This window comes from Lepisma saccharinum, chromosome 29 (genome assembly GCF_977018435.1).
Source record: "Lepisma saccharinum chromosome 29, izLepSacc3.1, whole genome shotgun sequence".
NCBI lineage: Eukaryota > Metazoa > Arthropoda > Insecta > Zygentoma > Lepismatidae > Lepisma > Lepisma saccharinum.
The window spans coordinates 2,513,024-2,585,112 of NC_139257.1; the positions used below are offsets into that span (position 1 = coordinate 2,513,024).

Genomic DNA, 72,089 nt, shown 5'->3' on the forward strand with positions numbered 1-72,089 from the left:
TTGCATTTCTCGTATCAAAGTATGAGAATAGCAAGGCATCAAAGCAAAACGTCTCTAACATGTCGTTACTTAACGGTCCTATAAAATCGCTTGAGCGAACATTAAAAGTTTAACAGGCTGCTAAGATTTTAGTGATGCGTTAACTATCGACTCGTTAAGAACGTTTTATAGATGGTTGAGCGAACCGGGCATGAGACTGGTGGAAGAGACTAGATATGGAATCTAATATCTAAATACACAATGCGTGATTTTGATCATGACGTGATTTTTTTTTCTTTTGGGATACGACTCATTGGTCTGTATTACTGAATGAAGCGCAGATGCTTACTTTTGGTAACATAATTTTGTACTTTGAAAGATAAATTCATCTGGAGAATCTATTATGACACTGCAGGTTGTTTTCTGCTATATAAACTGTTCAGACAGCAGGAGATATTTCACGTGACTTTTTCAGGACGAGGATAGTAATTCTATAATATTTAATTTCTTGAAATTTAGATGAATATAAATCCTAACCTACTTAAGTAGTGGCGGGAAAAGGGAGGCTATTACACACAACTTTTGTCCCTGCAGTCACGGGCGCCGACTTGTCAAAATTATTGGTGGGGCTCTGATCACTGAAATAAATTAATGAATGACTCACTCTCTCCCTTTTTAAAGTTTTGGCCTCAGTGTTCGGAATCTCATAAAAGCTAGGGGTGTGCCGGATCCCGAAAAGTCAGGACCGGGATCGGGAAAAAAAATTCCCGTTCCGAACCGAACTTCGGGAAATGATTTCCCGAATTTTCGGGATCCCATGCAGTCGGGAAATACCGAATTGTCATTTGAAAATGTCGTTATTTCTCGACGTTTTCTGCATTGTCAATTTCTGGAACTTATCGTAAATTGTTAGTTTTTAATCCAGAAATCACTTAAAGGGAAAATGACGTATATAATTCGAGATTTTCAGAGCTTCGGGAAATTTTGAACATTTCCTGACTCAGTAGGGAAATGGAAAATTTTTCCCGTCCCGATCCCGTCCCGCACACCCCTAATAAAAGCCCATGAATTCCTCAAAAATATCGTTTTTTTATTCACAGTTCGAATGCAGAATATTAATTGTCCGCGGATGGATATGTCACAAGTTTCGTCAACCGTAATAGCAAAATATTCCCGACTTCTATTATCTGCTACCACGGAGCGCGAAACAGATCTCCCTAATATATCAATGATCTCGTTCTGAATGTCATGCGAGAGTCATTTGTAGCCCGAACGTCCCATCCACTACCCTAGTTCATGCACATCGTCTTTTGAAACTTTTTTTTAGTAAAAAATTTAACAATACTCATAATTACATACGTAGTATATACTAGTAATAAATCATGCGTTTTGCTGTCTCTGGTCATAGCCTTCCCAAAGTTGATGGTTTAGCGGTTTCAGTCCCCTAAAGTTGATGGTCTAGAAAATTTTAAATGTGTATTAAAAGTTAAGTTCATGTGGCACAATTCAGAGTAAACTTTACAAGAGAAGCAAAATAATACATTAGATCCTCTTAAGCAAAATTATTTGGGGGGCTCTGCCCCCACATTGTTAATATTGGGGGGCTCGAGCCCCCCAAGCCCCATGGAGTCGGCGCCTATGCCTGCAGTAGAGGTGTGTGGGATACCGAAAAGTCGGGACCGGGATTGGGAAAGAAAATTTTCGTCCCGATCCCGACTTCCGGAAATGACTTCCCGACTCTTTTGGATCCCAAGCAGTCTGGAAATTCCGAATGGTCATTTTAAAACGTCGTCAATTCTAGACGTTTTCTGCATTGTGGTTTTGTACAAGAAGTGCAAAAACAAGCACTTAAGATGGAAATTACGGGTAGAATTCGACATTTGAAGAGCTTTGGGAAATTTCGAATACATCCCATCCCGTACCGCACACCCCTACCCTGCAGTATGGTAAACCTTATCTCCAAAGGTAAATAAACTGTCCTTGTCGCCAATGTACTCATTAAAATGAGTATGTTTTTCTCTTTAACGACTTTAACTATAATTTAGGTTGAATTTGTTTTGTTTAAAACATGTTTTTTTTAACTCATGTTTAAAAGTATGTTTAAAACAAAAAAAATGTTTGTAACAAAAAAACAGTTTGTTTTGTTCTTTTTTTAAAAAAAAAACACAAATTTTGCCAATCCTGCTACAAAGAGAATGTCTCACTGCAGAACATGGGCTGCTTTTTTCCTCTAAATAGACGAACAAAATTTATATCCCCTGAAAGTACGTACCTTCTACTTCCATTTTCCGGTGTACCTTTTACGATTACTATTATATTATTGCGCGTAAAAAATGTTTTTCCTGCTACTAAAGGTAGTGATTGCTGCCACACCAGTTTTAAGCTATCCGATTGGTTGACGCGAACTCGTTGTTCATTGGTGGACACATTAATGACGTACTGCTTTGCATTAATGACTTACTACCTTGCTGGAAGCGTAAATGAATCTTTGAACTTCACATGTGTTTTGTTTGAGGTAAAAGCCGGTAACAAGCAACAAGAAAGAAGTCTTTTTTTCGGAATTGGAGCTCCACGTTGATTAGAGAAGAGGAATTTACACGAAGAATCAACGATCGTTCAGGAAAAAATAACATAAAATACTTGCTGGACCTAAAATATAAGTGAGTACTACTATTCTTTTTTGCATTATATCAAAGTTTTATTTACTTTGCAGGTCCTCGAATATAAGTGAGTAATACTATTATTATTTTTGTATAATATCAACGTTTTATTTTCTAGTGTACATTGCAGTGCGGATATACTATTCCATCTATCCTAATCTGTTTGACTTATTCACTCACGCGTTTTCGAAGGCTAATTATATTTTGGTAACACTTTACTATACCTGAGACGGATTCCTTCAAATTTACAGGAGAAAGTACTTACGGAATTCATTTTCTGTAGCGTTGTTGATGTTCGGGAATGTACTTTTGATCCATTTTAATGCGAATGCATGTGATTTTCTACGAAAATCTATTTCCGACGCGCTATTGCTGCTGCCGTCATTTGCTTTCTGCACGAGAGCACAATACGCGATATTGCTGCTGCTACAAGCCAATGTTGTCCGTATATGCTAAATTGAACGAAAGGAGTGCTAATGGAACCTAACCTAACCTAGTAGGCATACCTCGTCCCCGTAAGTAAGTAAAAAAGTTAATTTAAAATTCCTAAAGTGCTTTCAATTTTTTTTAAAAAAATTAAACTATGTTTGCCTTACCTAACCTAACAACGTCAATGGTTTGTTCCTGAGGTTTTTTAAAATAATTCTGTAATTTTTTTTTTATTTGAGCATACTTTGAAATCCGGCCCGAAAGTAGGTATTTTTCGGTAAAGGAGCTTGCAACACTGCATGCACACTCCAAATCGACAAAACACTGGCACAACGAACAATCAAGGGTAAACTATCGCCATGTTGTGTGTGGAAATAAACAAGAACAGTAAGTACTCGTAAATGTAAGAAATATACATTATTTTCGTTACAAATTACATTATTTCACCTAAATAAGTGTTCCGGAATGCAGAATAGTACGTTAGTAATGTAAAAAAGTGCAAAAGAAATCATTCCCAGGTGTCTCAGCATCCACGGGTAGCCCCAAAAACCATTGACGTTAGCCCAAAGATTCACAATAGCCCCACGAACCATCACGGGGACGAGGTATGCCTACTAGGTTAGGTTAGGCCTGTTAGGTTAGGTTCCATTAGCACTCCTTTCGTTCAATTTAGCATATACGGACAACATCATGGCGGCAGCAGCAATAGCGCATCGGAAATAGATTTTCGTAGAAAACCACATGCATTCGCATTAAAATGGATCAAAACTACATTCCCGAACATCAACAACACTACAGAAAATGATTTGCGTAAGTACTTTCTCCTGTAAATTTGAAGAAATCAGTCTCCGGTATAGTAAAGTGTTACCGGAAGTATTTACCGAAATAATTTTAATGCTAATAGCCATAAACCTAACCTGCCTAACCTAGCAATGAAAGCATTAAGAACATCATACCCTTTCATACTTATGTCATGTGACATATTAGCAGCACCAGTCCACATGCGAACACCTTGCGGTAGTTTTCCAACTCCATGGCATGCAGAAAAAAGTACTTGTCTCCTTCACGAAAAGTAAATACACACTGCCGTAAACTTCACACACATCAACAACTAAAGAATACACACATATGTGCATTAGGCTAAGCCAGGTTGCAGATCATACACATGCAGCTTAAAGTCTGGTGAAAATAGGTCAAAAGCTAGCTTTTACCACCTGGTGAAAATACCAAAAACACCTGAAAAATATATTTATTTTGCAGTAATTGATATGCACCTTTCAAATCTTGGTATAATAATGAAGATTAATGGCACAGAGCTCCCATGGCTGAGTGATTAGCACATCACACTACGATGCCAGGGGTCCGGGGTTCGAATCCTGGCCTGGGCATGTATGTTTGTCAGTGTCCATTCATCAAATCATCACTCATCCCCATCTTCACAAGTGACACAAGAAGTGAAGTAAAATAAAGCAAATCAACTGGACCTAATGAACCTCTCAAGATCCTGAAACACTATCAGCTTTTTATTTTTAGGCATGATTTTTACCATGAGATATAATAGTTTTATGTTATTAGATATTTTATGTTAGCAAATTAATTTGATTTCATGGGGTTTGTAATTTTTAACTTGTTTATTTCACATTGTGGGTTCAGCTTGATGACAGTTACAATCATGAAAATATAGTGGTGAAACTATTCTTTGTGTTTGCCTACCTTAAGCCTTACTTATTGAAAATACAGTGGAACACACCTTAAATTGAATCAGAAGGGACCAGTATACTTATATATAAAAACTGAGATTACATTAAATAAGGGTCTCACTGCAGAACATGGGCTGCTTTTTTCCTCTAAATAGACGAACAAAATTTATATCCCCTGAAAGTACGTACCTTCTACTTCCATTTTCCGGTGTTCCTTTTACGATTACTATTATATTATTGCACATAAAAAATGTTTTTCCTGCTACTGAAATCAATGCATTTCTCCATTTGTTCACGTCTATATTGTTTACACGCTCAAGTGTTGTGCGATAAGTGAGACCCTTCGTTTCACGGCATTCGAGTTGATTTGTCGCTCCGGATTCCACCCACAGACGCACAGTTTCTTTCATTATTTCAGACGAGGAATGCTTACAAGGTTGGGTTCCAATAGCATAAATACAATGAAAAATGTTTTTCCTGCTACTAAAAGCAATGCATATCTCCATTCGTTCGTGTCCATATTGCTTACGCACAGTTTCTTTCATTATTTCTTCGAGGAATGCCTACAAGGTTAGGTTAGGCCTGTTAGGTTAGGTTTCATTAGCATAAATACAATGACTAATTATTATTTAGGCTAAGAGAACTAAACCTAGCTACCTAACATAGGGTGACCAGACATACTCTTTTTAAGAGTATTGTACTCTTTTAGAGGTTCATATACTCTATACTCTTTTCAATTTGCAAATATCCCCAAATATACTCTTTTCCACAAAAACAAAGGTAAATATGATATTGAACAACATAAAATCAAAGTCACACACAGAATGTTCATCGGTTTCTGAGCCACGTAAGTTGGATAGTTTCTTCAAGTGTATTGATTGATACAGTAAGTCAATATAGTTTGGAAACTAAGGTTGTTGGATTTGTAGATGATAATGCACCATTACATTATGGTAGCATAAAAAAGACATCAGGAAATAAAAATGTGCACAGAGAGTTAGAGTGCAGATTAGAAAGAAATATTTTGCCTATTCGTGTCATTCTATAGAATGAAGGGATCTGAACCAGTTAATTGATGGGGTGATGTAAACTACTCATCATTCATCCTCTTGATGAGACCACTCGTCATTGACATGACGAGTTATTGCTTGGCATGCGAAAGGTACAAATTACACAAAGGAATTAAACTACTGAAAAGACAATGGTCACTCGTTGGATTTTGTGAACCGTTGAACCTGTATCATGGCTGGGTGTAGGATAATTACCTGTCTATCTGAAGTCTTTAGCTGAATGAAAATAGCGAAGTCCTCTGTAAGCTTCTCTCCTATTTGTCGACCAAAGCGTGCTTCCACTATCGACCTCCTGCCTTGCTGACCACCTCTCTCTACCAACTCAATTCCCAAAGTCCAGTCCCTTCCCAGCTTGTCTCACCTCTATATTCCCTGGCCATCGAGCTCTTCCTCGATGCCGAATCGCCGAATCGTGTGTTTATCATAATTGCTACCATGCAAACCGCTGACACCAAACCCAGAAGTATTACCTGTTTCCTGAATGCTCAGGAGGTTTGCATGGCACAACACAATGCATTGTAAACATGCCTAAGAGGCTTGAGACAGCTGAGAAAAACAAGTGAATGCCCTGGTCAACATGAAGCGTTCAGAGAGACTTAATAAAATAAACATACAATCCTAGGGATTGATACGTATTGGTTGTGGATCTCATATTCTACATAATGCAATTTCTGTACCTTGTGCGAAAATAATACCCATAGATGTTGAGAACTTGGTTTTCAAAACATAGAATCATTTTAGTATTTTTACTGTGAGAACAGAAAATTTGAAAAGGTTCTGTGAATTTATTGGGTGCCATTATGAGGGTCTTTTATACCACTCAAAGATAAGATTCCTCTCTTTACTTTAATTATACGTCAGTATGAAGCGATAAAGACCTATTTTTTGAGTGAGGAAAATGCCCCAATTGATATAGTCAATTTTTTTCAAGATGATACAAGTGAACTATGGCTACATTTTCTGCATGCACAGCTACTCCTGTTTAATGACACTATTTTAAAAATTGAAAGGGGTGATATAACAGTAATTGAAGTTTCTGTTCAATATTTTCAACTCCTTCAGAATAGAACAGAACTTTTTCCCATTCTCAGCAAAATGTTTACTTATGAAACTCGTAAAAGAAGGGAGTATGAAGGAGGAATATGCTTTCTCTGTTTCAAATAGGTTTTATTGAGAAGTGGTAAAATACTTAGAAACATGGTCACTTCGTTTTTTTGAAGATGTCAAGAAACGGAGGTATTTACTACTCCTTGACTCAAGAATTTCCTATGAACAATTCCAATAGTCATTTTCATATATCCATCAACAAGCAAAACATATTTCAAATTCATTGGAATTTAATGATAATGATATTTTTGACACTTACTGTGCAATTTCAAAAGCCGTTGAAAAACGTCTTGAAGATTGGGGGGAGGGGAAGAAAAGAAACAATGATGGGTAAGTGGAGGTCAGGGTCAAATTTAAAAGTGATTGTGCCTCTTATAAAATTCGTATTTACTTTACTCTACCTGGTACAAATGTTGATTGTGAAAAACTCTTGTGTTATTAAAACTTATTGGCGAGGGGAGAAAAGTACACTGCTGGTGTCAACACTCGAACAAGTAATGAAAGTGAAATTCAATGTGGACATGACCACAATAAAGGTCGATTTATACATACTGAAGAAAGCAAAATCATCCCAGAAGCATGAATGATGGTGCCCATTGGTGAGAAAGTATTTTTAATTAACTAATTACATTAGACCCATAAGTAATTTGAATCTGTAGAGTGTAGGCCTATATTATAGGGGCTATAATAGAAGCAATAACAAATAGCTAGCCACCTTTATTTTCGTTTTCTTTTTATGTTTTGTGCATGCGCACCTTCAACCTATAGACTATACTCTTTTTGGTCAACAAATATCTGGTCACCCTACCTAACAACATAGAAATTTTTTGCTTTCACTAGATTTGTGCAGGAATATGCCTTTTCCTTCGTTGCTACGATTTCAATACCACCCAACCTGGACACGTTTTTCTGTTGTTTTTTTAAAGAAAAAAAAATTTCCGCACCTTAAAACTTCCTTTTCCCGATTACTAACTACAAAACGTTACCAAAAAATTATGAACCGCGTTCCTCCTAAGCAGCCCATATTCTGCAGTCTTACCTTAAATAAGTGCTATATTCCCATACAGTATTTATTCGCAAATGCTAACATTGCACTGAATAGCACACAACATTTTTTTTTACCAGTAGCGAAACAGGATTTTCTGCACACATTTTAGATTCTTGGCTGCTTGACTTTCCGCAAATGCTTTTAGCCTGAGAAACCACATCCGAATCATTCTGCTGTAAGGCAAATTAATGCTGTTCAATAATGGTCTATTTTTGCAAAACATGTCCAACCATCCATTACATGCTTTGAATTCAGTCTTACCCATTTTTTGAGTGGCATTTTTAGCATATTACTGTAACATGGGACCCAGTATGTGGTGATTTTTTTCCCTCTGGCAGAGACAAACCACTCTCACACTATTTCATTATGTTTGTCTTTTTTTCTTAGGTTTTATTTTTAATTTTCCGTTAGCACAGTTTTCCCACAGCTTCATAATGAAAGTTTTTTTTCTGTACAGTATTGTACATTTGAGTTTTTATCTGCCTAACAGACAATTTGCTTCGCTCAATTCTGTAGCTATGATAACAACTGCAAGACTAAACTAGCTATACAGAAAGTGTAGGCCTCGACTCGCCCATGAGTAAAATTTCTGGGAGGAGGAAATAAGTGAATTTAAACACAGCTGGGTGCTCAATATAGAAATGTTCAGCATTATTTTCTGTGAATTGTGTGTGCAACATCAATAATTTCTACTAAACTTTTAATTAATCATTAATATAATTCAAAACTGTCTCATGGGGGATTTGTCAGTCTCACTGAAGGGGAGTTTGTCTTGGTTGTTATTGTTGAGAGAAAAATTAGTTAAAGCTTTGATTGCTTGTTTCTATGTTCCTTCAAATTTTATTTTGTCCCATATCTAGTCTACTTGTCAGAAGCAATGGTATAACAATTAACTGATTCAGGTAAATGCTTTGAAATAGTGATCTGTTGCCTTATATGATAGTTTGATTGATTGATTTGGTGTTTTAAGTCCACCTTAAGTACAGTAAGGCTAATCGGGACTTGACCTACAGTTTAAAGTGGGATCCGAACCACTATGTGCCTCCACCAGGTATCGAACCCTTTGATTACAAAGCAACGATGCTACCACTGTGCCATGCAGTTCGGAAAATAAATTTTGTATAAACTAATGTACTTATCTTTTTCAATTATGTAGAATTTGCTTTGAGTATTTATTCTTCTAGACACTGTATGAACCATTGTCAGTTTGTGAATATACAATGGCTGTAAGTACAAGGTTCTACTTTATAGAAATGAGGATTTTTTTTTATTGTGCAATGAGATGTATGTAGTTGCTATTGCAAATTATGTCATGTGAAGAAATTTTTCTAAATCCCAATAAAACAATAAATTACTTAATATTTTCCAGAATTTTACAATTTTCTGCATTATGAGTTTTTCTTCATAAAATGCTGTTAGTGTGTAATCCAGCATATAATTTGTATGTAGGAATAATTTTTGCCGTGATTGTTAAATTTTCATCTTTTGTTTATTACACACAAAGCTTGCCAAGATGGATGAAAATTGTTATACAAATCTGTTTGTCTTACCACTCGAATAAATCTATGTCAACAATGCTTATGCAAATTTCATAATTTACAGGTGTTCTCCCACATGCAGTAGACAACTTTAAGTTGGAATATGGTATTTCCATCTTCACAGAACATTACCGTGTGTCAAGAATAAACTCATATGGTAAGTCTCAACATTCATAGTTTGAATTTTATATATTTTATTGAATTTTCTGCTCTTCGTATTCAGATCACTTTGCACAACTTCCATACTAGTTGCATGTGTGACCAAAAGTCAACAGTATTCCATATTTTACTCCATATATACCTTTTGGGTCCATCTGGAAATCCTGCACCCTCAATTTCGGTAGTGAAATTTTTTTAGCAAGATTGTGTGTTGCATATTGTTGAAAAGAAAATTCTGTAGCGTGGAAACAAATATTTACGAGTATAAAGCCGTTTAAAGTGGAGATACAGCCGTTTAAAGTTGCAAGCTGGAAGTCTACTTGCGGCCATGTCAGTTTCGTAGCAGCCACCCGCACCTGTACCGATAGATATATAACAGTCGTTTTTCAGGCCTAAACCATAAAAATTGGCCACACATTCCAGGCTCCGTCCCTGGGCTAATCAACCTACCACCCCCTACTACTTCCGCAGCCCCACCTTTTTCTATAGCATCCCTTTAAAGGCATGTTAGAACCTGCCCAACACTATTTTTCGACAATTCACTCAAGGTACCAAAAAATTAAATATCGCAAATTATACCATTCCACAAGTCAGTCATAGGAAGAAAAAGAAATGTGACTGAATCCATGATGGAAGCCCTGAAAAACCATAATGACGTTATGTATGTAAGGAATTTTAATATTAAAAAAATGCAAGTTTCGTAGCACGTAGATCTCGAAAAATTTCCTTCCGCGCTAGTTAAAAACACCCTTTCTTAAGAAACTACATTTTGGACAAAAAGATTTGAAATGTGGTAGAATTCGAGGGTGGGGGATTTCCGGATGGAGCCTACCTTTTTAGCAGTGTCACCAATCTAAACAACTATAGCTAAGTAATAAGTAGGGCTGAGCCAATCCCAATGCTAATGTATCGGTATCATAAAGTATTTTATTCACTAATACTGGCCGATACTTTTCCAACATTTGGTCTTGCATGGTTTTCTGCAAGAATGCCATGTAACACTTATGGCATTATCTAATTATCTTGAAAATTATTTAAATTATGAACTTTAATCTGCACCAATAATCTGTGTGAAAACTGTGATTACTTGAAAGCCTGATGTAATTCATTAATAATTTTAGACAAAACTCTGATAAACTGGTGCTTGTAATTGGAGTGGAGAACTAACCCACTAATATTGATCAACATTTTGAACAGCCTTTAATTGCTACAATTTTAAAGCATTGGTATCTTGGGAATCAGTAAGAGCTTTGGCATCGATGTGGATATCTAGGAATTGTAGCTTTCCTGGTGACGTGATTCAAACAAGTGTTCTTGGATTACCCTACACTGGCCTCCATTTCTATATTCCCTGATGATGAGAGCAATGTATACACTTGAAACGTTGGAAGCCAACATCAGCTTAACCTAGCTGGTAACCCGAGAACTTTTGTTTGGATGCGGATATCTGTTCAAAGTGGTATTGGCTCAGCTCTATTAGTCATACTCATGTGAAAAATTACTTAAGATAGCTTTTGACAGATTGTGTAGTATGCATACATTCCATAGATTACATAGCAATCATGAGACGTGAGAAGTTTGTGTCGCATTGGTATTCAATGTCAAATTAGTAAATTGTAGATACATGACTACTGATAAGTGGAAGAGATGTAGGTGTTGATCTCACTCCAAATAGATCTTTTCAGACGAGATCAATTAAACAAAACCTAAAAATTCATTTTTGGAGTTAAATGTTCCTCTGGCTATCATGAAACGATTTGTGGTCACTTCTAACAAAACAAAGTTCATGTGCAAATGTTGCTACAACTAGAATAAATGCATTGCACGACAAAGACAGCAATACTGAGAAACTCGTATGAATCATTTTCATTGTAAATAATTTGCTGTTCATTGAAATCCTTGAGCCCTGAGATAAAATGATGTACCTAATTTGTTCTCATATTTTCTAGTGCAAAGCAGATGAATATAGCTTCCCTAGGTGCCCTCATTACCTGTTTGAACTATTCCAATGATTCATTCGACACAAATGATATTGAATTCTATTACTCCCCAGTTAACCCTCACACAATAAATTTTATGACTAAGTTAGTGTTTCAAAGCCTCAGCTGCCTCCGCATATCTCAAGAATTGGATTTCATCTCTTCATATATGTATCCCATATATAGGATTAACAAAGGTGAAGATCTGTTATTAGCAGTGTTGTTTGGTCAATTATTCCTGTGGATATATGCAGCATTTGGTTTTTCTTGTGTTTCTTTATCCTGTCTTCCTTTTCTGTGTAACATTTCTTGCTTCCTTCTGTTATTTCTGGAAGTCTTTATGTTTAATGAAATTGATGTCTTCCTTCCATATTTGCTGCAAGCTGTATTTCTACATGGCTCTAAATTCTCTGTTAAAGCTACCTGCAAGGATATTAAAAATAATGAAAGAACTCTCCGACATGTTTCTTTGTAGCAGGCAGTTTAAAGTAAAGATCTACAAGCCGAATTTGGGTCTTTTGAAGAATTTGTAAAAGATCTCAAAGCATGGTGTGATGGCAATTTCCAACCAATGTCATCCACCTTTGATGTGTGAAAAATATGTCAGAAGTGCTCTGATATTTCATTTGTTGATGGCACTTATCAAGTAATATGCAGTTTTATGTGAGGATGGGCAAAGTAATGGCAGGCCATTTAGATTCTTTTTTTGTATAAAATTAAATGAGACTCAGTTTGTGTTGAAGAGGCTAATTTGTAGAAGCTAATCCCTTTCTGTTGTTGTAGACAAAGATTTAAATGGAATTTATATTTTTATATTCAATCCATATCCATTAAGCTTACATTTAATCAATGTATATTGTTATATTACATTTTTGCATTGTAATAATCACCCAGACAAGGAAACATGCCTGCTCTACTAGATATGTTTTTATTATTGTGCATAAGTATTACCAAAAGTATTACTGCTGGACCCTGTGGCCGAGTGGTTAGCTGCGATGCCAAGGGTCCCGGGTTCGAATCCCACTCGGGCTTGGTTGTTTGTGAATATCCATTTCATCACTCATCCACCTCTTCGCAAATTAGCCAAGAGGCACAAAACACGAAGTAAAATAAACTAAATCAATCAATCAACCAAAAGTATTACTTTCATTTTAGTGTATTTCTTGCCATGATGATGATATTGCATTTTTATGTTCAGGTTTTAGTGGGACTTGCAGCATGCCAGTGAAGCAGCATGTACAATTGGCAACACTGCCTCAAGACACTCATTCGGCTGCAGTCAAACATTCAACTAAGACGTGCATGTGTGTTGCGCGAACACAATTTAGTTGTATTTGTTATTGTGTGTATACAATCATGTGTATTCGTCAAATATAAGGATTCACAAGAAATAACGTCTACTGCATTCGTACAATATCAGTATGGTGAAGCAGTTACGGCAATCGCAAACACATGCTGTTCTTGATTTCACCATACCTCCTGTATTGTTTCTTTCCCTCTGCTGTATATTTCACTCTAAAGACAAGTAACTCAAGCTCTGAATTTAAGGTCAACAACATTATTTGTACATACTGATTCATTGAATAGATAATATACTGTATAGAACCTTCAAGTGTGTATGTTTGTACAGTCATGGACACTTCTGGGTTGTAACGATTCCAATGAAAGTTAATGGAATTGTTATAACCCAGAAGTGTCCGTGACTGTACATGCCATAAGTTGACGTGTTCTAAGAAAAATTACATGTAATGTATTTATGTGGTTTGGATTTTAAAGTTTTTTAACTTTTTATTTCAGTATTGGATTCATGAAGAATTGCACTCGCACCAAACCATACTCCTGGTACAACTCGACAAAGATATCTTTGGAAGAGGAATACATTTTTATCATGTTTTAAAATTGCTTGTAGTATTTTTTTAAAAATTGTAATAAATGTTAATATTTCTTGATTTAAAGGATTTGTTTGATTGTTCTTAAGAGCAGAATGACATGTATAAGTGCAGACCTGGAATCCCTAAGGAAATGTACACGTGAGGTACTCAGGTATCTTCTCCTAAGAGATACCTTTGTGTTCCACAAACTTGGTGGTAGTGTTAATCTTATTAATATTGTTTATTTATAAACCTTATTCAATTGATATTCATATTCACATACTTTGAGAGATGAAACCTATAGCACCTACTATATGTTTGAAACAAACTTGTTTTTAAGAAGAAAATACTGTCATACAGCATGAAAGTAAGTTGTTGAAATAATTCCATTCAATATTGTATCGTCTCATTTGCTTGCCATTACAGTTTCTCACAAATTAATGAGTAAATAAATATTTAATCTAAAAGTGGTTATCAGAGCTCGGGGAATCATTTTGTGATTAAGATATAAGTGGTGTTGTAATCTACAGTGTGTTGCAATATACATGTTTCTGGACTAATCAGATTTCTGAATGCAATGTAACATACAAGGGCTATGTATTGGGAAAAGAATTGAACCTGATTTTTCATGTGAATGACATGGAATTTTAAATTAGTTGTCAACTACTAGATCTAATGAACCATTTAGATCCCTTTGTAATTGATGCCAGGGTGAGGAACGCGAGAGAAAGACTGACATCATTAATTCTTTCTCATTCAATGTGAAACAAATCGTAGGCCATTGGTATTACCAATAGTCCAAAATATGGTTGCAATGCCCATAAATTATGAATTTCTCTTATTAGAAATAGAAAAATGTTAGATGTATTGCTTGGAAAGACTGTTCTTTGGAGATACCTCAGAACTTCTCTAATACATTTTGTGAATTTGAAAACTACTTCATTTTTACACAACTAGAATTTTTAGCATTTTCAATGTTGTCATTGTAATACAAGACTTTGAATTTTGATAATGAACTTTGGATTTCTTATTCAAATGTTTTTCTTTAGTTATTCATCACTGTAGCTCTTCAAACATTTTGTATGTACGGTGGAATCTAGATTTTACATATTTTAGGGGACCAAAGTGAAAGGAGACAAAATGTGGAAAAATGTAAAATTGAAATTCCACAATTTTTTTTCACAAATGAAATTCAAAAAGTGCAGGACATAGTAAGAAAATCTTTATCAAGTGTCTATTCTGCAACAAATGTGTTGCCACAGTATTTCCCAAGCATTTATTCTCAAATCGAGCCATAGTGGTCCAGTTAGGGTGTCTGGCTGCCAAACAGGAGTCCAAGGAACAGTGATCTAAAGTCTGTATTTTTCCAGCCTTGTTGCTGCATAAAGTAGCTCTGTGATTCATCCAAATTCAAATAAATGTGTATCTTGGGGTCTAAATGTGACCAGCATATGACTCTTCTGCATCGAACTATGTGTGTTCAAGACACACAAGGTGCAAGGGTAACTCTGCTTATTGTTATATTTGTGCAGTAACTTGATTGAATATTAGTGACTGAGCGGCGAAAGTGTGCAACAAGTGTCACATGAAAGCATGGTTGTTATGGAGTTTGTAAGCTGCATGCTGCATATGTTCCAGCTGAAACCGATTATGATATAATTAAAATTGAGCTACAATTGCAATGCTTGTTTTGCAAATTGTTCACATTAATTCACACACTATCACAATTTGGATAATAGTAATTTTTTGTCACCATTTCTAAAATGTATGTTAAAATAAAGCTGCTCAGTAAGGTGTGCAATAATTCCATTCATTTGAGAAGCAGTGATTTCTTATGGAACATATACCCTTTTCCATAAAAGTTCCAGGACTGATGTTATAAAGTAATTATACATATAATGAACTCTCCAACTAATGATCCTTTGGTCCTGTCATAGTAATCCCTTCCGATATCTATACTCAACTACGAGCATTTCTGGAGGTTTCAGAAGCAATATGTGCTTCTCAGCATGTATGATGACACAGCCAACTTTTGGGTTGATGGAATATCTTGATGAATACTAAAAAGGTAAAAGGTAAAGTGCTCCCCTGTGCAAAGCACCATGCCATGAAGGCATATCGGGGGTGTGGGGGTAACGCCCCACACTTTCTTGATCCGGTCGTGAGTGGGGGTGATGTGATCAGCATCACGCCCCTGACCGCCTTTACCCCCCAGGGTTTCCCCCAGGTACCCATTTTATTCGACGCTGGGTGGGCGCCGGGACCGCTTCCATCGTTAGAAAAGTTCCCGGATTTGAACCGGCTGGGTATCGAACCGGGACCTTTAGCATGGTAGTCAGACGCGTTACCGACTGAGCCACCGCGGCCACTTTGATGAATACTAATCAGCTTTTATTTTTAAAGTTATACTTGTGAGCAGAGAAACTCTCTTAACTTGATCAAATCAAAATGTAATATCATGAATTTTACAGAGACATTGTGTTGATATTTTTATACGAGCAACACCAATTCTTATATACAAATATGGAATTTGAAGTCATTAAAGCCAAACTCGCCAAAGGCATTGTAAATGCAGAGCCACTTCCAAGCTCATTTATATTCACAACACCTATACGGTGACTAAATAACATCCATTGTGCATCTTTCAGTATCATAGTTTGAAAAAAAATCAATCCTGTTACTTTTCTGACAAAGGCTAATCTTTGTGAAGGCCTCTGCAGGGAAATACTTGGTCACAGGAGCTTGTTTGTGTAACTTGATAAGTGGCACATTTCAGTCATGTATGTAAGTACTTAATTAATATTTTTTTTAAATAGTGACAAATGCACATATTTTCAACAAATATCTCAATTACATACTGTTTCATGCACAAGTTTACTGCACATTATTAACAATGAATGACAGCACAGTAGATTATAATTTATGCAAAAGGGAAAAGAATGATGCGCACCTCTTACAAAAGTTCAATTATAAACATCATTAAATTTTCTGTCATATAAGAATATAATTGCCAAGAAACCTTAGTGGTTCTGTACATTCATCAAGATTAAGTGAGAGGGGGTGTAACTGGATAATTTAACGGAGTTTACATTTCATGTGCTACCTAGGTATGTCCACAAGAAGTTCTATGTTTGTGTTTGGCTGCCTTGGTGCCATTATAGATTGGGTTGTTAAAACTGTGGGGGTCACTGTGAGCGGTGTTACAATGTTACATGTACAGTCACGGATACTGCTGACTTGTAATGAATACATTGACTTTCAATGGAATTGTTACACGCCGGCAGTGTCCATGACTACATCTAGAATAAAAATTACGTAGATTTTTCAGTGAAAAAGGCAGGACTCGAACAACCCTGTCTCTGGCATACCATGAAATTGCTCTACCGGCCTGGCATCACCTGATTTTTTGCTGTTTTACCTGTGTGTATTCGTCTTTGCAAGAGCTACTGCAACGGGATCTGTTGCCTTTGAAATACTGTACACAGGCAAAACAGAAACAGCGATAAATCAGGCTGGCTTGGCACAGTATGCCAGAGACCCGGGTTTGAGTCCTGGTCAAGCATGCATCTTTCGTCCAAAAATTTACGTAGTACATCTCCTGTGTGTGCCTAATTTAACGAATAAAAACTGTATGAAATCAGTTTTGCAGTGTCAATTGACAATGATAATGGATTTTAAAAACAGATGTTAACAACTTCAAATGAGATCAATATTGTCTTTGTACAACTACCCAATACTAAGAAAAAGTTGTTTCGCCAAATTGATAAGAACATTATTTTTACAAACTTTGGAAATTGATATTAAGAATTTTGTTTAAAACCTTTCTGCCTACACCGTACTAAATTTTCATCACGATTATTTATACAATTTCAAAGACAGCAATTGTTTGCAAAACAAAAAAAATGCACTTTATTTGTTCTCACGACGATTACGAATGTAAGGCATACTTGAAGAAAAAAAAGTGGTTAGCATATATTAACAGAATTGAATAAGCTAAATTTTGATGTAACTAATTTTTATGTAGGTCTACTGGATAATTTTTAATTGGAGTCGAAACTCGAGTATCTATAATTTTTAATCCGACAGTAATTGCACACATCAGTCCAAATTAAATTAGCATGTCCAAAATTTTAGTACCTGTTCACACAGATTACATGCATATTTGCACGGATTAAGAATTGACAGTGATAAGTAAAATATTTCATGACAATACGCGCACTACATTAACTTCATGAATGAAATTGGCTAATATGGCGGTTGTTACAGTTTTTTGCTTCAAATCTTGCCCTGAGTATAGACTTTAGTTTCATGACTAGCTAACAGTGTCAAAAAGCAATACAAAATATGCTAGATTTTTTTTTTTAGGCTGCTCATTCTAATATCTATTAAAATAGTTTTTACCCATATTTGAAAGAAGACACTTTTTAAAAACATTAATCACTCAATAAAATAATGACAGAATCTTTTGTAATGATAGAAATTACATTTCGATGAGGCTTTGTGGAATTTCAACAATGGGAATGGTAATACATGGTTATAAACTGCTGACACAACACTTTGTTGGTGGAGTGGTTTCAAGAAAGATGCTTCTTAACATCTATTCATTATTCCATTAGAATAATGACAGAATTCTTTGTGAAAATGCTTAGAAAGCATAGAAATGACAATTAAATTAGAGGTTTCTTCACATACGTCAAGCATGCAGTGGGAAAGAAAAGTGACAAATATGCACCTGCTGCCACAACACTTCGGGTTGAAGGAAGGAGCTTTATAAAATTTACCATTATTAAACAAAATAGTTATGGAATTCCTTGAGGAATCCCTTAAGAGATGTAGAAATGAAGTTTAAATAAAATATTTCTGCCCATGTGGCATGCATTTAGTGGAAAAGCTAAGAAACGGATATGTATTGCTGCCACAACACTTTGTTGCAGGAGAGGTTTGAATGTATTGCTGCCACAACAGTTCCTTGCAGGAGAGGTTTGAATGTATTGCTGCCACAACAGTTTGTTGCTGAAGTGGTCTGAAGGAAGCCGCTCTTTGCAAATATTCGTTATTCCACAAATTGATGGCATAATTCCTTGAGAAAATCCATGTAAAAGCAAACATAATGTTCAAATAAAATATTTTCTTCATGTGGCATGCATTTAGTTTTGAAAGATACGAAACGGGTAGGGTATTGCTGCCACAACACTTCATTGTAGGAGCGGGTTGAAGGAAGACGTTTCAAAAATTAAATTTTATCCGACAAAAAAAAAAGAAATGACGGAAATCATTGAAGAGTGTGATATGAAATTTAAACCGGATATATTTCAAAACGTATGGCATGTATGTTGTGGAAAAGATAAGAAACGAGTATGCATTGCTGCCACAACACTTTGGGTTGAAGGGAGACGCTCTTTAAAAATTAACCATTATTTCACAAAATAATGGCAGAACTCCTTGAAAATATGTAGAAATAAAGTTTAAAATGAATATTTCTCCACATGTGGCAAGCATTTAGTGGGAATGATAGGAAACGGATATGTATTGCTGCCACAACACTTCGTTGCAGGAGAGGTTTGAATGTTTTGTTGCAGGAGAGGTTTGAATGTATTGCTGCCACAACACTTTGTTGCAGGAGAGGTTTGAATGTATTGCTGCCACAACAGTTTGTTGTTGAAGTGGTCTGAAGGAAGCCGCTCTTTGTAAATATTCGTTATTCCACAAATTGATGGCATAATTCCTTGAGAAAATCCATTTAAAAGCAGACATAATGTTCAAATAAAATATTTTCTTCATGTGGCATGCATTTAGTTTTGAAAGATACGAAACGGGTAGGGTTGTGCTGCAACAACACTTCATTGTAGGAGCGGGTTGAAGGAAGACGTTTTAATAATTAAATTTAATCCGACAAAAGAAAAGTGAAAGAAATGACGGAAACCATTGAAGAGTGTAGATATGAAATTTAAACTAGATATTTCAAAACATATGGCATGTATGTTGTGGAAAAGATAAGAACCGATTATGCATTGCTGCCACAACACTCTGGGGTGAAGGGAGACGCTCTTTAAAAATTAACCATTATTTCACAAAATAATGGCAGAACTCCTTGAAAATATGTAGAAATAAAGTTTAAAATGAATATTTCTCCACATGTGGCAAGCATTTAGTGGGAATGATAGGAAACGGATATGTATTGCTGCCACAACACTTTGTTGCAGGAGAGGTTTGAATGTATTGCTGCCACAACACTTCGTTGCTGAAGTGGTCTGAAGAAAGCCGCTCTTTGTAAATGTTCGTTATTCCACAAATTGATGGCATAATTCCTTGAAAAAATCCATTTAAAAGCAGACATAATGTTCAAATAAAATATTTTCTTCATGTGGCATGCATTTAGTTTTGAAAGATACGAAACGGGTAGGGTATTGCTGCCACAACACTTCATTGTAGGAGCGGGTTGAAGGAAGACGTTTCAAAAATTAAATTTTATCCGACAAAAAAAAATAAAAGAAATGACGGAAATCATTGAAGAGTGTAGATATGAAATTTAAACCAGATGTATTTCAAAACGTATGGCATGTATGTTGTGGAAAAGATAAGAAACGAGTATGCATTGCTGCCACAACACTCTGGGTTGGAGGGAGATGCTCTTTAAAAATTATCCATTATTTCACAAAATAATGGCAGAACTCCTTGAAAATATGTAGAAATAAAGTTTAAAATTAATATTTCTCCACGTGTGGCAAGCATTTAGTGGGAATGATACGAAACGGATATGTATTGCTGCCACAACAGTTTGTTGCTGAAGTGGTCTGAAGGAAGCCGCTCTTTGTAAATATTCGTTATTCCACAAATTGATGGCATAATTCCTTGAGAAAATCCATTTAAAAGCAGACATAATGTTCAAATAAAATATTTTCTTCATGTGGCATGCATTTAGTTTTGAAAGATACGAAACGGGTAGGGTATTGCTGCCACAACACTTCATTGTAGGAGCGGGTTGAAGGAAGACGTTTTAAAAATTAAATTTTATCCGACAAAAAAAATAAAAGAAATGGCGGAAATCATTGAAGAGTGTAGATACGAAATTTAAACCAGATATATTTCAAAACGTATGGCATGTATGTTGTGGAAAAGATAAGAAACGAGTATGCATTGCTGCCACAACACTCTGGGTTGAAGGGAGACGCTCTTAAAAAATTAACCATTATTTCACAAAATAATGGCAGAACTCCTTGAAAATATGTAGAAATAAAGTTTAAAATGAATATTTCTCCACATGTGACAAGCATTTCGTGGGAATGATACGAAACGGATATGTATTGCTGCCACAACACTTCGTTGCAGGACAGGTTTGAATGTATTGCTGCCACAACACTTTGTTGCAGGAGAGGTTTGAATGTATTGCTGCCACAACAGTTCGTTGCAGGAGAGGTTTGAATGTATTGCTGCCACAACAGTTTGTTGCTCAAGTGTGTTGATTAATGTCACCTAAGAATTCTGATAAAATAGGCAGTGTCTGCTGCCACGTTCTTTTTCTGCTGGAACCTCAAAAGAGATGCGCGTTGCAGCAGACTCGGTCTTTGTTTTATCGTGATTTCATCATGCTATGTATGCAATTACGTCTGTAACACATACTGTGAAGTTGTAGCGATTACTTTCACAAAAATGTTTTAAGATTAGGTCCCTTAGCATTCTTCTAATAATAAACCTAAATGCTCTCGTAGTTAGGTTAGATTCTGTTAGCATTTAAATAATATCGCTAAATGCTTTGTAAAGAAAAAAGTTCTAAATTACCTCTTCATTCATTCCCACTAATCACGAACTTACATTTTTATCGACTTCATCTGTTCTTAATGGCCGCGTGCACCAACTCCGATTATTTCGAAGTTCAGATGAACGAGATCAATTGTAATCCAGTCTAAATGACCTTGGTTTAAAGATTTGCATTGCACCAACGAAAAACGACGTTCAGGAGATTCCGTTCAACTGATCCGAGATTAATTTGTAAGGCTATACCTGATTGGTTGGCTAAAACAAATGACAATCAAGAACCCAATAGAGTAATGTGATGTGTTAAAGTATCAACATGTATGAGAAGAAAATAATTCGGGCTGCAAACTTCTATGAATTTGAGAGATGTACTAATCAACCTTGTCAATATGTACAAGGATGTAGTGGAGTGTAAAAAAATAATAATATTAAAAAAGAACTGACGGTACAACACAAAAGAGAAGGAGAAAGCATGGAACCTTCTTCTACGGGACTTTAATACCATACCAAATGCATCCGATTTTGAACATCGTATGCTGAACCTCGCCCGCTCAAATAAAGATATGTTATTATTATTTCTATTATTACTGTACTATGGTAAATATTTGAATTTTTCATTTCTTAATTCTTATGTATTTATATTGTCTTGTCGTGTAAGCTGGTGTAAATAGCCAGTAACATGTATTTTCGTAAATTTATACAATCATATTTCCAACAGCATGTAGCAATATCGTAAACATTGCTGTGTTATAATTTACCTTGCACGTAATATATGACATTTATATATGTTTTGTGTTCTGGGATCAAAATTGTACATCCAACATCTCTAACGTTTGCACGCCCTTGATATCACTTTCCGCTCTTTTTATATTAAAAAACAACTGCCTGCAGTCGAAGCGTCAGTATCGTGAACCAGGATCAGACACCAAAACGGTCGCGAATGGCCGATCAGAAGATAAACTCGTTTTGATGTTCCTAGATCGCGATCAAGTGTTGAACCGTCTTCGTGCAATGGAATTTTCCAGTGATCCTTTCCCGATCCGAGTTTAAAATTTGATCTTCGTTCGTGCACACGGCCATAAGACTTGTAACATCCTCTTATGGCCGAGTGCACCAACGCCGATTATTTCGAAGTTCAGATGAGCGGGATCAATTTTGATCCACTCTAAATGAACTTGGTTTAAAGATTTGCATTGCACCAACGAAAATCGACGTTCAAGAGATTCCGTTCAAATGATCCGAGATTAATTTGTAAGGCTATACCTGATTGGTTGGCTAAAACAAATGACAATCAAGAACCCCACCGAATAGTGTGATGTGTTAAAGTATCAACGTGTAGGAGAAGAAAGTAATTCGGGCCGCAAACTTATCTGAATTTGAGAAATGTACTGATCAACCTTGTCGACGAGTACAAGGATGTAATATGGTGTAAAGAAATAATAATCTTAAAAAAGAACTGACGGCATAAGACAAAAGAATAAGGAGAAAGCATGGAACCTTCTTCTACGGGACTTTAATGCCTTACGAAATTAAATTCGCGAGAGAACAGCGTACGCTGAAACTCGCCCGCTCAATAAAGGTATTTTATTATTATTATTACTGTATTGTGGTAAGTATTTGAATTTTTCATTTCTTAATTCTTATATATTTATATTGTCATGTCGTGTAGCAACAGCATGTAGCAATATCGTAACATTGCTTTGTTCTAATTTACCTTGCACTTGCACATGTTTTGTGTTCTGGGATAGAAAGTACAGTATTTAGAAACATTTCGACTTTGCACCACAGAACCACAAATTATTATTATTATTTTTGCAGTTTTTAGTTTACACAACTCTAGAATTATCAAATTATCAGCATTGTACATCCAACATCTCTAGCGTTTGCACGCCCTCGATATCACTTTCCGCTCTTTTTATATTCAAAAACAACTGCCTGCAGTCCAAGCGTCAGTATCGTGAACCAGGATCGGCCACCAAAACGGTGGCGAATGGCCGTTCAGAAGATAAACTCGTTTTCATGTTCCTAGATCGCGATCAAGTGTTGAACCGTCTTCGTGCAATGGAATTTTCCAGTGATCCTTTCCCGATCCGAGTTTAAAATTTGATCTTCGTGCACACGGCCATTAGCAGACCAATTACGTGGCAGGAGCAAATTTGACGCTTATTCTTACTGCTGACACGTGCGTGGCAGCAGACTCGGCCGATAAAATATTAAAATGTACCGAATGTAAGGCAAACTTTAGTTTTAAATTAATTATTTCCAATTTTATTGTGCCTATTTTTGAGGGCAGTCTTTCACAATAAATGACTTCTTTCTTCGTTCAAGTTTTTAAGTAATGATGTTTGATACGCCGCCATTTAAAACAAGAGATTTTGAATCGTGTTGTTTGGCCCTTAAGATTCAAGATCCACATTTAAGTTCAAGTCTGACGTCATTGTTATGACGTTGCTCTAGCACATGCGCATGCCTACCTTTTACGCTACATATTAGAAGAAGACAAGGAAAAAGTGTTGTGGTACTAATTCCAACCGCTACTAAAAGTAATTCATTTCTCCATTTGTTTGCTTCCATATTGTTTACGCGCTCAAGTGTTGTGCGATAAGTGAAACCCTTCGTTTCGCGGCATTCGAGTTAATTTGTCGCTCCGGATTCCACCCACAGACCACAGACGCACAGTTTTTTTCATTATTTCAGACGAGGAATGCTTACAAGGTTAGGTTAGGCCTGTTAGGTTGGGTTCCAATAGCATAACTACAATGAAAAATGTTTTTCCTGCTACTAAAAGTAATGCATTTCTCCATTCGTTCGTGTCCATATTGTTTACGCACAGTTTCTTTCATTATTTCTTCGACGAATACCTACAAGGTTAGGTTAGGCCTGTTAAGTTAGCTTTCATTAGCATAAATACAATGACTAATTATTATTTAGGCTAAGTGAACTAAACCTAGCTACCTAACAACATAGGCATTTTTTGCGGTACTATTATCGTATGGGTGAAACACCTACGAATCATATATTTCGGACTTCTTTAAATTGCTAACGCGTTGCGGAACATTTCTTAAGGCGAAATAATGCATTTCTAACTAAGATAATGTTTATTTTCTCTATTTACGAGTACTTACTGTTACTTGTTGTTTCGAATCTGTAACACATTATGGCCGTGATAGCATACTGGTTTAGGGGGCGTTCTGAGAGTGTTTTGTCGATTTATGAAGTGGTGCAACCTCGTTCACCGGAAAATATCTACTTTCGTGCCCCTATTTGAAATTATGCTAATACGTCGCATTTACGTGTAGAACTTGTAAAATAACCTTGCGATTTACCACGTTCATTGTCCATACACAGCAATTCGGAACCATCTTTCTTTCGCAATTCGTTATTGGTCTTCCTTTACGCACAACTCTCTTGCAACCTTGAATATTGACGTCAGACGAGGAATGCCTACGTGGTTAGGTTAGGCCTGTTAGGTTAGGTTCCATTAGCATACATACAAAGAAAAAATAATATTTTCGCTAAGAGACGCGTTACCTTTGTATTGCCTAACATGAAAAAGGTCTCTCCTGTGACGTCAGAACACAGTGTTGCTAGAGTGTTGTGCGATAAGTGACACCTATTCGGGTCGGAACAATCTTTCTTTCGAAATTGGTTAATGCTCTTCTTTTACGCACAACCATCTTGCAACCTTGAATATTGACGTCAGACGAGGAATGCCTACGTGGTTAGGTTAGGCCTGTTGGGTTAGGTTCCATTAGCATAGATACAAAGAAAAATTATTATTTTCGCTAAGAGACGCGTTAGCTTGTATTGCCTAACATGAAAAAGATCTTTCCTGTTACGTCAGAACACAATGTTGCTACAGTGTTGTGCGATAAGTGACACCCATTCGGGTCGGAACCATCTTTCTTTCGTAATTCGTTAATTCTCTTCCTTGCAACCTTGAATATTGACGTCAAACGAGGAATGCCTACGTGGTTAGGTTAGGCCTGTTAGGTTAGGTTCCATTAGCATAAATACAAAGAAAAATTGTAAAAACAGCTCTCTCCTGTGACGTCGGAACACAATGTTGCTACAATGTTGTGCGATAAGTGACACCATTCGGGAAAAATGGCTTGTTCCGAACTCGACAGGTGGTTCTAGTGAAAACACGGCGAGGCTGAAACACTGACCACGGGGTTGCATCGCCTTAGCACACGGAACATTGCACTCTCATGCAAAAAGCAAATGGCGTGAGCAGAAACAGCGTGTCGGACAGAGATTTTCGCAGAAAACAACACGCATTCACATTAAAATGGATCAAATCTACATTCAGGAACTTCCAAAACGCTCAAGAAAATGATTTCCGTAAGTACTTTCTCCTGTAAATTTGAAGGAAATTTGAAGGAATCCGTTTTACCCATACGATAATGTTACCTTTTTTGCTTTCACTAGATTTGTGCAGGAATATGCCTTTTCCTTCTTTGCTACGATTTCAATACCGCCCAATCTGGACACGTTTTTCTGTTGTTTTTTTTAAAGAAAAAAAGGTACTAGTTTACTATCCTTCGGACAGATTTCTTCATTTCTACAGAAGAAACTACTTACCGTAATAAGTTCCTGTAGTATTGTCTAACATCTGGAAGGTGTTTTGTGTGATGTGGGAATGTTTCATAGCGGAAATTCAACAATTGATGCATAGCCCCACGAACCATTCATACATAGCCCCACGAACCATTTCCGGTAAGGTTAGGTTAGGTAGGGTCACAATAGGTTACAATAGTTAAAATTTGGTTTCGAAAAAAATATGCGTAGCCCCACACACCATTCTCGCATAGCCCCACGAACCATTGACACATAGTCCCACAAACCATTTGCAGAAACGTACGTTCTTCAGTTACAAAAACACTTTTTTTTTAAAAAAAAATGATCAAAAAACATGAATACACGTTAAAAAATGATCCGCGAAGCAGATAGGTAAGTACAAATGTCAAAAATTGACGGAACTCAGAAGTTATAGGTGTCCGAAGGATAGTAAACATTTACCGAAAAAAAGTGGGATCCGAACCACTTGTGTCTCCACCAGGTATCGAACCCGGGACCCCTTGGTTACAAGGCGACGACGCTACCACTGCACCATTGGGGAGGGTCCTCTACAAAGACTAACACAATTTGGTTACGAGTTTCATAGATCGAGACACATTAAAATTGGATATTTTGCGTTTCGCATGGTTCGTATTTACCAATTGTGTATTGCGGAACATAGTTCAAGGTGCCAGGTATGCTTTTTACACGAAAGTAAACACAATTTTTCACATAGAGAGTAATTTTTCTTAGTCCTTTTTTCGCTTCCTTATAATTTTCTTACTCTTTTTTTCTCTTCCTTATAATTTTTCGGTAAATGTCTGTTATATCAAAGACACATTAAAATCGGATATTTTGTGTTTTGGATGGTTCGTACTTACCAATTATGTATTGCAGAACATAGTTGAAGGTGCCATTATGCTTTTCACGTGAAAATATCATCAATTTTTTACATTACGAGTAATTGTTTTGCTTCCTTTCTTCCATTGCGGAAAATACAATATGGCAAGCACAGCTGTGGATCATCACGTGTCGTGCTTGTGTTTTGTCGATTTGGAGTGGGTATGCAGTGTTTCAACCTTCTTAACCGAAAAATACCTACTTTCGTGTTCATTATGTCATCACAAACCATTGACGGATAGCCCCAAAGGCTAGGTTGGGTTAGTTTAGGTAAGCATAGTTAAAAAAAATTCTCGTAAAAAAAGAGGCACATTTGGAAACACTGGCTGGACCGCGTGATTTTCGACACTCATACCATCTGCAGGTACATAATGGAAACAATGGAATAATGTTGTCGCTTTGCACAAAATGCAAGTTTATAATATCAAAAGTGCTTATTTCTTGTTGTGCAGCATTTTACATTGAGAAAATACCTCCACGAACTTTCAAAATGCTACAGAAACTCATTTCCGTAAGTAGTTTCTTCTGTAAAAATGAAGAAATATGTTTCCGATATAACAGACATTTATCAATTTTTCTTACTTCTTTTTTTGCTTCCTTAACACACAATATGGTAGGCACAGTTTGACTACCGTTTTGGGTATACAGTGTATCCAACCTTCTTCACCGAAAAATACCTACTATCGTGTTCGTCACGTGTGCAAATTGTACATTATGCACGAGTAGCTGACGGATAGCTCCACAAACCATTTCTGATAAGGTTATGTTTGGTTAGGTTAGGCAAGCATAGTTAAAAAATAGAGAGGTTGGAAACACTGAGAGGGGGTTATGTCATCGAACATATGCAGCATCTGGTTCACGTTGGGAAAGTAAATGAAAGCAATGGCAGTTGTGCTTCAGTGAGATATTTCTTTTGAAAAATACATGATTTCCCCGTCAAATAGATTCTACGATGAAAGAAAATACCTCAACGAACGTTGGATACCTTAGAGAAACTCATTTCCGTATTGTAGTTTCTTCTGTAAAAATGAAGAAATGTGTCTCCGATGTATGAAACTGCCAAAATTTCTATCCCCTGAGAGTACGTACGTTCTGCTTCCATTTTCCGGTGTTATTTTTATGATTACTAGTATAATTTTCCGTGTAAAAATGTTTTTCCTGCTACTAAAAGCAAAGCATTTCTCCATTCGTTCGCATCCATATTGTTTACGCACAGTCTCTTTCATTATTTCAGTAAATTTCTTATCTCCGGAAAACAGATTTCTTCAAATTTACAGGAGAGGTTTCTTACCGAATGCAGTTTATTTATAGTTGTGGATGTTCGGGTAAGTGTTTTCTCACATCCTTCATTGAATTTTGCCGGTAAATCATCTATTTTTCGAAAACTCTTGCATCCATTTACTTCCAGGTGGATGTAGCTTGTGTGTGATGACGTAATCCTGCTCAATCCCGCTCAGTGTTTCCAAACACGGGTTTTTGTAACTGAAGAAGGTACATTTCCGCAAATGGTTTTTGGGGCTATGTGTCAATGGTTCATGGAGCTATGCGAGAATGGTGTGTGGGGCAACGCATATTTTTTTCGAAACCAATTTTTAACTAAAGTAAGCTATATGTGACCCTACCTAACCTAACCTTACCGGAAATGGTTCGTGAGGCTATGTGTCAATGGTTTGTGGGGCTACGTAGGTATTTTTGGGTGCAGTGGGGTGGAAACACTGCTGCCAAGTACGGTAGTGAAACTGTCACCGCCATTTTGTGTGTTACCGAAGGCAAAAAGAAACGAAGAAAACTTACTCGATATGTCGCAAATAGAGCTTATTTTCATGAAATAAGCGAAATGCCACCTTCCGCAATGTTTCTCAATGCAGAATACGTAAGTACGAATATTGAAATTAAATGAACTTTCAAATTTCAGCCATTTTCCGGAGATTAAAAATTTACTGGGTCCATATTAATAATACAGGGCATTCATTCATATTTCGCATAGTCAATAATTTAGGACACTTGATCATGATTGTGTAGTTAAAATTTGTCGCTCAAGTGCTATGAAACTGACATTTTTTTACGGTGTCCTACAAACCATTCACGCATAGCCCCAAACCATTCACGCTTAGCCCCACAAACCATTCATGCTTAGCCCCACAAACCATTCACGGTAAGGTTACGTTAGGTTAGGCAAACAGTTAAAATTTCGTTCTAAAACGTAAAATATTGAAATGACCATTGTTTTCGTGGAGATATCCAGGGTTTCTGTTTCGATCGCAGACCACTCAATTTTGTAATTTCTACACGTGACCCCTACATTTTAACTTCAAATTCGTGATTAGGAGGCTTCAATTAGTGAGTATGCGAAATATTACAAAAATCAGGGAGGGGTCTGGTATTTTAAATTCGCTCCGCATAAATACAATGACAAATTACTATTTATGCTAAGAGAACTAAACCTAGCTACCTAACAACGTATGAATTTTTTGCTTTCAGTAGATCTGTGCAGGAATGTGTGGCACCATGTCACTTTTTCCTTCGTTGCTACAATTTCAAGAGCACCTGACCTGATCGCTTATTTCTATTTTTTTTTCTCGATAATTACACATTTCCGCTCCTTGATAGTCTACTTTTCCCGATTACTAACTTCAAACCATTACCATAAAATTAGGAACATGTTCCTCCTAAGCAGCCCATATTCTGCAGTCTTACCGTATGTTGGATGTGGGCTTGCTAAATTAATACAGAAACCAGGGAAGTAAGGGAATATAGCGACACATTCCTTTTTTTTTCAAACTCCTTTTTTTTTATACTATGCTTGCCTAACCCAACCAAACCTAACCTAACCTTATGGAAATGGTTCGTGGGGCTATCCGTCAGCTACCGTTCATAATGGTGTGTGGAGCTATCCGTGAATGGTTCGTGGGGCTATCCGTCAATGGATCATGAGGCTATCTGTCAGCTACCCAGGCTATCGTCAGCTACTTGTGCATAGTGTATAATTTCCACCGGTGACAAACATGATAGTAGGTATTTTTCAGTGAAGAAGGTTGAAACACTGCATACCCACAACGTGAGTCAAGATGTGCCCGTCATATTGTGTGTTTCAAAAGTGAAGAAAGGAATAAAAAAAATCACTCTGTATGTGAAAAATTGTGTTTGTTTTTGTGTAAAATGCATAATGGCACCTTGAACTATGTTCCGTAATACACAATTGGTAAGTATGAACCATGCGAAACACAAAATATCTGATTTAAATGTGTCTCCAATATAACGAACTGTTACGAAGCATGTTATAGGCTACAATTATATTTGTGTGTAAAATCCTAAAAATATTGATTGATTGATTTGGTGTTTTAAGTCCACTTTATGCACAGGAAGGCTAATCGTGACTGGACCTACAGTTTTAAAGTGCCTCCACCTTCATAATAAATTCTAAGGTCAAAATTTTGTATTGTAATCACTCAAAATGTAATTTTTTGGATATTTTTTTAGGGGGAAAGCAGTTTGTTTAACACTTCATTTTTTTTTCAATTAACTGTGCACCAATAGTGAATGTCATAATTATTTGAAGCTTGAGATATGAGTAGTTTTTCTCTGCAGTATCATAAATACGCACTTTTTGTTAAAAAGTTCAAAATTTAGTGTTAAATATCTCTGGTGTCAGCCATCAAGAAATCAGTGATGATAAAGAAAAATAACGTTGGTTCTGAACTGTCAACATATGGGGCTCACACCACACAAAATATATGTATTTTTAAAAATGGAATGGTCAAACAATCGGTATGTTTTTTCTGTACCACTTGATATGAATTGACCCTCTAAACTAACTCTCTCTCTCTCTGTCACACACACACATACAAATGAACACACACACACACACACACACACACACATATATATATATATATATATAGATACACAAATTTTAAATAGAAAAATTGAAAGTACTCGTTAAATGTTATGTTAATGACTCCTATTTAACTAGGAATAGATAATTATTGGTAGTAGAAAGTGAAAAATGTTCTGCAAACAGCAAAGTGAATGTATGTTTTTTTAGTATCGCGTTTCTATAAAGCTGAAATAGCATGACACTTCAGGGCATGGCAAAAATGCATTATCGAGTATGTTACACAGGATTGCTTAGAATGCCATAGGGTATTTTTTTTTTAATCAATTCGATGCAATTTTTTCTTCATAGTAGCAGGACCACAAATGGTTCATGATATTTGATACTTGTCCTCCAGAGCAAAGCTGTAAAGAAATCTCCCGGAATTTTATTCTTTAATTAAAATGTAAAAAGAAGGTTAGAAAGGGTACATCTTGTCTTTGTAGCTCACTAATCAGTGGGAATAAAATCTACTGGACAACCGAAGGTAACAAAATATGACTAGTTCAGTTCTCACAATTTATTCAAAATGAAATAAAAATGTTCAAACTTAATAAAATTAGGTTAATTTTTAAACATATTATTATTATTTACTAGGTACATGCTGGGTATTTTACTCAGCATCCATCTTAACAATAACATTAAAGCAAATTGCAAAAAGAACAAATATGTCAATCAAAATGTCATCAAAATATGAGTGAATGCAGTTGACCACCACTTTGACCAACTATTGTAACACAGGCTAGTATTCATTATGCAATGTGAATATAATTGTCTGCATGCTAAAGATATGTGCGTAAACTTAAGCGGGACGTTATGCATATAAAATTCTGGTATCTGTGGCATGCCTCGCCGTCTGCAGTCATGTGCTGTCTCGACCCAGATCCAAACTGAACACACTGTTTAACGCTACCTTTTATCTTTATTGGGCACAACCTCATACACATGTAGAGAGATTAAATATATTTTTTTTTATCCCCAGAATGACAGTGTTTTAGGTTAAGGTAAAATTTATACATTGTACATCCCAAGAATAAAAGAAAGTTAAAGGCAAAAGAAGAAGGATGTCCCCCATCAATATTCATTGTGAGATTGCAACACTATATTGCACACGAGTGCTTTTGTGTAGCTGAACGTTCTTTCTTCGTCTTTGTTCTTAGCACAGGTGCATAGTTCTGCTGCCCTTCTAAACCACACAATATTACAATGCTAATATTAGTTGTGTGTTTGGTGTACAGTTGTCACCCATGTGCCTAAGTATGTAAGAAGAAAAATATCAATGCGTCGATAGACACTGCCAACACTGCAGATTCTGAACTTATGCAGATGTGGGTTAGTGAGAGAAGGGAGGACACGTAGCTATGTATTAGTTCTGAAAGTAAACATGCACTGCTTCGGTTAGTACGAGCCATGTGGCACCAATCATGCAACTGTCGTCAACTTTATAACATTTCGTCATTTTAAAAGAGCAGCAGAAAACTGCATTTGATCATAGAAAAATGACGAAAAAATAACATGTGGCACATATGATCAGTAGAGACTGGATTTTTAAGAGAAAAAATTTTGCTCTAAAAAGAACCAAAAAGAAAAGGAAAATTACTGCTAAAAAAAGGAAATAAAAAAGGACTATAGTTTATTTTTGCACTTCACTATAAATAGGTATTATTTTAAATGAAAGCACAATGCACACATTTATATAATAAGGGATACATTAAATTTCGTATGAAGTAAAGTAAAAATGCAAGAAATTTATGGTATCTCTTTATACACATGAATGGTACATATTGTGCTTTCATTTACAATAATATTTTTAGTGGAGTGCAAGAATAAACTATAGTCATTTTTGATTTCCTTTTTTTTTATTCAAATAATCTTACCATCTGTTTCAATGAAATCTTCCTTGCAACAGCTCACCACATTCCATAGCTTGCTGTCACTTGTACCTCCCTTCACTATTTCACTGACTCTCAATGCTATTGTCACTGTCCCACAGTAAAGTTAAAACTATTGTAAGAAACTTCACACTAAAAGTCCAAACCTAGCACATAAGTACGCTTTCAACTCAACAGCTGTGCCACTTATGATGTGTTTGTTACTGCTGATCACATTGTTGCAATAATCGCTGCAGCATTCTCCCAACAAGGTAAGATACAAGGCGCTTGTTCTTTCCAAATAGACAATTGTTGAATGTTTCCTTTAGGGATAAAACAGTTGTACAAAATATTCGATATCTTTTGAATAAAGGGACCAAGGAAGGTGCTTTTTAAAAAGGGGGAATATAGGCTGAAAAACTAGTGAATTGAGGGACCAAAAAGAAAAATGTTTCTATAATAGGGAATGCGGGCTGGAAAAGCGGAAGGGAAGTCAAAACCATGCATTATTGTTGGTGAAATATAATCATCAACAATATTGTTATACCACAATAGACCAAAGTGAATGAAAAGAATGTAGTAGTTAGAAGTATTACATTCCCACAACCATTCAAGTTTCATTGAAAATTGGCTCACACTGCATGGGGGAAATGAGCAGCAGTGTTGCTAGCTTATGGGAAAATATTCCAAAATTTCACTTCTGGCATCGGCCCTATAAAAGCTCGATGGACCAAATTTGCAGGGAAGCATGACAAGAACACTATTTGAGGATATGTAATGTCCAGCTCCAATTTTGAAAAACAATAAAAAAATTAGAAATCACGCAACATTTTTAAGCCGTGGTGGTCTAGTCAGTAGGGTGTGTGACTGCCACATAGGAGACCCTGATTCGATTCCTGGTGAGATTGATCTAAGGTCGGAATTTTTCTTGCCGTGTCCCGAATAAAGTGGCTCTGAGGCTTGCACAGTCTGAAGTCAATGGGTACCGGGGATGGGAGTAAAGGTAGCCAGAGCACGGTTCTGATCATTTCAGGTCTAAAATTGTTGAGATCGAGAATGTGTGGGACCCTACCCCCACATCCTCTAAATGTGCCATTGTGGCATGGTGCTCTACATTTTACCTTACACAAACACAACTTGATGCCATCAACTTCAACTTCTTTCGACTACATTTTTACTGCCCATTCTCAATTCGAATCATCATTTAAACATCCTTTCTGTAGTAAAAAATGAAATAAATATATTTGAACCATCCCTGAAACATGAGAAAAACATTTTTGGACTGAAAGAAGATACATTTCATTCATATAGATTTTTCGCAGTGTGTGTTCCATGCCACCAGAATTTTGTATATTTTTATTCATTAAATATGTAATTAAAACTGAAGTTATTAATTAATTTGGATCACATTTATACACCCTTTTTTTTCGTTTGTAGGTCCTTTTTTGATTTTTTCAGGTCTTTTTATAGGCCTTTTTTTTTTTGGCAATTTCAACTTCCGAGCCCTAGTCATCACATATTATAATGTGCTGCATAGTTAGTCATACTGTTACCGGTAGAGCCATCTTTAGGAAATCCACTCTGGCACAAGAATTAATTATTGTTATACCAATTTTTGTATTAAATGATAAAAGGTAAGGAAAGTAAAGTGCTTCCCTGCCCTGAAGGCATGTGGGTGTGTGGAGTTAGGCCCCCACACTTTCTTGATTACGGCCAAAGGTGAGGGTGATGTGATCAGCACCACCCTTTACTCCCCAGAGGTTCCTCCAAGTACCCACTTTAGAAGATGCTGGGTGGGCGCCGGAGCTGCTTGAATAGGTAAAAACTTGCAGTTCTTCCCTGCCGGGGATCGAACCTGGGTCTTTTGCATGGTAGACAGATGCCCTAACGACTGAAAAATGTAATATTCTCCTTAAGTTCTTTCTAAGCCTAAATCTGGCCATGTATGCTGTACTTTTGTTTTATGATTTTCTTCCATCATTTTGAAGTGAGTGGGCAAAATATGCACCTGTAACTTTACTATCTATTGGCAGGTAATCATTATTACCTAATAGGCTAAAACGCTGACACTAGGGCAATTCTCTGAAAAGTTAAACCAGAATATCAAATAACGAAGTTGGAATGTTAATTTCATATTCATGGTATTTAGGTAGAGTACAATCCAAACCATCATGAAAAACAAAAACCAGGTAAATAATTAGAATATATTAAAAAATAAACATTTTTAGTTGAAGGTCAATTTACAAGTGAAAGACACTAAAACTTTACCTCAGGTACGGATATATTTTTATAGATATATATAATTAACATATTTGAATTATTTTTATTTATCAAATAAAGGGTTACATAGCTGCATGTTGAACATGGAAATAAATTAGTATTTTAATACGCTGCAAAACTGGCATTTTTAAAGTACTCCGTGGGCTTGTCCCATGCATCATGCAAATATTAAATATTTCTTTTGGAGAAAGAATTTTTTGTAGAAAATCATTTCAAAACTAAAATATACTTTCAATATACAGCATGAAGTACTGAAAATGCAATAATTACAATTTCATTCAAGCTGCTAAGACACCAGTGCAAATAGTTTTTGTGTCCCATGCATCACACTTCAAAGCATAACGTCTTGAAACTTGAACTGTCCTCAGGAATTAACTATGAGAGGAGGCCTTTTTTTTTCTTGGTTGGGTACAGTAACTTATTAGTCTTCAAAGGCCACTTCCAGTAGTCGGTTTGATTTAATTTGATTTGGTTTGATTTATTTTATTTTGTTTTTCTGTCACTTTTGGCTAATTGCGAAGATAGGGATCGGTGATGATATCATGAAATTTATGAATGGACACTCACAAACACCCATGCCCAAGATGGGATTGGAACCTGGAACCATGCGTAATTGGAGGGTGGAACCCCTGGCATCATAGCGTGATGTGCTAACCACTTCGCCACAATGGCCAGCCAAGTGGTTGGTATCACCAGCCTTCACCATTACGGATATCTCATCATCAGCAACCTTTCTCGCAACTGCACCGCGATAGTGTTCATCGTCATATGTTACTATGTCCCAGTCACCAGTGCTGTAGCCTGCTTTCGCATTCACATGAATTTCTAATTCATGAGGTGGAGCGTTGTCAGGGGTATATAAATATCAACCTTGAACAGCTTTGATGGTATGTATAGATTTGGTGACTACAATTGGCTGAGCATGATCCCAACTTCTCTCTCATGAAATGCTTCTTCATTTATCAAAATAACTTTAGTTTTAGGCATGAGATTTCTAATTACTTCTGAAAAATCTGAAGTAGTCTGTACAATTGGTGCAGATTTTATTTTTGTTCATTGCATGAGTACGAATAAGTGATTTTGCTTATCCACTGATTCCATCTACTGCTCCCTTCCCATGTGAAGTTGCAAAATTCTTCCCCATTAATGTTTTTATGCATTTGCAACCAAGTTCTTGCAAAAACAAGTCCTTTTACTTTTGAATTCTGAAGATGTTCGTTCATTCAATCATATAACTTAATCAATATTGGTGATGGTCTCTGATTTAGGATCAATTGCTTGGTACAGAGTACCAACAAAGCAAGTAACAGTATTTTTACGTTAAAGCATGTATCTTAGCACACAAGATATAGCTGACATTCACCATGGAATGTTGAAGCAGCTGTAAACAATGTACAGGATATAGGATTGATTGATTGAAATGGTGCTTTAAATCCACTTTATGCACAGTAAGATTAATCGGGACTGGACCTACAGTTTAAAGTGGGATCCGAACCATGTACCTTCACCGGATATCGAACCCGAAGCCCCTTGATTACAAGACGACGATGCTACCACTGTGCCATTGGGAAAGCCCTTAGGATACAGGAGTTTAGTCCTACACTGTTATCTGCAAATCTGCAGATATGCAGAATTAAATAACGTATAGTTGAATATATTTATGAGGTAATTTTTCTTAAAGGCTTAAAATACCAAATCTTTTGTCCTTGAGATACTTTAAAAATAGTGTTGCCACCTTCTGAGAGAGTTTATGAAGACAGGCATCACCTGCAGTGGAGTGACAACATAAAGGAGAGAAATGTCCCGTGCATCACATATTAAATGTCCCGTGCATTACACAAGGAAAGAAAATATTAAAAATATGTTTTTTTTTAAATATAAAAATGTTGTTTATCACATATTGTAGTACAAAGTCTTTAGCAAACTGTGTCTAAATATGGTACCCTGAAACTTCTTCAAATCACAGAAATATTCAATCAAAAACAACTATGTGCTTCTCACATGTTTTTACTGAGTCCTGTGCATCACACAGCTTCTTTATTTAATTTTGCATTGTTAATTTGAGAAAGGATTTTATTTATTGGCATATGGTAAGCAACCACCCAGTATTAAAAACAGTGAATATGAAAGATCAGTGCAATCTCAATTAACCAGCATACCATACTCATTTAACCATGTGCGAATGTCCCGTGTGTCATGTAGAGAATCGCCCACTAGAACATTTCCTTTTGCTGTTTGGACAAGTTCCTTCCTGGGTAAAGATTCATGTTGTCACCATCATTTGGCTACCTTTTACTTTCAATTTCAATATTCATCCAGCTTTCTATGTATGTACTTCGATGAAAGTAAAATTCTTTCAATAATTTGGACAGGGTTAGCAGATCTTGTGATTTCAGTTTTCTGGAAAACTCACTAATCTGGGACTTTATCTGGAATTTTATTTCTGTATATGGAAATAATCATGAATGATTCCACTGAACACACACTAATTTTCACCCTTTCTTGGGCAATTGATGCACAGGTATTCTGTGATCTTCCACGATAAAGACTCCATCTTTCTATTGTCTGTTATCAATGACTGAAAGAAAGAAAAGGACCTTTCCGATGGTCTAGTGGTAGCATCATGATTGAACCCAGGTTCAGTACCCGGTGGAGGCACCTAGTGTTTCGGATCCCACTTTAAACTGTAGGTCCAGTCCCGATTAGCCTTATGGTGCATAAGGTGGACTTAAAACACCAACAGAATCATTCAGTCAATGACTGAAGGAATGACCTGGAATGTGCTCAGACTGAACCAGGATTTTGATGACATCTGAAATATAATATGCCTGAACTTTACAATGTCATAGGATGTGTCTTATGCTTATACATAAGAAGCATCTCCTTGCAAATTTATTTTGGAGAATTCCCCTTCAAGAACAACTCTGACTTTATCTTTCTCCATCATACTGCTTCCATGTACATTCACCTATCTAACAGAAAATATAGATCCACAGGGCTTCCATTTCCATATATTGTACACAGATATGCATCACCCTTCATCACATCACATATCACAAAATATATCATGTCTTTGAAATGTGTGAAATGGGTTGAGGTTAATCTTTATTGAATAACCAACACACTAACCCAAATTGATGTGTAATTTTTAGAATAGCTATTTGCAGGGCAGACATTCATAACATAATTCTGAATTGAACCCAAATCTAGAAGATTGCAAGCATTACTTCCTTCTATTCATTTTTCTATTCTTTAAGTTTTGATTGTAATATTAAGAATGATATCTCAGATCACAGTTTAACTTCAGATAGTGTTATTTCCCATTCTTCTGTGAAATCAGAAAGTAAAATTAATATTGAAGTAGATGGTACAGACTTAGCAATCCATGAATGTGGTGCATAATTCTAAAATCCTTGGTTCGATCGCCAGTACGCATCTTCTGTTTCAAAAGCATGTGTGTGTGTGTGTGCTGTATTGTCTTTTGTCTTTAATTAGAACATCAAGGTCGGAAAAAATAATGATTTTTATTTTTAAAAAAATCTTTATATTTTTTTTTTAATTAAGCCATTATTTTTTCATTTTTGAAATATTCATGCTTAAAATTGCATGTTTTTTTTGCATCATACATATAGATATATGTTTTTTTTTATAGAGAGGCTTTTTCTAGTAATTATTACAACAGTTTGATTAAAGCAAATAAATTACATGTAAATATACATTTTTCTGTTTCTGATACTGTACATATGGAAATGTTTGTTGATTGTGTTAATGAAAATATAATAATTTCAGTAACTTTTCTTACAGTGAAAATAAAACATTCTGGATGTGCTCTATAATTGGAACTTAAAATATTTTTATAGTCTTTGTTGCTAAATTTGCATTTTTAAATGATATAGTTTGAAAGATATTAGCTGATAGATATTTACAGTTTAATGATGGCACTATTTACAGTTTTTAGATGATTAGTATTTTGTAAATTTTCTATACAAAATGTTTGCTATTTTTGTCTGTAATAATTATTGAATTTTAAATCAAGATAAATTTAAGTATGTTTACAGTTTACTTATTACATTTCCTTTTGTACGAGTTTCACCCCATTAGTACATATATTTTTTTGTTTCTTTTCTTACAGCCTAATAAACACCATTAAATGGTTATGAGATTAATGTACTTTCACCAAATGTGATTCTGATATCTACAAAATCCTTATGTACATTATTCTATAAATTATTTCATTCTTTAAAGCAATTTAAATCAAATCTGTTCAACACCATCTAAAGTTTGTGTGTAAAATGTATTTTCAGATTTCAAGTGCCTCACGCTCATCATCACAAATGGAGTCTGTCCCTTTGACCCCACTACTGAAGGTAGATCCTGACCTCATGACTTGTTCAATAAAGAGTGAGACCCAAGGTATTCCTCTTCCTGAAGAGTCAATTAAAGACATGTGGCATCCAGCATTATTATCATCGGTTAATAAATCTGAACCAAAGGAGGAACAAATGAAAGTCGAAGAGCCAGGGAATGTTGCTGGTAGCTACTTTCACGTATATTTGCACTCTGATGCTGAGATGAGTGATTTTGTGCCAGAGGATAGTGAAGATTTGGATACGAGTGAAGACTTTGCTCGATTTGGTGCTGTTGCATGCAAAAGTGATGAGAGATACAATGTTAATGTGAAGCCTGAAGATGTGAAGAGTGAATTCACAGTTGAAGATGAATATCCAGCTGCAGAGACACAAAGGTGAGTGCATGAAGTATTTTGAAGTGAGTACCACAATACTTTAATCGGTAAAGGTATTTTTTTCTTCAATATTTTGAGTTACCTTACGAAAATTTCCATTACCATTTTTTTAAATGACTAGTACAGTAAGTGTTTTTTTTTTTAATATTTATGTCTTCCCTGTATCACATATAAAATTAAACCAGAATAATGAACATGTCATTATAAATGTTTACACTGTTGCTCGAATGTAGAGTCAGTCATATATTAGATTGTATGGTTTAGTTATTCTTGCTGTTACCTGTAGAACCTTCTTTAGGAAGACCAAGCTGGCAAAAAAATTATTACTTTCAATCCAATGTATTAATTAATAAATTTTTTTACGTCATATTTAAAAATGTGTAGCTTTATCTTAGTAGGATTCATGGCTTTCTTTAACTGCATTTGAAAGAAAAAATCGGCTCCTAAGCTAACGTGGCAACATGGCATACAGCAATGTCCGTTGATCTGTGGAAACTGCGGGCTGACACTAGCGAGCCTGTGCTTGCGGTGCAGCCACATTTTACGTACATCTTTACTCTGCTAAATAATAATCTCTATAATATCGGTTTTGCAATGTGAATTCACAAAAATAATGAATTTTAATAACAGTTTCAAAGAGCTTCAAAACACAATCAATATTGTATTTATAGGACTACCCAAAACGAAGGAAAAGTTTTTTCACAAAATTGATAACAGTTTTTTGACAAATTATAAAAATCTGATAATTAAGATTTGTTTTTAAAACTTTTGTGCCTGCGCCATACTAAAATTTCATCATGATCGGACAATCCGTTTTTGATTTATAGAATTTCGGAAAGTGATCATTTGAAAAACTCCAAAAAACAGCCCTTTTCTGTTCTCACAACGATAAAAATATATGGCACACCAAAAAAAAAAGAATGATTATCATAGATTAGAGTGGAATTAAATAAGATAAATTTTGATGTCTCGTTTTTATGTAGGTCTACTGCTTAATTTTATTTATTTATTTATTTATTTATTTATTTATAAGCAATCCCATAACAGAGCAATGCTCCAATTACAATGGGATATTACAACAATACTCACATTATGCAACACAAAAAAAGAAAAAAAGAAAATAAAAAGATAAAAAATGCAATACAAAATACAATACAATATACCCACCGACAAACATAATACAACTAATACAACAAAATAAAAAATATAAAACTAGAACCGTACCTTTATATTTCATTGTATTCACTCGAGTATTCCCTTTCTTCGTATTGTTAATAAAATCCCAAAAGCACTTTGGATTAGTTTTAATAGCTTCTTCGGAGTTACTAATATATGCTCTATATGCAGCATTAATCAGCTTCTTTGATTCTTTACGAAGCTCCTTAAATCTTAATAGATTATTAGCTGCATGTTTTTTTTTCTTCCTATAATTTTCCTTTGACTTTAACACATTTATAATTTCTTGAGTGAACCAGCATGGATAAGACCGTTTCTTATGTTTCTTTTTAGGTACTTGTCTCGTGATGACTTCATTTAATATTTTGTAAAAATACGATACAGCTTTATCTGGATCATCAAAGTTACCTAATGCATCCCAGTTCACTTCCTTAATGTCTTTATACATTATAAAAGTCCGCTTTCCGAAAATTAAGAATGTTAGTAGTTCTGTTTTTAATATTACTTTTTGCATTACCAGTGTTGACATGTAATTCTAACGGTGGATGATGTCTATCAATCTTCACAAGAGGATCCGTACACATTCGAACTTCCGGCAAATTATCTACGTTCGTTAATACTAGATCAAGCGTTCTATTATTGATATTTTTAATATTATTTATGCTAACAAGATCAGTCAGAGACACAAAATTATGCAATTCCATTTCAATTTGATTCCCCTGTGTCAAATCATGAGTCGACCCAATAATAGACGGAATATTAAAGTCTCCAATTATTATAATTTTACAGCTACATATATTAAACATATCTTCTACAAATGCATAAAATGTTTGATAAGCTATAACATTTGACTTTGGCGGGAAGTATACACAAATTACAATTAAAGAGTAAATTTCAAGCCCAATCTTAATGCATACAATCTCAACATTTTCAATATTAACATCTATGTTTCTTACATAATAATTACTTTTTACAGCTATTAAAGCACCTCCACCCCTTTTATCCATTCTATCCTCACGAAAAATTACATACCTATTATCGCTAAATTCAGAGTCCGTTACATTAGCCGTAAGCCAAGTTTCAGTTATGGCAATTATGTCATAATTGTTTGCTAACACACACAGATACATATCCATTAGTTTAGTATTTAAGCCACAAACATTTTGATAATAAAATGACAAATTTCTATGACTCGCCATTCTAAACAAGAGCACGAACATCATGCACTGACTTAAGTATATGTACCCGAGAGTCATTAGCTGCCTTTCTAAGTTTTATATTGCCTGCCCAGTCAATCCAAAGAAAAGCATAATTTCTTTCATTTTTAAGTTTTCTAGCCTCATTGAATACACTCCTCCTTAGCGGTGTTAAATTACAATTAATATATACAGGCCCCCCCTGATTCAGACTGAGGTCCCTACAGTGTAACGTCCTTTTTACTTTACGTCTATGAAGAACTTCATCTCTGACGTCCCTCTTTACAAATTTAATTATTATACCAGGTACATTTTGATTTGATGATTTCAATCTATGACAACTCCATCAGCATATACCTAGGTACAAATGCCTGTACTTGTACTGGTCTAATCTTTCGGTTTCCTACTTTGTACCTCCCAGTTCTTGGTATACATTGTTTTATGACCTGGTTCATTAAGATAATAAACAGAAGGGGACTCAGGTTGTCTCCCTGTTTTACTCCTATTTCTATCTTAAATTCATGTGAGCATTTCCCTGCTAATCTGACTGTTCCTTTCACTGTCTTGTATACACTTTGCATTCTCTGTACAAGAGCAGGAGATGCTCCAATTTTCACCAGTGCATCCTATATTTGTTCTCTTGGTACCATATCAAAAGCTGCTCTCGGATCTAGGAAGGCCACACATGCTTCTCTTTCCTTATTTAATGCCTTCTCAATGACTTTCTGCAGTGTAAATATATTATCCTGTGGCTGACGATTCTTTCTAAATGCAGCTTGCTCTTCTTCTAGTCTGTTTTCCACTTCCTTTCGTAATTTCATTTCCAGAATTCTTGTGTAGACCTTCATAGCTACTGAGGACAGGCATGTGGTTCTGTAATTCTTGCACTTGATTGTACTACCCTTCTTGTAAATTGGTATTATTATATTTTTCTCGCAGTCTTTTGGTACATTGATGTTCTACCATGCTTCTTTACATATTCTTGACATCCACCTTATAACCTCCTTTCCTCCATATTTTATAAGCTCTGGGGATATTTCATCTCCACCTGCTGATCTTCCAAGCTTTATCTCTTCTATTGCCAGCTCTATTTCAAATAATTCTATTACATTTCTATCTTGTCGCTCACCATGTACTCTTGCTTCAGCAATTCCTCTCTCTTCCATTTCTTGATTCTGTTTGAACATTTCTCCACAGTATTCACTCCATACTTTTAGTACTTCCTCTTTTTCTGTTTTGATGATCCATTCTCTATCTTCTATATTCCTTATTGTCTTTCCATATTTCCCTTTGTGGTGTTTGCTTATAACTGGTATAATTTTAAAAGCTCCACCACATTCTCCTCGTTAAATTAACAAGGATTTTTGCGTCACTGTGTTCCTAACGCTCGGCTCTAGACGTCGAACAAAGAAAATTTGGCAATGCTCTTTCCCCTTGCGGGAGAACCTTGTAACTCAAGGGAGAAAGCTACGGCTACGGGCGAGGTTTTCTCCCGAGATAACAGCAGTTGCAGCTGAGGCATTTGTACGATAAGGAGCTTCCTTCTCCTTCCTTGAACACTGGCAATGGTGATCGGATCCGCGTCGACACATGAATTTGACTGTGGCGTTTGACTGATGGCTGGACATGGAATAACTAGGTATACTGATTTAACTCATTTCGGTGTATGTTAAAGTTAATTGACTGGTCATTTTTAGTTCATTATAATTTTCAGGAATAGTTTTGAATTATCCAGTTTGTGCATTCAATCTTAGTTCGTTTATTCCATGCCAAGCACAGTACAGTTAAAAATTCGACATCTTGATTTTTGAGAATATCGTCGATATAATAACGTAAAGTTTCCGATCACCTAAACCATGAAAATGCCATTGTATTTATTGAATGTGTGTTCATTGTCATAATTTTTAACGATATGTATGGTTAAAGGGAATTATTTATTATTCACGTGGGTTTTATTATATTGTACAGACAATTATATATATAGGGAGAGATATTTGTCATTTGTTGGGGAAAAGGTTGCTAGTTGTATGGGGAATAGTTTGTTAAAATAAATGGCCACTAAAATGAAGTTCGACGTTTCCAATTGTTCTTATTTTTTTATTGATTAAGCGTTCCACTTTGTTTTGGTATATGTTGAGAGCGATTCCGTTTTCGTGGCTAGACGACCACGAACACTGAAACCAATATCAAATCACGACTACTAAGTAAAATGGGAAGTATACTGTATGGTGGGGATTTGGTGCTCGAGATCCAAGTTAATTTCTGAGTCAGCATAAGGGGCCAAAATTTGTTATATCTGTGGTCATAGCTTGGAATGAATGATGATTTTACCACAGTGGCAATAAATGGTGGAATTGTGTAAAAAGAGAAAAGGGTTGCGGGTTTGAGTATTCTTACAGGTCTTGTTTTTTTTACAACATTTTTTTTCTTTTGCTCTAATTTTGGCCAATGCTGATGTGAAGTGGTCGTGGACTTAGTGGTATAAGAAAACCTACTTAATATTTTTGTTTTGCTTCCTAAATTTTTACCACTATATTCGAAGGACTGTTTGCCAGAATTGTTTAACATTTCTTTGATAGTTCTCTTCAGTTTCTCTTCCAAAATCCCCATGATTCTTATCCAGGATCATCTCTCCATTTCCTTTTTCTTAGTTTCACTAACTCCTAGCACCTTAATTTTATTTTTCCCCATTTCCCCAACTATTTCAGTTTCTTTGCCTGTTAAGGAAGTAATATTCCATGTTCCAAATGTTGTCGTTTCCGTGCCTTGTTGCCTCCAATGAGTATGTCTATATTCTTCCCTTTGATTTCTCTGAATATTTGTTGCTTCACTCTGAGTGGGTTATTCGCCCTATGCCAGGCTAGCCTAATGTAGGGGCTGCCTCCTCTTGGCCTCTAGGCTTGCCAGATTTTCTTTTGGAGTTTCTTCCCCTAGCCTTTGAAGATCCCTCTTCCATCTGCAAGGCAGCAGATCCTCACTTTTAAACTATAGTGAGATTGAGTTTCCTCTCCCGCCATCATGCTGAAAGAATTTCTTCTCCACCACGTCCGCCATTGAGGACTTCACTGTAACCCTGGCAAGGGGCCCTTACAAGGTACTACCATCCGGAGTCAAGATGGACCAAGGTTTTTTTTTTTTAAAGAGGTATTACTCTAGGTTCCTCCGCCTCCTCAGTCGTTGAGATGACCATCCATCTTCCTCCGCCTTTGGAGCCGTTGACCGTTAGGTTGCTTCTTGGTCTGGCTCTTTATCCGCTAGCCTGCCTGGCATGGGAGACGCTGCCAGTAGCCATGCTACCGCCGGTATAGCCTAGAGGATCATCAGAGACCTCAAGACCCACCACAAACCACTAGGCAGGGGTGTCTAAACTCGAGTGTCTATAATTTTTTATCCGACCGTAGTGTAATGCATCTTGCTGAAATTCCAAATATCACACAAGAATACAAAAACATATGAAGATATAGGTAAAAAATATTTATAAAATACTCATCTTGTCGCCTACTGAAGGAGCACCTTTGCACCTTTTCTTTTGTGATATCATGGTGTGTTACTACTATAGGTTACAAGTACACCTTACGAGAAGTTACTTTTATTCTTTCACAAGAAGTATTATTACTTAGAATTCATGTTTTATTCTTCAGTATTGTAGCATATCGTGAAATATTCCTGTGTAAGTTTTCTTAAATACGTCTATCTTCTTCCAGGTTATCATTGGAATGCACATCTATTAGAAGTGAATTTATACAGGAAAAACTGGACAGTGAAAAAGATTCATGTCTTAGGGATACTGACTTTGGGATCCAGAGTTCTTATTTGCAACAATCACTACCAATGAAATCTCCTATCTGCAGCTCAACACTCTGCTTTGGGACAAAGAATAGTGGAACCAATTTAGAATCTACAAGGGAAACAGCATATACAAAATCTTCAAACTCGAAGGGTTGTACTGTTTGCAATGATGGCAGCAATTTGTTTGATCACAAATCTGAACATATGGTTCACATGCAAAATCATAGTAGTGAAAAATCTTTTGTGTGTTCGTGTAAGAAATCATTTTCACAGAAACAAAACCTTAGACAACATTCAATTTTTCATACTGGAAATAAACACCATGTGTGTCCAACTCGTAATAAATCATTCACATCGAAAGAAGTTCTTAGAGGACATTCATTAATTCACACTGGAGATAAGCTCTGTGTGTGTTCAACGTGTAAAAACTCATTTTCACGGAAACATGACCTTAGACGACATTTAGTAATTCATACTGGAGATAGACCTTATGTGTGTTCAACTTGTAACAAATCATTTTCACGGAAACACGACCTTAGCAAACATTCAATTATTCATACTGGAAATAAACCCCATGTGTGTTCAACGTGTAACAAATCATTTTCACAGAAACAATACCTTAGAAAACATTCAATTAAACATACTGGAGATAAGTCCTATGTGTGTTCGACTTGTAACAAATCATTTTCACGGAAACAATACCTTAACAAACATTCAATTATTCATACTGGAAATAAACCCCATGTGTGTTCAACGTGTAACAAATCATTTTCCCAGGAACAATACCTTAGAAAACATTCAATTATTCATACTGGAGATAAGCCCTATGTGTGTTCATCTTGTAACAAATCATTTTCATGGAAACAAGACCTTAGACGACATTCAATTATTCATACTGGAAATAAACCCCATGTGTGTTCAACGTGTAACAAATCATTTTCACAGAAACAATACCTTAGAAAACATTCAATTATTCATGCTGGAGATAAACCCTATGTGTGTTCGACTTGTAACAAATCATTTACACGGAAAGAACACCTTAGACAACATTCAATTGTTCATACTGGAGATAAGCCCTATGTGTGTTCAACGTGTAACAAATCATTTACACGGAAACAACACCTTAGACAACATTCAATTATTCATACTGGAGATAAGTCCTATGTGTGATCAACGTGTAACAAATCATTTTCACAGAAACAACACCTTCGAAAACATTCAATAATTCATACTGGAGATAAGCCCTATGTGTGTTCAACTTGTAACAAATAATTTTCAGAGAAACAAGACCTTAGACAACATTCAATTATTCATACTGGAAATAAACCCCATGTGTGTGTTCAACTTGTAACAAATCATTTTCACGGAAACAATACCTTAGAAAACATTCAATTATTCATACTGGAGATAAGCCCTATGTGTGTTCAACGTGTAACAAATCATTTTCACAGAAACAATACCTTAGAAAACATTCAATTATTCATACTGGAAATAAACCCCATGTGTGTTCAACGTATAACAAATCATTTTCACGGAAACAATACCTTAGAAAACATTCAATTATTCATACTGGAGATAAGCCCTATGTGTGTTCAACTTGTAACAAATAATTTTCAGAGAAACAAGACCTTAGACAACATTCAATTATTCATACTGGAAATAAATCCCATGTGTGTGTTCAACTTGTAACAAATCATTTTCACGGAAACAATACCTTAGAAAACATTCAATAATTCATACTGGAGATAAGCCCTATGTGTGTTCAACTTGTAACAAATAATTTTCAGAGAAACAAGACCTTAGACAACATTCAATTATTCATACTGGAAATAAACCCCATGTGTGTGTTCAACTTGTAACAAATCATTTTCACGGAAACAATACCTTAGAAAACATTCAATTATTCATACTGGAGATAAGCCCTATGTGTGTTCAACGTGTAACAAATCATTTTCACAGAAACAATACCTTAGAAAACATTCAATTATTCATACTGGAAATAAACCCCATGTGTGTTCAACGTATAACAAATCATTTTCACAGAAACAATACCTTAGAAAACATTCAATTATTCATACTGGAGATAAGCCCTATGTGTGTTCAACGTGTAACAAATCATTTTCACAGAAACAATACCTTAGAAAACATTCAATTATTCATACTGGAGATAAGCCCTATGTGTGTTCAACTTGTAACAAATCATTTTCACGGAAACAAGACCTTAGCAAACATTCAATTATTCATACTGGAAATAAACCCCATGTGTGTTCAACGTGTAACAAATCATTTTCATGGAAACAATACCTTAGAAAGCATTCAATTATTCATACTGGAGATAAGCCCTATGTGTGTTCAACTTGTAACAAATCATTTTCACGGAAACAGGACCTTAGAGTACATTCAGTTTTTCATACTGGAGATAAACCCTATGTATGTTCAACGTGTAAAAAATCATTTTCCGAAAAACAACACCTTAGGCAACATTCAATTATTCATTCTGGAGATAAGCCCTATATGTGTTCAATTTGTAACAAATCATTTTCACAGAAACAACACATTAGACAACATTTAGTATTTCATACTGGAGATAAACCCTATGTGTGTTCAATGTGTAAAAAATCATTTTCACTGAAACACCACCTTACAGAACATTCAATTATTCATACTGGAGATAAGCCCTATGTGTGTTCAACTTCTAACAAATCATTTTCATGGAAACAAGACAGACGACATTGAATAATTCATACTGCAGATAAACCCTATGTGTGTTCAAATTGTAACAAATCATTTACACGAAGAACACCTTAGAGAACATTCAATTATTTATACTGAAGATAAGCCCTATGTGTGTTCAACGTGTAACAAATCATTTTCATGGATACAAGACCTGAGAGAACATTCAATTATTCATACTGGAGATTAGTCCTATGTGTGTTCAACTTGTAACAACACCTTACACAACATTTAGTATTTCTTAAGTGGAGATAAACCCTATGTGTGTTCAACGTGTAACAAATCATTTTCACTGAAATACCACCTTATAGAACATTCAATTATTCATACTCGAGATAAACCCTGTGTGTGTTCAATGTGTTTTTCAAATCGTTTTCACTGAAACACCACCTTAGACAACATTCAATTATTCATACTGGAGATAAACCCTATATGTGTTCAAATTATAACAAATCATTTTCACGGAAACAAGACCTTAGACGACATTCAAAAATTCATACTGGAGATAAACCCTATTTGTGTTCAAATTGTAACAAATCATTTACACAGAAAGAACACCTTAGAGAACATTCAATTATTCATACTGGAGATAAGCCCTATGTGTGTTCAAATTGTAACAAATCATTTTCACTGAAACACCACCTTAGACTACATTCATTAAGTCATACTGGAGATATATCCTACCTGTGTTGAATATGTAACATATCATTTGTGCAGAAAGGTGTTCTTAGAAAACATTTGGAAATTTGTACTAGAGAGAATAGTTTTTGTGTGTTCAACATGCAACAGATTATTTAAAAATGTGTGGAATGTTGAAGAACATTTAAGAATTCATAATGTTTAAAAGCCCTTTCTATGTTCAACTTGTAACAAATCATTTGCACAAAAGGGATATCTGAGACAACATTCCACAATTCATACAAGGGAGAAACCATATTTGTACTGAGCATGTAGCAAATTATTCACAACAAGAGTCAGTTCTTCCAAGACATTCAAGGAATCATACTACGGACACACTGTGTGTGTTTTAGCATGTATCTGACTTGCAGTAAATAAATTTTTATAAAATATTTCTAAGTCCAGAAATTGTTAATATGGCAACCTAACAGTTTAGCATCAGCTGAGAATAGCACCTTTAGAAAATGCTCTGTTATACAACTACAAACACTGTGCTGAGATATTTTCCTTCTCGTTTATATTGTGATGTTTAATAACTATGAACCACCATTATAATGCAGAATAAAGAGAAATCTTTATTTGGAGTAATGGCGTGATACGTTTATCTGCACATTGCATATTTCATCGATTACCTAAACAAAAGTGCAATTCCATTCTTCATTTCATCGATGGAATCCATCATGGATCTGTCACGGTTCACCACTTTCATCGCTCACAGTCAAGGACATATTTAGGGGGTCCAGATGGTCCAGACCCCCCCAAAAGACTTAGCAAGTACTAACATAAATCAATGAAAATATTCTTGGTTAGCATTTGCTGTATAATCGAGGGTTATTCATTTCCACTGAACTTTGAATGACAGCACCAAAGACATTAATTTGAAACTTTAATTTTTGCAACGAGATCTAACATTATTTCTTGCTATTTAATAAATATGCAATTCTTTTTCTATTTGACACTGTTTTCCTTGCCAGCGCAGTTGCTTTCATACAAATTTTAGCGATCTTAACTACATGCTAGATAATGAATACATGCTTTTATATCTCTATTCTTACACATTTTTTTTGCATATTAATGCAATAATAGCAATACAATATTAATTTAATATGTATTAATTATTATTATTTTATTTTAATGTAATTATAATATAATTGTTTTAATTAAACATTTATATTATTTATTATTATTATTATTATTCCCCGATGGTGCAGTGGTAGCGTCGTCGTCTTGTAATCAAGGGGTCCCAGGTTTGATTCCTGGTGGAGGCACATAGTGGTTCAGATCCCACTTTAAACTGTAGTTCCAGTCCCGATTAGCCTTACTGTGCATAAAGTGGACTTAAAACAACAAATCAATCCAATCAATCAATCATATTATTTCTAAGACACTTCGTTCAGACCCCCCCCGAAATAAATTTCTAAATACGTGCCTGCACAATGGATTATTTTTTTTTTAGTTGAAAGGAAATTGACCAACAAATTAATTTTAGTGTCTAAAGAACATGAATCTCCCACATATAAGTTGAAATACTTGTGATTAATTTATATTGTTTTGGAATACTATGTTTTTTTTTGTATACTGTCTACCACTTTAATAACATAAGCTAATTATTGAGAAGTTTCCCTGATTGAAAAGTGTTTGTGAAGTTTAGTAAATTGGAGAAGGGATTTGGGGGAAAATCCAGAACATTTTCCATGCCAGAGTCCCCCTCCCTCCCTCCTGAGGCCTTACAGGCTCCACCATAGCCATTCTCATCCCAGACAACCCCCACACCCCAACTTTTTACCTACTGCCCAAAATTCATAAATCTGGCAACCCTGACAGCTACAACTCACCCATGAAAAGAATTTCAGCCTTTGTAGCCTTCCACCTCAATCTTCTTGTGAAAGCTCTGCCCCCTACCTCAGTGATACCAACCACTTCCTTTAGAAAATCAACATCCTCCCACCACTGCCTTCAAACACTTCCTCTCTAACTTCCCTCTACACCAACATACCTCACTCCCATGGCCTCCACTCAATGAAATTCTTCCTCAGTAGCAGACCAAAACCTCAGCACTAATTTCCTGACCCACCTAGTCCCTTGTCCTCATGTCCAACCACTTCACCTTCATACCGATGCATAGCTGTGTGTACCATCCTATGCCAGCTTTTTCATGGGGAAACTCGAACAAGAGTTCCACGAGACCCAATCCCTGAAACCTCTCCTCTGACTCTTGTTTCTTCGATGACATCCTTCATGCTCTGGACACATGGAGATCCATTCATATTCACCTTCCTAGAACAACTTAAACACTTCTGCTCCATTGAGTTCACCTGGGCCCACTCCACCAACCAAATCACATTCCTGGGTGTGCACATCAAGGAAGGTCATTTGGAAACTTCTATATGCAATACTTACACGTCTCAATCCCACATCCATTCCACACCAAGAAAGTCTGTCCCTCAAGGGTCAATGCCTCAACACCTCACCCATCTCCTGACAGAACTACAACCTCTGCCTAGACCAAGCCTTGGTTCAACCGTGGATATCCTTCCACCATGGTCACCAAACAAGTGTTCTAGCTGCTTCATACACCTTCACCAAGAAACCTGCCACCAATCCCCATGTACTTGTCACCCAATATCACCCCCAACTCAACAAAATCAGACACATTCTACATTTCCTTCTTCCCATCCTCCACAGTGATCCTCACACCAAAAACATCTTTCCTGAAGGATAGGTCAAAGTTCATCATCACACCATGTTACAGCATATTCACAAGAAAAACTACAAGGATATCCCAAAAGATGACCATCCTAATTGCAATTACTATTGAGTGAATCACTTCGCTAGACAGAACACAATTGCTTGTGAATGTTTACCACACTTACATTTCTCACCAATAAACATTCAATGACAACTTGCTTTCTCTGACAGGGGTATCTCACTTCTGTCTCTTTAGCTGACTACTTCAGTAGTACATATATGCTGAAGATGTCTAATTTTCTGGATACAAATACCTCCTTTGGTATCTTGTATCAGGAGTGAGAGAAAAAAGATGCACATTACTTATAGACAACATGTGTGTGTGAATGGGGGAATAAATAACTCCATAAGATATTAAAACAAGCGTACACACCTGGACACAAAACTATTGTCCGTTCACAATGTGCATATGGTATTCTCGTTTTCAAAAGTTGGCCATGCTGCGAGAGCGAAGCGGGAAAGCAGATATCTCCGGTCGCCATCCCCCCTTTCCATTATGCAATCCTGTTCCTCTCACTGTTCATTGGTTGAGCTGTCTCACGTCCCTACTTGTACAGAGTCTTGTTCTCGTTCAGCTGCACCACAGATAGCTGGGACAGGGTATAGTGTATCCTTCCTCGTGTAATTTGTTGAGTGGAATAACTTCTAATATTTTGTTAAGTGAACCAGAATACTTTAAAAATGGCATTCTTGCTATAAAACTAGATTCATGTTGACGAATAATGAGTAAAAATTTTAATATTTAATGGGTCACAATAATAATCTGCTTGACCAGGGACAAGTATTGTTTCTGCTTGACCACTGCAGTTTCAAAATTAAAAACAGCAAATGAATTTGTTCCTTACCAACAGTAGAGCCAAGTGATATGTGTTCAATTTGAGAAGCTATGACATTGAACACTTCTTGGTGGAAAAAAAGAAATAAAACTACTAATGCTGAGCAAAGCAGTCTATAGTTTAGTTACAATCAAAAATGTTACATTTCAAGCCTAGTTTGGTTTCTAGTCTGAGGAAGACCCTGATAAAGGGTTGAAATGTTACGTGTTTTTTTTTATCTGAAATATAGACAGCATATGTTTTTTTTTTTTTACTTGAATGTGAATATTTGAGAGGTTATGTTTGCATGCTTTTTCTTTTACATCAAAAGATAATACGAATTTTGGAACTGCATTGTATCAACTTTGTAACTTTTGAAATTTCTTTGCACTGAAAGTTTAATTTTGGGATTTTCATGCAACAAGGTATACAATTCATTGTTTTATTTTCATCATTGTGCATTGTTGATTAGTTCAAAATATGATTGCATGGCAACTCGTATTCCTTGAGTTTTCCTTGTTGATTATGTAAATTGCAATGCGCCACTTACTTTAACTTGCTTGAAATAATTGACTGAAGTGTGGAAAATATGATTGGAGAGTGTGGTTGTTTTCTGAATTTAATTTTCTTCCTGATTGGAAAGTTGGAAAATAATTATTTGCAGTGTTGGCGTTAGTTAGTATCTTTCTCATCTCATGCAAATTGTTGTCGTTTCTTGTTTCTAATGGCATATTTGAAATTAAAAACTTCAAAAAGACAGGACTTGGTAGTAAATTTGTTTATGTAAAGTAGATAGTTTTTTAAAGTGTGTTAACATTAACAATTTGTTAGTCACATTGCATACCTTAGAAACATGTGCTATTCAAGAATTTTTACAACTCCCTTAATTTACATTCTCTTGCTGCATAAGATTTCATTTTTCCCTTATTTCCATACTAATTTTAAAATAATGTGACATATATTAAAAATGTGTGAAGGTTTGACATTTGAGTCACGGTAGCTCAGTCGTTGGGGCATCTGACTACCATGCGAGTAACTTGGGTTCGATCCCGGCAGGGGAGAACTGAGATTTCTTCCACCTGTTCAAGCAGCTCCGGTGCCCACCCAGCATTGTATAAAGTGGGTACCTGGAAGAAACTCTGGTGGGTAAAGTTGACCAGGGGCCTGGTGCTGATGACATCATCCCCACATTCGGCCGGAACAAGAAAGTGTGGGGCTCTAACTCCACAGCCCCTATACAGCTTCATGGTGTGGTGCTAAGCACATCGGAACACTTTTACATTTTTTAAAGGTTTGACTGGATCCATTACATTCACACCCTTGAAAGAGTGTAAAATGACATGTTTCATGCCCATGCTACTTCATGAAATGTTCACAAATGCTGTGTCCTAAATTATGGGAACACAAAAACACACACACACACACACACACACAGAGAGAGAGAGAGAGAGAGAGAGATAAAAATCAAAGAAGGTAAAAGGAAATATGTCCCGACAAACCCAGAGTGGTTTTCAAATGCCCCCCCAACCTCCAAAACATCCTGGTCCACAACACTCCTTCACCACACATCCAACACCCCCCCCCCCCCCCGCCCATAAATGCAACTGCCCCAGATGCAAGACCTGCCCCATCCTCATCACTTCTCACACCCTCCAGGTGCACACGGCCACTGGCAAATTTACCCTCCATCCCAAAGGGACCTGCCATGCCTCAAACCTTATCTACATCCTCATCTGCAATATCTGTGGTGATTTTTACCTGGGGGAAACATCAACGGCCCTCAACCTCTGCATCAATAACCACCACTCCTCCACCCACAGCCTGGACTTCACTGTCACCGTCCACACCAACCACCACAACATCAGTTTCAACGACTGCTTCTGGGTAGCGATCATCCATCTCCTACCCCAACCAGCCAACACCTCTGTTCGCAAAAGATGGGAGAGGGCCTATATATCGGCCATGAGTGCAACCACTCCACCTGGCCTGAAAAAGGCCACCCAGTAATGCCCAATCCTCACCCACCCTCCTGCCCTCCCTCCCAACTCATCCTATACACTCACATTTTATGACGAGCCTGGTGACGAAACTGTTTTTTTCGTTCTACGCACCTCTTCTTCTTCGATGGGGACCTGGCAACTCTGCAGGGCCCCAACTTCTGGTTCCGTCTATTTCTCCTCACACCGATGATGCTATGAAATTAGCGAAAATTTTGAATTTTTCCTTTTACCTTCTTTGATTTTTACTTAGCCCTTTTGGCCCTCCTTGCTTTTATCCATTATATATATATATATATATATATATATATATATATATAAATCAAAGAAGGTAAAAGGAAACACTCACCGGACAGTAGAAACTTCCGGTTCCGTCTATTTCTCCTCACACCGATGATGCTATGAAATTAGCGAAAATTTTGAATTTTTCTACTGTCCGGTGAGTGTTTCCTTTTACCTTCTTTGATTTTTACTTAGCCCTTTTGGCCCTCCTTGCTTTTATCCATTATATATATATATATATATATAAATAATGGTGCTTTAATAATTACACCTCATTTCCCACTTCAATGTAAATATAATAAAAGTTTGTTGTCATTTATTGGAAAACGAAAGGACTCCAACCAAACATTCAAATCTCCTTGAATTAAATTTTAACACACAACTTATGAATTTTTCCAACATGTTTGCTCTGTGTACATAGCCCAGTGATTTCGATAGTAACTATTTTCATTTGCTCAGATTATTATCAGTTCCAAAATGAACACCACACAGAGTGAAATGATAAGAAGTAAACATTAAAGCACAAATTGTCTCTCTAGGAAACTCTGTGTGCAAAAGGATATTTTTATGGAGTTTAAAATTAGTGCAACACTGAAATGAAAGTAAATTAAATGTTTGTGCCCAATTTTAAAGAATACATGGTCCTCATTAGATGTGAAAACTTTGCAATGGACATTTCCACTCTAACCTAAAATATGATTTTAACTGTATCACTGCATGCCATTCATTTTATATTAACGTTGTGCGAGATAGTTTGAGTTAATTCAAAATAGTTTGATAATAATTGGCCTTAGAAGTTATGCTAAAACAAAGAACGGCTCCTGATTGGATATTCCAGTTATGACTTTCTCGTTCAGCAGTGAACTCGGTCGTCTGCTTAGCGCTCTAGAAATCCATGCCCGAAGGTGTTGTTGCTCCTCATGTTTGTAATGCTGAATATTGAATATTCTCTGCGATTTTGAAAATTAAAGTTTCGATTATGACATGCGAGAGATGTACGAAAGCCAATTCCAGCAATCTAACATGTGCAGATGCTTTCACGGTAGCTTCATATTTTGCACAACTGATATTGGATGGAGCAGAGATAAGAGGAGCGAAAGTATCGATATAAGTTTTGCAAGGGAAATTTGGCATGGTGTTTACTTTCATCGACAGCTTATTCAAGATCATTTAATATTCTGTTGAAAGATTTTTCTCAGTAGTAATCATTCCTAATTTTCAGTTATTAGTAGTGCTGGTATTACTGCAGTGCAACAAGTTTACCTGGAGAATAATGTCAGTGTATTTTTGCACGACGGTATAAACCAGCGTTTTTATTCTTCTTTCTTGCATAGCTGAAAATAAATGTAGCTGTGTAATGCAAATGAGCAAAGGGAAGGGCGGGCATTTGAACCGTTCCATTGTTAGATATTATTCCAACAATGGCTGTTGCCAGAATGTTTTGCTGGAGCTCGGGGAATGATAAAACTTGAATAGTGGAAATAATAACAATAATAAAAATTGATAATATAATTGTTATTTTACAATGATAAATATTATATACTAATAAAAATAAACAGATGAGTGAGTATCTAGTACAAAGTTATTTCATACATTTTTGTTAGCATTTCACTCAGTGTACTGAAATTCACAGTTATTGTATTTGTTATTAACTCTTGCATACGTCATTCGCTAAAAGGCTGTAAAAGGTAGGGGAAAATTTTACTCATAAGGTTTATGTTGTGACCTCTCCCATACAACTATATTTTTTGTAATATTGAAAACTGTGGAACCATTTATTTCTTGGATTAAATTGTAGAACATGGAGATGCAATTTGGTTCCTATATTATCCTTTAATTTTTTTTTTATGTAACACACTTTCTATTGTTGCTATATTCTATTCAAATACTAACTAAATGATCTTTATTTCTACTATTAACAATAAAAATAATAAGCTTTCTTCTCTTTTGTAACTTAAAATAAAGATTTCCAAAGATTCCCCTCCTTTCGACGACCATGATTCCAACAGAAAACTCAAAGTAAAAAAGATCGAAAAAGTTGAGTGTAAAATGCAGGAACCATATTTTTATTATGTAATGCAAGGAATAGGTGGTTCAAGTTTTCAAAATTCCAAAAATTAGATTTCTTAAGTGAGAGGTCTCACTATATGACCAAAATTTACTCCTAACTTACTTTTCTCTTGAACAAAGCATGTGAATGTAAATAACAAAATATTGTACTTTGCATTTCAGTACACTAACACTATTTGAAATGTGAAAAAAATATATAGTTGCACTGCATATTCGCTCATATGGTGGACCGAATACAACAGCCTACCCAAGGAAGGATGTAATAAAATTATTATGGGAATAAAACTTTTATTTTATTAGTTGATAATAGTTATTGTTGTGCAAAAACAATCATAACCATTATTATTATTTTTAATATTTTAATTTATCAGCCTGAACCCTCTCCTCCATACAAAAATTTCTGGCTACGCCCATGGTAGTGCACTACAATGCAATCAAATAGAACAGTATCTTTAGTAACTTGTACTTTTACATAGCTTTCACAGACCAATTTCATTGTTCTTGTAATTTATCATTCATGTGGCCCCGCCATGTAAATCGGACACAAACAAGTAGTCTGTTTTTTTTCCCATTTGTGGGTACATTGAGAAATATTATATTAGAGCATCTGGTACTCGTATTTGTGCATAATGGTGAAATCTTTGTTTTCCACTTTGATATCAACAACACTGGCCACCTATAAAATTTGGGCTGCTCTGCTCTTGTAACTCACAAGATGGAAACTTGTTTCAGCACAAGGCAATAAAAAATATTATTTGCAATGTTAAATCAGCAGATAAAACTGTGGTAAAGTACTGAATTAGTGCTTGCTTAGTGGTAAGGAACATTTCCTTTCTAGCAGTTACTTATCTTTTCCAATCGATTATTTTATAGCAAACACAGACACGTACTAACACCAAATGCAGCCAATGCGAAGTGCAGACGACAGGACGAGCCGAACGACGATGTCACAACATGGCGCAGGTGTGTTTTTCACTCAACGCTCTGCTCGAAAATTAGAAACTCGATTTTTTACCTAAAAATGAATGCACATGAACGTGGCAAATTGCAGGGGTTATTTGTCGATGGTGTAGATTTTAAAAATGATCTTTAAAAAAAGTAGTGGAAATGTCCATTCCTTGCCTTTTCTTCATAAATTGGTGTAGTCATTGAATGCTGATGAGCTGATGTAAGTATCCAGTTGATCTCTTCCCTTAACAATAATCAACCTTTAGTCCATAGAATGCAAATAGGGTTGTGATTTTGTAAAAAAAGAAAAACTGACAGTTAAGTTCATTTCTCTTGGACATAATGAACAATGCCAATTTACAATAAAAATGTTAGAAATGGATGTAATCTCCTTTCCCTTTCTTTTGCTAGAAATGTTAAACTGTTTGTGCCTCTCTGTATGTGCACTTTGTCTATTAAGGTTTTAAATGCATAATCAAAACAGATGAATTACTGTTGAAATAAAGAAATATGTGAGAGGATACATAAATAATATTCATGTCTTACATGATTTCTAAGTTATAATGTAACCAGTAGTCATGAAAATCTTAATTTTTTTTATTGTTCTCTTTCCTCTCTCTTTCTAATACACGTTTCTTTTAATTTTTAAAAAGTATACTTGTAATAAATGACCAAGTTTGAAACATAGCAATAATCAGTAATTTGTGGAGGCTATGTGCTTCTAGCTAAAACACATTTATTTTAAAATATAACATCAGGTTTTCAGACTAATTTGAGTCATTTCAATCTTCAGTTTACTACTTTGCTTCACAATGAGAAAGGTACAATTTCATTTTCTCTCTTTTGACCACAATACAGTATATGCCTGAAGATGCATATAAAGAAGGCTGTGCATCAGGTCTGGATGTACTGATGATGAGAGTTCAACTTCAGTGAACACAGCTAGTGTAGAGACATCATGGACATGACAGATACTTATTGTGATGGCGTGAAAATATACAAGAGGACCAAACATTCAGGGGAGTAAAATATTTTGTTCCAATCACCCACTTCCTTCTACAAACCCTTGTATTTCTCCTTAGAAGACTTGCATCCTCATCTCTCTCTCTCTGCTTTTCTCAAACACTTTGCCTCTTATATCCCCTTCAATTTCTCCTCAAAGAAATTGGCTGCTTCTGTTTCCTTGCTTTTTATTCAAAGGAAAATTTCCATTTCTCTCCCACTCTTCAGCTCAGACTCATTGAATATACATACTCCCTCCATTTTTGCATCCTACTGCCCCTCTTAACCTCAGAGGCCCACCCTCTTTTACTCCTTCCCTTCTTCACAGAGCCTTCTATCTATCCATCATCACCATCCTATCTTTAACAGAAATGATCTCCTGTTATTCCCTCTCTTCACCTTACAGGTCCAACCCACTTCATTCTTCTTGTCTCCTCAGAGACCTCTTCCAATCCCATCCATTCTACCAACAAGAATTTCCATTTACTATCCCTATTTCATCATAGAGTACTACCCTCAATTGTTTCTTTGCCTTCTACTCAGAGAATTTCTATATAAACAACTCTATCCCTTCTCCCAATAGGAATTACATCATACAACTCTCACACTTCAATTTGGAGATCCACCTTCATTGTTTTACATCTCTACTCCTCAGAGACATTCTCTGCCGATTTGATTTCTCCTCCTCCTTCTAACAAAGAATTTCCCCTGGTACTATCTCTCTTCCCCATAGAGATCCAAACTGCTTTGCTCTCTATCTGTTCTCCCCAAAGACCTTATATCTACCCACTACTTCACTCTTTAGAAATTGGAATTACTCCTACCATTCCTCTCTTCACCTATCAGGTTCAACCTTGCTTCCTTCCCTTTTCCACAGAGGAATTGGCTGCTACTGTTTCCTTGCTTTTCATTGTAATCTACACATATTTTTTAATCTTGTAACTGGAATGACACCTTAATACCACTCCTCTTTTCGGAGGTCCATGCTCCTTTATTTTTCTTCTTGTCTCCCTCATATCTTCCAACAGGAATGATGTACTACTATACTACTCCCTCCCCTCAGTGTAGAAGTTGCTCATATTTGTTCTCCTCTCTTCTTCTCAGCAGCCTTATATCTACCTACTTTACTGCCTTCTTTTAACAGAAATAACCACCTACATCCTCTATTCACTTGGAAAATCAACCACATTTGTTCTCTTCTCTTAAGAAACCTCGTATCTACTCATACCCCCCTGTCATTCAAGAGGTATTAACCTTCCACTACTTCCTCTTTGTCTTGCAGGTTGCACCTTATTTGTTTTAGCCAAGAGGTGCCTTCTGCCTATCCATATCACCACCTCCTAACAGAGAATATATTCTACAAATCACTCATTTCACTTTGATGGTCCAAATTCATTTCCTTTTTTTCCTATAAGGATTTGGATATATTCATCTCATTCTCCTCTCTCTACCTCTGACACCTCTCTTGAACTGTATGGCCAGCCTCCCTTGTTCTTCTCTTCTGCATAAAATCAATGTGTCTATCCATCTCCCCTGATTTAGAATTATTTACCTTCTACTACATTGTATCTTCAGCTTAGAGGTCTAACCTCATTAAAACTCCTTCCCTTGCCTTCAGAGACATAATACATTCTCACCTTCCTCACTTCTTCTGAAAAGAATTAAGAAGAAACATTCCATGCCAAAGGTCAGTCATCGATGTAGAGAGGAATGTTGAAAAGAAGAACTTTGGAAAATAAAACTCTTAGCTCACTTCACAATTTTTCTCTGTTCCTCATGTTATATTTTCCATCTCTTCATAATGAGGATTTATGCATATATCAATTTATCTGGGAAACAACGAAACCATCCATGCTTTTGTTATAACTTCCACCCATCCATACATTTTTCCATTCAACTGTGAATTAATTCATCTCTCCACCAATGCATGCATCTATACGCATATCCAGCTATGCACTCACCAAACCATTAATCCATCTATCCTTGTAAGCATTCATCAATGGAAACACCCAGTCATCCATCCTTGCTTGTATCCATACACCCATCCATGAATCCATGCATTCATTCATGCATTTATTCACTGCAATCTTATATTCCTTTGTAGCTATGCATTTTTCGTCCTCTCTTAACTGTGGAGGACATGTCTCTCTTTAGAGGGTTTGATTGCTGTAATATTATTCCATTTTCCGTAGAGAGCTTGCCTCCAATGATGGCTCTTCATTTTCTTTGGAGGACTTTCTTTCCCTATTTTCTCCCTTCCTCTTGGAGAAAATTATTTCCTCCTTACTTCCTTCCTCTTTAATTACCCTTCCTTCATCTTGGGGAATTTTTCCCAAACGTCCAAACCTAGAACATACAGAAATTGTTTTACCTACTTCCCTGCCATCTTGATTGATGATATGATTCTTCCTATTTCCATTCATTATTATTTAAGGAAAATAATGCCTAATATATTATTATCTTCTCCTACTTTGAAGGACTTGTTTTGTCCATTTGACATAATCACTTATATTTGCTCTCCTTCCATTTTGAGAATATTACTCCTAGTTTTGTTCACATCTTCTATTGAAAGACTGCTTCACTCTATTATCCTCATTCTCTTGTTGATTGGGATTGTTTTTCACTTTTTGATTGACAAAACTTCCTATCTCACTAATAATTACTATAATGGCAGAGAAGTGCATTGAATTTAGGATTCAATGTTGGAGGATGTTATGCTTAATTTCCTTGAAAAACATGAATCCTCCCATTACTTTCTTCTCTTTTTATTTCCAGAGGATGTACTTTCTTTGTTATCTTTCTTTGATTAATCCTATATGATACCCTTCTCATTAGAGTATTTTCCTATCTCTGAAAATTCTACATGCAGTTTCTTTTCCTTGGGGAAATTGCCACTTTGGATTTTTACTTCTTGAAAAAACTGCTTCACCCTACCTTCCGTAATAATCCTTACAGAACTTGCTTCGTCGTCCTGTCTTCCTCCCAACTCCTTGGAAAACCCATTTCATCTTCTTTCTTCACTTTCCTTTTGAGATCTCACTTCCACCAATATCCCTTATTTCTCCATGCATGATTTGCCTGTACATAAACCTTCTTTTCATGGAAGAATTCCACCCTACTTTCAAATACCACCAGGCATTGTTTACTCAACCTCCTGACCTCTTCACCTTGAAACATTTGCTTACTACTATCTCACTCCCGACTCCTTTGAGTGCAGTCTAGCTAATGTTTCCCCTCTACTCCATTTGCATTTATCTTCTTACATCTTATACCACTCTTCCGTACTTCCCTTTGTCTCTATCCAATTTCCATACTGTTCCTATGTGGAGATATTGTGTCTCTGCACTATTTTTTTTTCGAAATTTATGCCACAATCCTCTTATCTATTTTTGTCTTTATTTTCCATTCTAATGTCATGGTATCGGATTCCATTTGAAATCATTACCACTGTTTCTCTGTCGCCAAATTATCCTTCCTCACTGTCTATCTCCAAAAAAGATTAAAGAAAGGACACCAGACAAGGACAAAAATCAAGGTAAATATGAGACAAGAAAAGTGTAGACAATGTCTTCAATATCTAGTATGAAAGTGGGATGTGTCAAATCGTCCCAGGAGGAGGAGGAAGGATGTCCTACAAGAAGAAATGAAGGAGAGAGTAAGAAGATATTCCAGCAAAGGTAAAATGAGGAAATAGGAGCAAGTAACTTTTCAACAAGAAGTAAGTGAGCATGGATGAAGGGGAACCTCTAAGGAGAAGAAAAGGATGCAAAATAAATTTAATCTACAATGCAAAAGAGTGAATAAAAGAATTGATATATCAATAGTAAACGTAAGATAATAGGAAACTAATTCTTAAATGAACTGGAGTAATACATTACATTAAGAAGAAGAAGAATAAGGAGAAAGAAAGTCTTGCATTGAATAGTGGGTAAGGTACAAGAGAAATCCAGTAAGAAGATGTGATGTAAAGGAAGCCAGTATATGTTTCAAGCAGGATAGAAATGGGAGGAGGTATTTTCTCCTAGGAAGATAGATTACAATGGTGTAGGAGGTCAGACCTTCCAGGAAATGTTAGGATTATTTGAGGAACGAGAATGCTCTGAGCATAAAAATTGAGATAAAAAGAAACATGACATTCAAGGAGAAAGAGAGCGAGATGTGGGAGCACATGTGCCCAAAAGAGATACCAGGCACGTCTTGGAAATCAAAGTATGGGAGGTAGCCACTGCTCCAAAGAGTAGGAAATTAAATACGAGAAAATAATCTCTCCAAGAAGACTAGGCAGAATGCAAGTTCCCCCAGACAGGAGAAGAAATAAATAAAATAGTTAGAAAGGCATGAGTTCTCTGGGGGAGTAAGTGAATCCACTGAAAAGTAAATATTATGTTTTGAGGGTATAATCTTTAGGCCAGTCAAGAATTCGGTATAATTTGAGGTACTAATTGTCCTTTATGCTACAGTTACTAGGTTATGAATGGATGCCTAAAAACCATGATTTCCATTTCAAAGTGGTTGCTAAACGATATGGCTGCCAATCCAAGATGGCGGATGTTGACATTTGAAAAAATGACTATATCTCTGAAACCTAGGCCTGATTTCAATTAATTATTTTTTAAAATGAAAGCACAATATGTGTTCAATACAGCGTGTTTATAAATGAATGGTGTGGTTATAAAAATTAATAATAAATCTATTTATTACCTTACACGGATAAAACCTACACCGTAAGCAGTGGCAACTGTTCAAGTTTTTGATGCGCTACCTGCTGTTTGCTTGTCATGCTTGCTGCGGGGCCGCATCATCAATTCCGAGTCAGTCAATTTCCACAGCGAGCGTTAGTTCTGAGATGGTGTTGCAACAGGAAAAGGCTTTCTACGTTCTCCGTTTTGAGGTGTCCAGATCTGTGGTAACAGTGCAACGTGATTTTCGTGCACGGTTTAGGAAAGACCCACCACACAAGAATAAAATAAATCGGTGGTACCGACAGTTCGTGGAAACTGGATGCTTGTGTAAAGGGAAGAGTTCTGGTCGACCTCGTGTGTCCGATGAAAATGTTGAAAGAGTGCGCCAGGCGTTTCAGCGAAGTCCTCGGAAGTCACTTAATATAGCAAGCAGGGAATTGGACTTGCCAAAGAATATGGTGTGGAAGGTGTTGCTTAAGCGACTATGTTTTAAACCGTACAAACTGCGAATAGTACAGGCCCTTAAACCAACAGACAAAGTTAAAAGGCATGAATTCTGTGAAGAGATGCAGTTGAAAATGGAAGGAGAAGATGGTTTTGTAGAAAGACTCATCTTCAGTGATGAGGCCACTTTCCATGTACGTGGCAAGGTGAACAAACACAATGTCCGTATCTGGGGAAGCGAGAAACCACATACCCAGATAGAGAATCAGCATGACTCTCCAAAAGTGAACGTTTTCTGTGCGGTTTCACGGGAGCAAGTGCACGGCCCATTTTTCTTCGAAGAAGCAACAGTCACCGGTGAATCATTTCTAGACATGTTGGAAACCTGGTTGTTACCCCAGCTTAACACCAATTATGATGATTACATTTTGCAACTTGACGGTGCTCCGCCCCATTTTCACAGGAATGTAAGAGAGGTTTTTAATCGTGTTCTTCACCATCGCTGGATTGGACGTGCTGCAAAAGAATACACCAACCTTCTACCCTGGCCACCCCGTTCGCCGGATTTAACACCATGCGATTTCTTTCTTTGGGGGTTTGTTAAAGACAAAGTTTATGTACCGCCAATGCCCGTGTCCCTGGAGGAAGTTTGTGAACGGATAACTAATGCACTGCAAACCATCACGGTGGATGATCTACAGCGAGTATGGAATGAATTTGATTACCGCGTCGATGTGTGTCGTGTGACCAATGGTGCGCATATTGAAGGATTGTGAATAATGGATCAGAAACTTGGACAGTTGCCACTGCTTACGGTGTAGGTTTTACCCGTGTAAGGTAATAAATAGATTTATTATTAATTTTTATAACTGCACCATTCATTCATAAACACGCTGTATTTAATGTTATCTTACCTTTTTCGATAGGATCAACCATTAGTTAGTAGTTAATCATGGATTAGTATCAACAATTTGTATTTTTTACTATTAATTTTGTTTATCATTAATTTATTAATAATCTAGAGATCTGAGAAGAAAATGTTCCAAACAAAAATCGTAGCATGAATGATTATATTTAATTTGACATATTACAGTTGTTGGTTTTCACCTTAGAATTCATATACAACAAATGAATTATGTAGTATGTGAAGTGAATTCTTCTAACAGCATATGTCCTTAGTCTTATTTAATTGCACGTATTGTATTGACTATTGAGTAGTGTATTATTGTTATATACATGCAATAACATTTAATAATAATCATAAAAATTGTTATTAGTATTATTATTAATAATAATACTATGATTTTTTGTTGTTGTTGTAGTACTAACTAGCCATGAATAGTGTTTAAATGTTACCAATGTTCATGGAAGAATGTTATAGACTGATTGAAATTAAAATTTTGTATGCATCACCACTTAGGCTATCTGCACCCATCATATTATATGTATAAAAATTCACCTTGCGTGACTTATATGCATAATATCTTATAATATCCTTACCCAGGGTAAAAATGGAGGCTGTAGTGGAGTACTCAGTACATATATTTCTATGAGCAATAAAACAGGAAGACATACATACAACCATACAAAGGTAGCCTCCCCGAGGGCTTAGTGTAATGTTGTCACTTTGTGACCAAGGGGACCAGGTTCGATACCCTGTGGAGACACAAAGTGGTTCAGATCTAACTTTAAAGTGTAGGTCCACTCCAGATTTGCCTATCTGTGCATTAAATGGACTTAAAAAGAAAATGTCAAATCAAACAACCCTACAAAGGATTGTGCTGGCCATAGGTTCAGACGCCAGAGCCTCATTGGCCTGTAGGACTGCAGTTGCCGAGGTGAAGTACTCTGTATTAGTTATTACAGCTGAAATGTCTGCTTTCAAGAAAGTAAAAATCTGTAAAAGCAGAGGACTGACCAGAGAAGTATATTATATGTGGGGAAATTGTATCCACCAAAAGACATACAGTGCTTCCATGAGCAGAAATTTTGATTGAAAAAAAAAAAAGATCCATGATTTATCTGCTGAAAAATTTCATTGCATGAGTCGAGCCAATTTTACCAATCTAAAGTCCTCAAGAAGGCTAGAAGCAGATGCTTCACCCTTCCATTTCTTTTCTTAAAGTCGTCCTTGCTCATCAAAGCACGCAGAGAAGGGCTTGAAACAGACACTCACAGATGAACACATCGTATACACCAGCATTCGTGTCTCTGACAATGTACACCATACAGAGGAAACGTTAAGTTAGGCTTTCACTTCCTATCATTTTAATTGAATTATTGCCAAAAATATTCTTTCTACACTTCCCACAAAGATCTGCTACTATACAATTATCTGGAGAAAGCAAGGAAGTATTGCAATATTAGTTTTGTGTATGCAATATTTCATAGTTTGAAAAAATTGTGGGCAATTAATCCATACACATACACATCTCTTTCTTAAAGTTTAGTGTGGTTACATTTGTAGCTTAAGTGGTTTAAAATTGCAACTACTACTAGGTATCAAAAAGTAATGCCTCCTGCTATCCCAGATGTTTAATAATGCATCAATCAAGATAAACTATACATCATAGTGAAGCCTGAAGCCTCTTCTACATATGTCTACTGTTCCACATAATCACCATTCAGTTCAATGCATCTATGCCAACGTTGAACCCAAGTGTCAAATTCATGTTGGCAAAATTCTGGAGTTTGTTGTCTGCACCATGTCATCACTTTCTGCGTTGATCTTGCAGACTTGAATTTTTGGGACGTGGAGAACCACTATGGCATCATTGCATCGATTGCACTTGACTCTCTGGGTCATACATATATGCCCATGTTTCATCTCCAGTGACCCAATCTTTGAAAAAGTCCTTCTGATGTGCTTCAAACGTGGCCAGGAGCTCTTGCGACACTTCCTCATGCCTAGTGCACATGTCTGCAGTCAGTTGTTTGGGAACCCACTTAGCACACACTTTGTGGTATCCTAAGTCACAGACTAAGGCCTGAGAAAACCCATAAGACACGTTAAGTACGGCTGCCAACTCCTCGATTGTGATGTGCCGATTCTGATGGATCAATTTATCTGCCCGGCATTTCTTGTCCTCCGTCAGTGATGTTGATTGACGTCTTCTGTTTATTTGCAATATCCTTCGTTGAACATCTTCACCCAATATCTGGTATTGCTCACTTCCACTACAGTGTCCCCATAGACATTTGTTAACCTCCTATGAATTTCTATGGGGGAGGGCCCTCTTTTGCCAAGAACTCAATCACAGCTCTTTGTTTATGCCTCAAATCCATGGCTTCCTTCAGTCAATCTGAAACATAAAGTACACAAGTGTTACTGAAGGTCTAATATATCACATAGTAATAACACATTAACAACGCGCTACACATTACCAAAAAATATATGAGGAGGCTTTACTTTTTGATTCCTCCACGTATATAAATGGTCCCCAGGCAATCTTGCTGGAAAGTATGACTACATAATTCATGGAACTTTTCTAACGATGGAAGCGGCCCCGGCGCCCACTCAGCGTCGAATAACATGGGTACCTGGGGGAAACCCTGGGTGGTAAAGGCGGTCAGGGGCATGATGCTGATCACATCACCCCCACTCACGACCGGATCAAGAAAGTATGGGGTGTTATCCCCACACCCCCTATATGCCTTCATGGCGTGGTGCTAAGCACAGGGAGCACTTTACCTTTACCTTTTTTTATGTAATTCATGTAAAGCTCGTGAGATGATGATGTGATTTTTCTACACCTTTCACATCTTACCATGTGTTTAGCAGCTCCATGAGTATGATACCCCCCTACCTTATCCAAAATGTGCTCCTCTAATCAGTGCTCAAAGTTAGGGGGGATGCGTGGGAATGGTATCTCCAAACATAGTGAATTTTTTGCAAATCATCTCCCTAGTTACCTCATTCTCAAGATGTAAAACTGTAGAAGCATCCCTTCAGCTAACTTTAAGTCTCGACCAAAGATCCCCTCAGCTAATATTTTCCATTTCAAGAACAGCTTCTAATATGATTTACATCCTCAGATAGTTTACAAGTAGCAAATTCTAAGTCAGATTACTTCTCGTACCATCAATACTGGAATAAATTAGGAGGAACCAAATTCTTAGTTTGAGCTATAATGGAAACTTTTGTTGGGAGACTCTTTTATTTGATCATCATCATCATCCTGTAGGTACTTAAATTTGTTTTGAAAGGAAGTTCAATGCTCGAACAAAATAATTTCTCAGATGAAATATATACCATAGGTTTTTACAAGCCAATTTTATTGCTTCACTGCAATCACCAATATGTCTAGGTTTATCTGGTCTGAATTTGGTGTAGGCAAAGTAAAAAGATTCATGATAACACGCATCTGCAGCAAAGATCTCCCATGATTTGATTTAAATGATTTTTCCTCCCTCCTCTCAATTGCAGTCCCATGGAATTTCATGTCAATTCTAAGCTCAGGAACTTGAGTGTCCCCCTTGATCTTAATATTCTCTTGTATTTCCTTTCTTTGTTCACGAAACACAATTCTTGATGTATACGATGTGTTCATCTGTGAGTGTCTGTTTCAAGCCTTTCTCAGCGTGCTTTGATGAGCAAGGACGACTTTAAGAAAATAAATGGAAGGGTGAAGCATCTGCTTCTAGCCTTCTTGAGGACTTTAGATTGGTAAAATTGGCTCGACTCATGCAATAAAATTTTTCAGCAGATAAATCATGGATCTTTTTTTTTTTCAATCAAAATTTCTGCTCATGGAAGCACTGTATGTCTTTTGGTGGATACAATTTCCCCACATATAATATACTTCTCTGGTCAGTCCTCTGTTTTTACAGATTTTTACTTTCTTGAAAGCAGACATTTCAGCTGTAATAACTAATACAGAGTACTTCACCTCGGCAACTGCAGTCCTACAGGCCAATGAGGCTCTGGCGTCTGAACCTATGGCCAGCACAATCCTTTGTAGGGTTGTTTGATTTGACATTTTCTTTTTAAGTCCATTTAATGCACAGATAGGCAAATCTGGAGTGGACCTACACTTTAAAGTTAGATCTGAACCACTTTGTGTCTCCACAGGGTATCGAACCTGGTCCCCTTGGTCACAAAGTGACAACATTACACTAAGCCCTCGGGGAGGCTACCTTTGTATGGTTGTATGTATGTCTTCCTGTTTTTTTGCTCATAGGAATATATGTGCTGAGTACTCCAGTACAGCCTAGGTTTTTACCCTGGGTAAGGATATTTTAATATATTATACAGGGTGTCCAGCTTAAAAGTCCAATAAAAGAAAAAAATCATAACTTGAGATGTATTTGAGATATTTCTACAGAGTATAGTTCTACAAATAGAGTAACTCAAAATGTTTTTTGTTTGTTTTCTTTTTTTTCTTTACATACCTAGTATGTTTCAATATCTGCACCATTTGTGCTGCGACAGATGTCAAATCTGTATTCTATCTCTCTCCATGTGTTGTTCAGCATTGCAGGCATACCATTATTGAAAGCTGCAAAAATGCGATGGCGCAGTTCACGTAGATCAAGAACTGGTGTTTGATACACTTGATTTTTAACAAATCCCCAAAGGAAAATATGAAGCGTCATAATGTGTGGGCTACTAGGGGGCCAAGAAATTGGATGGCTAACCCTACCAATGGAACACCTAGGAAATTTACGGTCCAAAAAACCTGACAATTCCTGCGTAATAACATGTTTGCACCATAATGCTAGAATATCATGTCACTAGGAAGTTGTGGCACATTTTGCTACAGACTTCAGCTCAGTGAAAGCAAGCACACAGAAAACCTGTTGTGGAGACCACATTGGTACTGGCACATTTGTGCTTGCTGCAAACAATGCATTGGTGTGATTTCACAAACAATGTGGTTATGCACATGCACATGTGTGGAGCAACACACACACACACACACAAAAAAAACATTTTGAGTTGCTCTATTTGTAAAATATCTCAAATACATCTCAAGTTATGAATTTTTCTTTTATTGGATGTTTAAGCCAGACACACTGTATATATAAGACGCGCATGGTGATTTTTTTATACATTGTAAGAATGTTGGCCTCATATAATATGACGGGTGTAAATAGCCTAAGTGCTGATGCATACATAATTTTAATTTCAATCAATCAATAACATTCTTTCATGAACATTGGTAACATTTAAACAATATTCATGGCTAGTTAGTACTACAACAACAACAAAAAACATATCATTATTATTAATAACAATACTGATAACAATTATTATGATTATTATTAAATGTTATTACATGTATATAACAATAATATACTATTCAATAGTCAATACCAGTTACAATACGTGTAATTAAATAGGATTAAGGACACATGCTGCTAGAAGAATTTGCAGCATACACTACAAAATTTGTTTGTTTTATATGAATTCTAAGATGAAAACCAACAACTGTAATATGTCAAATTAAAGATAATCTTTCAAGCTACAATTTTTGTTTGGAACATTTTCTTTTCAGATGCCTAGATTATTAATAAATTAATGATAAAAATACAATTTTTTTTTTACTAATCCGTGATTAACTACTTAACGGTAGCTCCTATCGAAAAAGCTAAGATAGCATTAAATATAGAGCACATATTATGCTTTCATTTTAAGAAAAAGTTTGTTGACAACAGGCCGTAGGTGTCAGAGATATAGTATTAGCTACCATTTTGAAATGGAAATCATGTTTTTTTGGTATCCTTACACACCAACATAAATATGGCATAAAGAAAATTAGTACCCCCAAAATTATACCAAATTCCTGATTTTGCCCACTTGACCTATAGACTAATACGAATTCTTTATAGTAAAGGATAGGAGATTATTAGATTATTGTTTTGAAATAGAAGAAGTAATGTACTTTAGCTAGGACCCATAAAGAAAGTATCAAGCATTCCAAAGTAATTGGACATAGATGGATGCAAGTCTTCTAATGAAAAGGAAGGTGATAGGTGTAGAAGTGCTGTGTAAAGAGAAGTAATAGATAATAGGATGAGGCATGTTTTTCAAGGAAATGGGAGATGCGTTGATGCACTTCTTCAAGGAGTAAGGTGTACAATAGAAGAAACGAAGTAAACCATTGAGGAGGGAAGGGGACAGGTTGAAGTGAGCTCTTTATGTGATTTGAGGGATTTAAGAGGAGACAGTCTTCCAAAAAGAGGGGAAACACAAGGCAGACATGATTCCACAAAAGAGAAGGAAGAGGAAGATCAATGAAGGGGATGTATAAAAAACTCTGTTCAATAAGGGGAAAGGATTATATATGGGATAGAAAACTCTTCAAGTAGATACAAGATATTAGATAGTCATGTCCTCCTGGGAGAAGAGAAGTCCTTTCAATGCATTCAAATAGCTTCAACCGAGTATCTCAACATTATTCCTGTCAATAACTTCCAGAAGTGTTTTGAGAAGCTGTAGGAGTGTTGCATTCAGTGTATTGAAGCACAGGGAATGTATTTTGAATTATACATACCCAAGAGTGTCATTGTGTGTATGGTTCCTGTTTTCTCAACCTTGTCAGGAAAATAAATTATGGGACACACTGAGTATATTTTAAGAGAAGCATGGTGGAAACAAAATAAATTTTCCAAGGAGAAGGTAGGAGAGGCAAAGGGAAGAAAATTATATTCAATGGATAAAGGGGTATAAGAAAGAGAGTGTGTTTTAGTCAAAGGGAGTGATATAAGAGGAAGTGTTAGGATGAAAAAAAACTATTCTGAAGTGAAGGTGATAAGATGGGAGGAAGTGATTTCTGAAACAAGCAGGAACTGTTATGTGAGAATTCATGTTCTAAAGTGAGATGGAAGGGAGATAGGGTAGAAGAAACTCCTCCAAGGAAGGGGATGCGATATAAGGAGAGGCAAAGTGTTAAAAGGGGAAGGGATTAAATAGTGGGAGAAATGGAGGGGAAAAATTATCTTCATTACTTACCTGAAAGACATTCTGGCTCAATTGATGAAGACTGCCTGTTTCACCTGTGAT

The 72,089-nt window shown here is 36.1% G+C and overlaps 1 protein-coding gene and 1 long non-coding RNA gene across 3 annotated transcripts; both read left to right on the forward strand.

The window, feature by feature from the left end:
• The first annotated feature begins 2,477 nt into the window (after positions 1-2,477).
• On the forward strand, positions 2,478-13,618 carry LOC145981367 (uncharacterized). Its single transcript, XR_014440960.1, has 3 exons — positions 2,478-2,639; positions 9,596-9,688; positions 13,467-13,618. It is a non-coding gene; the product is annotated as an uncharacterized LOC145981367 (long non-coding RNA).
• Positions 13,619-25,493: 11,875 nt separating this feature from the next.
• On the forward strand, positions 25,494-49,399 carry LOC145981646 (uncharacterized). 2 transcript variants are annotated; one of them, XM_083115042.1, is made up of 3 exons: positions 25,494-25,639; positions 39,085-39,524; positions 45,601-49,399. In XM_083115042.1, the coding sequence occupies exons 1-3, from the start codon at positions 25,631-25,633 to the stop codon at positions 46,853-46,855; spliced, it is 1,704 nt and encodes a 567-aa protein (XP_082971168.1). In that variant the 5' UTR covers positions 25,494-25,630; the 3' UTR covers positions 46,856-49,399. The 2 variants fall into 2 exon arrangements, with proteins under 2 accessions (XP_082971168.1, XP_082971167.1); XM_083115041.1 differs by lacking the exon at positions 25,494-25,639 and adding an exon at positions 28,535-28,628.
• Positions 49,400-72,089: the final 22,690 nt, after the last annotated feature.

Bases quoted from the DNA above. Each gene is read 5' to 3' on its own strand.
- LOC145981646 (XM_083115041.1), top strand. From the start codon at position 28,593: ATGCCACCTTCCGCAATGTTTCTCAATGCAGAATAC. The intron at 28,629-39,084 runs GTAAGTACGAAT...ATGTATTTTCAG, and splicing joins TGTTTCTCAATGCAGAATAC to ATTTCAAGTGCCTCACGCTC. The intron at 39,525-45,600 runs GTGAGTGCATGA...ATCTTCTTCCAG, and splicing joins CCAGCTGCAGAGACACAAAG to GTTATCATTGGAATGCACAT.